Consider the following 72,089-nt stretch of genomic DNA (forward strand, 5'->3'; position numbering starts at 1 on the left):
TTAATCACACTTTTAAGACTCATTTTTGTAACTTTTGTGAATAGGTCCTTTTTGACATTTTCATCAAAAATCACATAGTAAATGTTGTTTATCTTACATCTAACATACATTTTCTACCATTAGACATCAAAATACACAAATATCTATCATGGGTAAAAATTTAAACTTTGATTATTTCTTAAATTAGTGGAAGAAATAGATAGATCGAGTTACAACGACTTCAGAAATGTAAAAAGCATTAAAAACGGGGCAAGAACAAACTTACAATCGAGCTTGGAAGATGAGCAAACCCTAGCTATGTCTTCTTAGGGATATTTAGCCATAGAAGAAAAGATGGACAAAGATTTTGGCTTGATTTTTTCTTTTTAATTCATTTAATTACCTAATGACCAAAATGCATTTTTCTTAAAACACTAAAATTTCTCTTACTTCAAGTCCATTTTTGTCCACTAACTTAAGTAATCGTATAATTACCATCTAAGGACCTTTAATTTAAAATTTCATAGCAATTAGACCCCTCTAGCTTATAGAACTCAAGTTTTTCACTTTTTTGCAATTTAGTCCTTTTTGCTGAATTGAGTTCCCAAACGTCAAAATTTTTGAACAAAATTTTCACAGAATCATTCCGTAAAACTGTAGACCATAAAAATATAAGGAAAAATAAATTTTTCTGCCAAAAATTAGGCTGTTACAACTCTCCCCCCTTTAGGGATTTTGGTCCCCGAAAATCTTACCAGAAAATAGGTTTGGGTACTATTTTCTCATGGCTTCCTCGGGTTCCTATGTAGCCTCTTCAACCCCAAGTATTTGCCACAAAACTTTCACTAGGGCTATGTTCTTATTTCTCAACTGTTTAACTTTCTAAGCTAAAATCTTGACCGGTTCCTCACCATAAGTCATAACAGGTCAAATCTCAATCTCTGATGGGGAAATCACACGTAAGGGATTAGAACAGTATCGTCACAACATCGACACATGAAACATATTATGAATCCTTTCCAACTCTGTCGGTAAAGCTAACTGATATGCCATTGGCCCTATTCTTTCAATAACCTCATACGGTCCAATGAAACTTGGACTTAACTTGCCTTTACGGTCAAATTTCAGAATCTTTTTTCACGGAGATACTTTCAGAAATACTTTATCACCAATTTGAAATTCTATTTCTTTTCTTTTCAAATCTGTGTACGACTTTTGTCAATCTGAAGTGGCTTTCAAGCAATCAAGAATTACCTTTACTTTTTCTTCGGTTTCTCTAACCAAATCAACCCCATGAATCTGTTTCTCACTAAGTTCTGTCCAATACAACAGAGCTCAACACTTGCGGCCATATAATACCTCATATGGTGCGATCTTTATACTCGACTGAAAACTATTTTTATAAGAAAATTCTACCAATAATAGATATTTCTCCCAATTACCTTCGAATTCTAGAACACAACACCGGAGCATATCTTCAAGAATCTGAATTACTCTTCCGGATTGACCATTGGTTTGCGGATGAAACGCGGTACTAAAATTTAACTTCGTACCCAAAGCCTCTTGTAACTTTTTCCAAAATCTTGAAGTAAACCTCAGATCTCTATCCAAAATAATAGAAATAGGCACTCCGTGAAGTCTCACAATCTCAGAAATGTACAATTCAGCTAACTTATCAAGTGAGTAGTCAATACGTACAGGAATAAAATGAGCCTATTTCGTCAATCTATCAACAACAACCCAAACGACATCTTTCTTTTTCAGAGTCAAAGGTAAACTTGTTACAAAGTCCATCGTAATCCTATCCCATTTCCACTCGGGTAATCACAGGCTGAAGTAAACCCGAAAGCACTTGATACTTGACCTTTACTTGTTCACAAATTAAACATCTCGAAATAAACTCTGAAATATCTCGTTTCATACCTGACCATCAATACAATTTCTTCAAATCATTATACATTTTTATACTACACGATGAACTGATAAACAACAACTGTGTGCCTAGTGTAAAATTTTCTAAATAATTTCATCATTTTTCGGTACACATACTCTATCCTGGAACATCAAACAATCATCTGAACCGATCCGAAAGTCTGTATCATTATCTGATTCACACTGAGCTCTTTTAGCTTGCAATGCACTATCATTCTTTTAAGCTTCACAAATTTGTTGAATAATACTGGTCTAGTTCTCAACTCGGCCAAAATCAAACCATCATTAGACAAGGTCAATCCCGTATTCACAGCTCTCAAAGCAAGCAAAGACTTTCTGCTCAAAGCACCTATGACTACATTCGCCTTTCCCAGATGATAATCAATCACTAGTTTATAATCCTTCAGTAACTCGAGTCATCTTCATTGTCGCAAGTTCAGATCTTTTTGAATCATCAAATATTTTAAACTCTTATGATCAGTAAAGATATGCCATTTCTCACTGTACAAATGATGATGCCAGATTTTCAAAGCAAAAATGATGATGGCCAATTCCAAATCGTGCGTTAGATACTTCTTCTCATGCGGATTCAACTATCTCGAGGCGTAAGCTACCACTTTGTCGTCTTGTATCAACACACAACCCAAACCATTTATTGAAGCGTCGCTATAAATTACAAATTCCTTTCCCGATTCAGGTTGTACTAAAACCGGTGCCTCAGTCAATAATGCTTTCAACTTCTCAAACCTTTGTTGACATTTTTCGGACTATCTAAATTTTACTTATTTTTGCAACAACTTAGTCATAGGAGTAGCAATCATCGAAAATCCTTTGACAAAACGTTGGTAATAACCATCTAAGCCCAAAAAGCTTCTAACTTCAGATACATTCCTCTGCGATTTTCACTTAACAATTGCTGAAATCTTATTTGGATCAACCTGAATACCATCACCTGAAATAATATGTCATAAATTCGACTTCTCGAAGCCAAAATTCACTTTTATTGAATTTAGCAAACAATTTCTTATCTCTCAATGTCTGCAATATAATTCTCAAATGCTCAGCATGTTCAGACTCATCTCGAGAATAAATCATAATATCATCGATGAACACAACCACAAACTTATCTAAATTCGGTCAGAAAATTCTATTCATTAAATCCATAAAAACAAAAGGTGCATTAGTTAATCCGAAAGGTATAACTAGAAATTCATAGTGCCCATACCTTGTCCTAAAAGCAGTTTTCAGCTCATCCAACTCTTTAACTTTCAACTGATAGTAACCAAATCTTAAATCAATCTTAAAGAATATTGTTGCTCCTTTCAACTGATCAAACAAGTCATCAATTCTCGGCAAAGGATACTTGTTCTTTATTGTCACCTTGTTGAGCTATCGGTAATCGATACAAAGTCTCATAAATCTGTCTTTTTTCTTTACAAATAATACTGGAGCACCCCAGGGAGAAAAACTCAGTCTTAAAAAACCTTTATCTATCAACTCTTGTAACTGAGCTTTCAATTCTTTCAATTCAGTCGGAGCCATCCTATACGGAGCAATCGATATCGGTGAAGTCCTAGGTACTAAATCAATAGCAAACTCCACTTTTCTGACCGGTGGTAACCTTGGCAACTCTTCCGAGAACACATCTGGATATTCACAAACTATCGAAACTGATTTAATTTTCAATTTAGACATTTTTGTATTCAAAACATAAGCAAGGTAAGCTTCACAACATTTCCTTACATACCTCTAAGCAGACATAAACAAAATCACCGTAGGCAATTCCTTTACTTCATCGGTTTCAACCCACAGAACCTCACCATTTTCACATTTCAATTCAATAGTTTTCTATCTATAATTTACTACAGCATCATACAGTGTCAACCAGTCCATACCCAAAATAACATCAAATTCATCAAATGGTAACAACATTAAGTCAGTCGAAAAATAGGGACCTCGAATCATCAAAGGACAATTCTTGCAAACTTTATCAACTAACGCATATTTGCCTAAGGGGTTTAACACTATAATCACAAACTCAGTAGACTCAACAGGTAAACTTTTACTAGATACCAAATTCACACAAACATAAGAATGAGTCGATCCAGGATCAATCAATGCAATAACATTAGTATCATAAAGAGAAAATGTACCAATAATCACATTGGGAGATAGCGCATCCTCACGAGCACGAATGGCATAAGCTCTTGTAGGTGCTCTAGCCTTAGATCTCACAGCTGTATCTTTTGTCACACCTTTACTAGTAGTTCTATTCCCAGTATTTCTCAGTGGCCTACCTTGGTAGTATTACTCGGCCCTGTACTCAGAAATTGTTCTTTCTCAGTCATCTCAGGGCAATCTCGGATAAAATGCTCTTGGTAACCACACTTGAAACAAGCTTAGTCATTCATCCTACATTTGCTGGGATGTCTTCTTCCACAATGCTGACATTCGGGTCTGTTAGACCTAACATTACCCACACTTGCCATTGAAGTAGCTTGAGATTTAAAACAAAAATATTACTTCTCGCGGTCTCTGTGCGAATACCCAGTCGATACATTCGAACAAGAATTCATTTCTCTAGATTTCTTTGACTGAGATTGAAATGACTTACTCATTGGCCTTTTTTTTGCATCTCTAGTCTCACTCTCGAGTTTTCTTTTCTCTTTGCTTAGCTCTTCAGCTTTGCAAGCTCGTTCAACCAATACAACAAATTCCTTTAGTTCGAAAATTCCAACTAACAGTTGGATGTCCTCATTCAGCCCATCTTCGAACCTTTTACACATAATAGCCTTAGAGGAAACACACTCTCGGGTGTACTTACTGAGCCTAACAAATTCTCGCTCATACTCTGTCACTGACATTTGGCCCTATTTCAGCTCAAGAAATTCTTTATGTTTCTGATCGATGAACCTCTAACTAATATATTTCTTTCGGAATTCCTCTTGAAAGAATTCCCATGTAACCCTCTCTCTCGGTACCACAGATACTAGTGTCTTCCACCAGTGATATGCTGTGTCCCTTAAAAATGATATAGCACATTTCAGGCATTCTTCGGGTGTACATGATAAGTCATCAAATACCATGATAATATTCTCAAGCCAGAACTCGGTTCTCTTAGGGTCATCATCTACATTAGCCTTGAATTCCTCAGCTCCTTACTTTCGAATCTTATCAACCGAAGGCTTATTCAATCTTACCAAATCCACACCTTGAGGAACTACGGGATTCGGTTAGGGATAAGGAGGGGGTGGACGATGTTGAGCATTTGGATTTGTTCGAACAAACTTAAAATACCACTTATTCATCATGTGGAAGGAGGCTTCCCTAGCCCCTCCTCCTTGACTGACCATGGGAGGTCTATTTTCAGATGACGCTACCCCTTGAGCAGGAGTCGGCGCATTACTTTCTACATCATTAGTGTAACACCCCTTACCTGTCTGCGAGGTCGAAACAGGATATGAGGCATTACCAGACTTAAACATACATAATCACATAAAATCAACCATAAAATTTTGTCCAAATCAAAAACATTCATACATATGTATAACATCCCTTAAACGGGCTTACGAGGCCCTATACACTCATCAAAGATGATTCGGGACTAAACAGGAAACTTTAAAAAATTCTAGGAAAACCTAGAAAATTTCATCATGAAACAGGGTCACATGCCCGTGTGGCTTGGGACACGCCCGCGTCCTCAGTCCGTGTAACTCTGTGTTTATGACGCCATCATCAAATTAGAGGCACACGACCAAAGCACACACTAAACTCCCAAGCCATGTCCCTCACACGGCCGAGACACACGACCTTGTCTCAGCCCGTATGACCAATTCAAAGTTAAAGTACAAGATACAGGGGACACACGGCCGGACTACATGCCCATGGGGGCAAGCTGTGTGTCACACACGGCTTCAACACACGCCCGTGTGTCTACCCGTGTGGACAAATACAAGGCTATTTTCCAAGCCATATGCCACCCATAGTTGTACACATACACTTATACATCTCTATAGCAATTAACATACTTAATTGAGCAATTATATATCCACAATCAAGTCTCAAGCATGGCATCCTAACAGTAACATATGCATGCACATGACATTTCTCTTATTCAAGTCCAAACTTATCAAAACACATATAATATATATAATTGGTTTACCTCCAATTTATCCATTTATATCATGATTATCAACATGCCAACAAATCTAATTTAAATCTTCAAGTATTCATGCCTTATAAAAAAATCCACATCTTCAAAGCATTGGCACATACATGTATACAAAATTTGATTTACGACCATTTAAGCCATATAAGCAAATTTACATGGCTGCCCACAACATCAATCCATTAACTATTACAAGCCAATACATTTGGCTAACTTATAAAGACATATTCACAAAGTAGCTTAGTCCCTATACATGCCATAAAATTAAGAGGGTTGCATCCATTTTTACCCAACGTGATAACTTGATAGTGTGATGACATCTCCGGCAATCTCCAACCTGAGCTAGCAAAAATTAACCTATAAGAGATGGGAAAGGGAGGGGAGTAAGCTATAAAGCTTAGTAAGTTCATATGAAAATAATAAGAAATTTTATTAATATGCTTTTACCAAATTCTTACAACATGCTCTCAAGGTATCACAATTATAATTGCATATTAATCCACTATTTGATCAAATTCCAATCAAGCTGTCTACTCGAGTCATAGACACTAAATTATTTATATCTAGAGATATAGAGCTCCAATTTAAGATTTCTTAATTTTTCATGAAACTATACTTATATATCTTCCTACCAAAAAAATTTTAGAATTTTTGGTTTAGCCAATTAGTACAGTTTATTCTTCAAAGTTACCCATTTTTCGCTATTTGACAGTTTTGACCCCTCTTTGCTAAAAACTAATTATCTTCTCATACGAGATCGAATGATGTTCCTGTTTATTTCTTTTGAAAATAGACTCATTAAAGAATATAAGAATATAAATTATAACGCATAATTATTTTTGTACAATTTTTGATGATTTTCCCAAATCAGAACAGGGGATGCCAAAAACATTCTGACTCTGTCTCACGAAAATTCAAATATCTCATAATCTGATATTTTTTTCCTTATACTGTTTCTTCTATGTGAAACTAGGCTCAATAAGCTTTAATTATATATTTTATTCAACCTTTAACTAACTTTATATTATTTTCCAATTATTCCAACCATCATGGTACAAATACATATCTTACTTATTCGTATCCTTACCAATAATGCATCATAAACTGAATTCACTTCACATGAGATATATGTACATACCTGTACCACTCGTAATACGGTCACATACCTTCTCGTTTTCAACGTACTAGTTGGATTATTCAGAATACCAAGGGTTACTTGGAAATCTCATACATATAGTATTGTTTCAATGTCATATCCCCGATATGGTCTTACATGAAATATCATATCGACGCCGTGTCCCTAACATGGTCTTATACGAAATCACATACCGAGGCCATATCCCGGATATGGTCTTATACGGAATCTTAATAACCTTATTGTTTTAACATTTGTACCCTATTCATCTCTAAGATTCATTCAAGATTTCTCATTCATCAGAACTTTGTCATAATCATCATTGATAAATTTCATGGAAAAAAATGTACAATTCATGCAATATCAAAATATAAAATACATAACATAATGTCGTATCATTTACACATGAACTTACCTCGACACCAAGGTTATCAAAAAGGGACCTAACCATTGAATCCTCGTTTTTCCCTCGTTCTAGGTTCGAACCTCAATTTCCTCGATCTATAATGTCACATTTTGTCTAATTATTAGTCACATTATTCAATGTGGTCCAAATATTATATTTTAGAAAAATTACATTTTTTACCCCTAAACTTTGTCATAATTACACTTTTGCCCCTTGGCTCGTAAAATGAAATGCACTCAATTTCTTTGTTAACCAAGCCTAGTCGAACCATTTTCATAACTATAGCATCTCAAAATTTTCATTAAAACACACTCTTACTACACATTTTATAACTTTCTCAAAACGGTCCTTTTGGACTTAACAAAAGATGTTTATCTAACACCCAAAATTCATTTTCTACCATTAGACATCAAAACACATGCATGTCATTCATGGGTAAATTTTTAGACATGAGCCCTAGCTTAAAATAATGGTAGAAATAGGTAAATCGAGTTACGGGAACTTCAAAAATGTAAAAAAAACTTTAAAAACAGGCTAGGGATCACTTACTATTGAGCTTGGAAGTTTTAACAAAACCCTAGCCATGGCTTCCATGGGGGTTTTGGCTGGAGCAAGAAGATGGAGGACAATTTTGGCTATTTTGGGCTTTTAATTTATTTATTTACTAGATTACCTAAATGCCCCTAACTTACAAATTGTTCATTTCACCTATCTCATGCCCATTTTTGTCCAACAAATGTCCAATGGTCCAATTACTATATAAAAACCTCTAATTTAAAGTCCGTAGCAATTTGACACCTTTAACATCTAGAACTCACATTTTGCACTTTTTACGATTTAGCCCTTTTGACCAAATTAAGTGCCTAAATATCAAAATTTTTAAACGAAAATTTCATGAATTCATTCCGTAAAATCGTGGACCATAAAAATACAATAAAAATAGATTTTCTTATGTCAGATTTGTGGTCCTGAAACCACTATTCCGACTAGGCCCAACAATCGGGATGTTACAACTCTTCCCCCCTTTAGGGATTTTCGTCCCCGAAAATCTTACCAGAAAATGTTGTTTTCACTCTTATGAAGCACTTTCACCAATTCCTCAAAATCACAAGTAGATTGAAAGCTTGAATATCCCTTCCAGTCACCTTTAAACTTTAGCACACTGTGTCAAAACGTATCATTATGATCTCAATTTCTTTCACAGTAGTACATACACTCAATTTGTCTGTTAATCAAACTCAGTACACACGGAAATAATTATATAGATCTTCCTTTGTCAATTGTTCAATCACCACCCAGTTATCATCTTTCTTTTTCCGAATAGGATAATCTTGATAAGGAATCTATAATTATTCTATCTCATAGCAAACTAGTATTATCACTGACTGTACCAATCCTAAATACCCTTGATTCTCGGCTTTCATCTGCTGACCAATCAATATCTGAATGTGAACTCAAAAATATCATGTAACCAACACTTCTACCAGATCATTTACTTACTATAACTTCACAACTCATTACTCTAGGATGGATAAACAAGCTATCACTGAGTCTCGTACCACAAGATTTCCTACATAGGCTCTAGATTCATTTGTACACAAATTCTCTCACGAAATAACAGTAACAACAACAATAACAGAAGTCAAATCTGACTTGCAATTTCAACATCAGAGGTAATCTCATTCTGAACTCATTTAAATTTCCACTCACTGACACATTTCAGAACTTTTCAACTTTGCTATCATGCATAGATCATTCAAACTTTCACGTGTGCGATAACCTTATTAGCAAGAACAACTTTGACTCATAGTAATTTCATTCGAGCAAATCAATCCAATAGGTACATCTCCGTATCATACTTTCTAGAATAAAATTTCTTCCTTTAGGCTATCCGTCTATATATATTCTCATGAATGCACAGAATTTATTCGCTTAGCTGAAAACATATTTATACACACATAACTCAAATCACATTTCAACAAATCACCTCACTCTGATAGAAACAACTAAGTTGTTCTCAATTATTGAATAATGATATATATCAAAATACCCTTTTTCTACATATTGAGAAAAATAGCTTAAATACATAATCTTTTTAAAATTCTTTTATCATGCTAATCAAAGGCCTTGCAACATATTAATTCAGGGAAACCAAGATATTCCGATTAGCTTAGTGACCTTAGTCATACTCACCAAAAAAAAACCATTATACAATTCAATCTTGAACTTCTTTCATACATACCTTCACCAATAACATTTCTTGACATAAAAAATCAGAGAAATCCAGGTACTGGAATTCCTACATTCTTATCATCGAATCCACAAATACTATCATAGTGAACATAGTCATAACAGACCAAGAAACATACTTTAGAAATGAGTCATGTCAGATAATCCGCACAATAAGAACGAACAAACCCTAAGTACGATATCTCATCAGAAATCCGAGAACATAACTCATAGGAAAATAATAATGAAGATTTTGATAATCTTAGAGAGAAAGTCAGAAGAAGATAATACTCAACAATTTCCAGAATCCCATCATAACAGAAATAATACACTTTCCAAATATTTTACATAAGACAGAACAACATTCGATAGAAATAGAAGAATAGTTCATATAAACTTTTGCCCTCAACTTCATTCCGAACATACTAGAATAGAGTCCCGAAGAGAGAGATAAAATAATACTGATGATGACCCAATCAGACTAACAATACTTTTATTTAACATCAGAGTCAGCCAGCATGTTCATACAATAAGATGCCAATGCTATGTCCCAAACATGGTCTTACATAGGTTCTCATCTATCGATGCCATAGCCCAGCTATGGTCTTCCACATACTCACAAGTAGTGCCATGGTCCAACCATGGTCTTATCTATCAATTCGTCATCGAACGATTGTACTCATTTCCTGCATCATACTCAATTTGATCTTCCAATTCAATTTATATAGCATATATCGAGCTCGCATACCATACGTTTCAAATAGGTACCTATATCACTCACAACATGGTCATAACTTTTCTCGTTTCGATATAAATCATAAATCTTTCGTTGAACCATTTGGAATACTACCGAATACTCAATAGCCTCGAACATGGGATAAGATGCCGACGCCATGTCCTAAACACGGTCTTACATTGGCTAGTACATTAAAGTCAATGCCATGTCCCAGACAGGTCTTACACTAACTTTCATATATCGAGGCCAATGCCATGTCCCAGACAGGTTTTACACTAGCTCTCATCCATTGGTGTCGATGCCATGCCTTAGACAGGTCTTACACTGAAACACAACAAGCTGACACCATGTCCCAGACAGGTCTTACACTAGCTTGTATATCCCGAGGCCGATGATGTCCCAGACATGTCTTACACTAGCTCTCGTCTCAATGCCGATGCATGTCCCAGACATGTCTTACACTGGCTCACATACCACCCAATGTCATGGTATGAACATCCAAGTCTATTCTAAATGTTCAACCGGAAGTCTTTACTACATTAATTTCTCAACATGCATTCTCATATTCACAATCAAAACAATTTATGCAATATCAATTCAATCACACACTATAGCAAAATAGTTGCATTATTAACATACAACTTACTCATCACTATCCAGTACAATTTATATCTATATATCATGAATTTCTATTCATACCTTTCCAACTTTTGACACATCATAAGCATGTTTCAATCATCTCACACATCATAAGCATGTTTCAATCATCTCAATATCCTTTTCAAGCATTATCAAATATTTGCTCAGTTGGAAGTCATTCCTGTCTTAAAAAAATAATTTTGTTATAGCCAGGAGATATCATACTATCAGAATAGTACTATGGCATGTATAGCTAGACTCACGTACGATAGGTTAGTCTGAGAACCGACTAAACCATAGCTCTAATACCACTAAATGTAACACCCCTTACTTGTGTCCGAGGCCGCGACAGGATATGAGGTAGTACCAGACTTAAACATACATAATCACATAAAATCAACCATAAAATTTTGTCCAAATCAAAAACATTCATACATATGTATAACGTCCCTTAAACGAGCTTACGAGGCCCTATATACGTATCAAAGATGATTCGGGACTAAACAGAAAACTTTAAAAACTTCTGGGAAAACCTAGAAAATTTCATCATGAAACAGGGTCATACGCCCGTGTGGCTTGGGACACGCCACTCTCTGTTTATGACGTCATCACCAAATTAGGGCACACAGCCAAAGCAAACGCCCATGTCCCAAGGCTATGTCCCTCACACGGCCGAGACGCACGATCGTGTCTTAGCCCGTGTGGCCAATTCAAAGTTAAAATACAAGATGCAGGGGATACACGGCCAAACTACACGCTCATGGGGGCAGGCCGTGTGTCACACACAGCTGAGACACACACTCGTGTGTCTACCCGTGTGGACAAATACAAGGCTATTTTTCAAGCCATTTGTCACCCATAGTTGTACACATACACTTATACATCTCTATAGCAACTAACATACTTAATTAAGCAATTATATAACCACAATCAAGGCTCAAGCATTGCATCCTCACAGACACATGCATGCACATGACATTTCTCTTATCCAAGTCCAAACTTACCAAAACACATATAATATAAATAATTGGTTTACCTTCAATTTATCCATTTATATCATGATTATCAACATGCCAACAAATCTAATTTAAATCTTCAAGCATTCATGCCTTATAACAAAATCCACGTCTTCAAAGCATTGGCACATACACGTATACAAAATTTGATTTACGACCATTTAAGCCATATAAGCAAATTTGCATGGCTACCCACAACATCAATCTATTAACTATTACAAGCCAATACATTTGGCTAACTTATAAAGACATATTCACAAAGTGACTTAGTCCCTATACATGCCATAAACTTAAGAGGGTTGCGTCCGTTTTTACCCAACGTGATAACTTGATAGTGTGATGACATCTCCGGCAATCTCCAACCCGAGCTAGCAAAAATTAACCTATAAGAGATGGGAAAGGGAGGGGAGTAAGCTATAAAGCTTAGTAAGTTCATATGAAAATAATAAGAAATTTTACTAATATACTTTTACCAAATTCTTACTACATACTCTCAAGGTATCACAATTATAATTGCATATTAATCCACTATTTGATCAAATTCCAGTCAAGCTGTCTACTTCAGTCATAGACACTAAATTATTTATATTTGGAGATATAGAGCTCCAATTTAAGATCCGTTAATTTTTCATGAAACTAGACTCATATATCTTCCTACCATAAAATTTTTAGAATTTTTGGTTTAGCCAATTAGTACAGTTTATTCTTCAAAGTTACCCATTTTTCGCTATTTGACAGTTCTGACCCCTCTTTGCTAAAAACTAATTATCTTCTCATACGGGATCGAATGATGTTCCTGTTTATTTCTTTTGAAAATAGACTCATTAAAGAATCTAAGAATATAAATTATAACCCATAATTATTTTTGTACAGTTTTTGATGATTTTCCAAAATCAGAATAGGGGATGCTGAAAACATTTTGACTCTGTCTCACGAAAATTCAAATATCTCATAATCTGATATTCTTTTTCTTATACTGTTTCTTCTATGTGAAACTAGGCTCATTAAGCTTTAATTATATATTTTATTCAACCTCTAACTAACTTTATATTATTTTTGGTGCATTTTCAAATTCGAACTGCTGCTGCTATCTAAAACTGTTTTAGTATAAAATAATGATAACTAAGTCAATAACACTTTTACCAATTATTCCAACCATCATGGTACAAATACATATCTTACTTATTCGTATCCGTACCAATAATGCATCATAAACTGAATTCACTTCACATGAGATATATGTACATACCTGTACCACTCATAATATGGTCACATACCTTCTCGTTTTGAACGTACTGGTTGGATTAAGAATACCAAGGGTTACTTGGAAATCTCATACATATAGTATTGTTTCAATGTCATATCCTCGATATGGTCTTACATGAAATATCATATCGACACCATGTCCCCAACATGGTCTTATACGAAATCACATACCGAGGCCATATCCTAGATATGGTCTTATACGGAATCTTAATATCCTTATTGTTTTGACATTTGTACCCTATTCATCTCTAAGATTCATTCGGGATTTCTCATTCATAGGAACTTCGTCATAATCATTATTGATAAATTTCATGGAAACAAATGTACAATTCATGCAATATCAAAATATAAAATACATAACATCAGATAGTATCATTTACACATGAACTTACCTCGACACCAAGGTTATCAAAAAGGGACCTAACTGTCGATTCTTCGTTTTTCCCCCGTTCTAGGTCCGAACCTCAATTTCCTCGATCTATAATGTCACATTTAGTCTAATTATTAGTCACATTATTCAATGTGGTCCAAATATTATATTTTAGCAAAATTACACTTTTGCCCCTAAATTTTATCATAATTACACTTTTGCCCCTTAGCTTGGAAAATGAAATGCACTCAATTTCTTAGTTACCCAAGCCCAGTCGAACCATTTTCATAACTATAGCATCTCAAAATTTTCATTAAAACACACTCTTACTACACATTTTATAACTTTCTCAAAACGGTCCTTTTGGATGTTTTCACCGAAAATTATTTAACAAAAGATGTTTATCTAACACCCAACATTCATTTTATACCATTAGACATCAAAACACATGCATGTCATTCATGGGTAAATTTTTAGACATGAGCCCTAGCTTAAAATAATGGTAGAAATAGGTAAATCGAGTTACGAGAACTTAAAAAATGTAAAGAACTTTGAAAACAGGGCTAGGGATCACTTACTATTGAGCTTGGAAGTTTGAACAAAACCCTAACCATGGCTTCCATGGGGTTTCGACTGGAGCAAGAAGATGAAGGCCAATATTGGTTATTTTGGGCTTTTAATTCATTTATTTACTAGATTACCTAAATGTGCCTAACTTAAAAATTGTTCATTTCACCTATCTCACGCCCATTTTTGTCCAACAAATGTCCAATGGCCTAATTATTATACAAAGACATCTAACTTAAAGTCCACAACAATTTGACACCTTTAACATCTAGAACTCACATTTTGCACTTTTTACGATTTAGTCCTTTTGACTAAATTAAGTGCACAAATGTCAAAATTTTTAAACGAAAATTTCACTAATTCATTCCGTGAAATTATGGACCATAAAAATACAATAAAAATAGATTTTATTATGTCGAATTTGTGGTCCGAAATCACTGTTCCAATGAGGCTCGAAAATCAGGATGTTACAATCAGCTTCAGTTCAGTCGGGAACCATTTACTATATGAAAATACAGTTTAAAATTGTCAGGAGCCATCACACTATCACAATTCATATATGGAATATATAGCTAGACTATTACACATTCTATGCTAGTTCGAGTATCGACTAAACCGTAGCTTTGATACCACTAAATGTAACACCCCTTACCCGTATTCGATGCTGGAACAGGGTACGAGGCGTTACTAGACTTATCACATGAACAAACATACAATTTCGAGTCATAAATTTTTGTCCAAATTAAAACTTTTTGCATTTAATCATAAAGTCCCTAATACGAGCCTACGAGGCCCAAAACATGATTTGGAGGTGGTCCGGGACTAAACCGAGAACTTTAATAAATTTTACAACACTTTGAAAATTTTTCACTAAACAAGGGTCACATGCCTGTGTGGATATGTGACACGCCCGTGTGGGCAGGCCGTGTGGTCACACACGCCCGTGTCCCAACCCTGTGTAACTCTCTATTTGTCACCCAAGAACAAATTGAAGACACACAGCCAAGTCACACGCCCGTGTTCTAGGCCGTGTGGTCGATTTAATATTTATGATTTTTCATAAAATAGGTGCAGATTTCACACGCCTAGGATACACGCCCGTGCCTGAGGCCGTTTCGTCTACACGACTAAGACATACGCCCGTGTCTCTGCCCGTATGCTCAATTCTGAGCATTCTGTTTTGCAAAAATTATGGTGCAGGGGACACACAGCCTAAATACATGCCCATGGGCAAACCGTGTGTCACACAAGGACTAGACACACTCCTGTATGTCTACTAGTGTGGAAAAAAATAAGGCTATTTATCAAGCAATTTTGCCACCCTTGGTTGCACACACCTACACAACACAACATAACACCAATCTAAGCACATATATCCAATCAAATCAGCCACAATCAAGACATCAACGCATCATTTACATGCTACCACCTATCATGCACAAACATCACATACTTACCAACTTAAAACATGTAAATTCCCACATCCATGAAAAATACCATCATCGTATAAATTAATTATACCAATAGTAGCCAATTTCAAATGGCCTTATACAAAATGAGCTTTCAACCAATTTAAGCCAACACATTTGGCCAAATTAATTATGACACATAACAAAATGAGCAAGTCCCCTATACATGCCATAACTCAAAATGTTGAAATCATTGTTACCAAAATATTTGTTGATATTGTGAGTGGATCTCCAACAGTTTTCGATCCCCGAGCTAGCTTGGTGACACTATAAATAAGGGAAAGGAAGGGAGTAAACTATAAAGCTTAGTGAGTTCCTATTCAAATAATAAGCATCATAACCACACATTTAACATACAATAAATATGATAAAAATTAGCATGAATGATATTAAAATCTTATAGTCATAACTTACTCAATCACAACCTTGCCAAAGTTTCATCACATAATCCAGCTCATTACGTATGAGTTTTACGTACATACCTGTATCAACTCACATCATAACCAGAGTCTTTCACAAATTTGACATTCCCCTTGAACACTAGAAATATGAACAGATACTCAAAAATTTTACACATAAGTGTCATACATGTAGCCAAAGCTACCTCACGTCTCATAATACATATAGGCTCATTTTCGAGCTATTCACAGGCTGCTCACATAAGCTGTCAGTCAGGACGTAGCTACACAGTGTGCTCACACAAGCAGTCAGGTATTCGCAACTCATGCCGGACTACCCAGCCACTGGTAGGACGTACAAGACTAGCACTCAGATCACATAAACACATGGGTTCCTAGTAACATGTCACTCGTATCCTATTCTATTCCTAAGGCTCAACCGGGAATTCTCGCTTGTCGAAACTTTGTCGAATACGTCCAAAGAGTCAATCACAATTCATAAAATATAAAAGCATTTAAAACATAAATATATCAATGCATTATTTACATACGAACTTACCTCGGTACAAAAATAGTAGAATTTGACCTATTCGTCAAACACTTTATTTTTCCTTCGATCTAGGTCTGAACCTCGTTTTTCTTGATCTATAATGACAATTTTAACTTATTTAATACACACATTATTCAATCCAGTCCAAAAATCATATTATGGAAAAATTATATTTGCCCCTAATGTTTCTCATTTTTACAATTTAGTCCCTAGGCTCATAAATTGAAATGTATTCAATTTCTTCAAAACCCAAGCCTAGCCGAACCATTTTCATATTCATACCAGCCCACCTTTTTCATTTAATCACACTTTTACTACTCATTTTTGTAACTTTTACAAATAGGTCCTTTTTGACATTTTCATCAAAAATCACCTAGTAAATGTTGTTTATCTTACATCGAACATACATTTTCTACCATTAAACATCAAATACACAAATATATATCATGGGTAAAAATTTAAACTTTGATTATTTCTTAAATTAGTGGTAGAAATAGATAGATCGAGTTACAACGACTTCAAAAATGTAAAGGGCATTAAAAAGGAGGAAAATGGACTTACAATCGAGCTTGGAAGATGAGCAAACCCTAGCTGTCTTTTTAGGGATATTCAGCCATGGGAGAGAACATGGACAAAGATTTTGGCTTGATTTTTGCTTTTTAATTCATTTAATTACCAAATGACCAAAATGTCTTTTTCTTAAAACATTAAAATTTCTCTTACTTCATGTCCATTTTTGTCCACTAACTTAAGTAATGGTCTAATTACCATCTAAAGACCTCTAATTTAAAATTTCATAGCAATTAGACACCTCTAGCTTATAGAACTCAAGTTTTGAACTTTTTGCAATTTAGTCCTTTTTCTAAATTGAGTGCCCAAACGTCAAAATTTTCGAAAACGTAAACCATAAAAATATAAGAAAAAATAAATTTTTCTATGTCGGATTATTAGTCCCGAAATCATTGTTCTGACTAGGCCCAAAATCGGGCTATTACATCATTGCTATATGCTAACAAATTAGAGGATATATTCGGTGGTTAAGCTGCATTGGCTCGACAGTCGGCTATAACTAGTTTGATAAATGCCCAACAAAAGCCTGACATTTCGGTTAAAGACCATATGATTGGTCTTATGGGAAAATTTATTGAGACTACAGATAATGAGACTAATCTGGACTGAAACACGCAAATAGAGGTGTTCAAAAGTTTGTCCAAGAATTCTGTAGGCTTTAATGTCGCATATAAACTTGGAAATAAGAATCAAACACTTACATAATTCTTGAAGGAAATACAATCATTTGAATTGATGTTGAATGGCGGTTAACTAATACGAAAAGAAGAAGCAAACTTAGTGAGCTTATTAACCCACAAAATTGTCCTAATCAATATTAGATTGATTGAATTGGAAAAAACTGAATTAACCAAAAACGGAGATAATGGACTCTAATTGGGCCGAGAATGGTTTTTATAGTGTTGGGCTAATTTCGATACTCGGCGTTAAATTTCCAGCGCGACCTGACCTTACATGTGTCGACTCGGATTTCCTCAGATAAAATGTCTTAAAAAATTGTTAAGTTACTAAAATTGTTTTAAGGTCGTAAGGAGAAATAATTAGTGAGAAAATTTGATTCGAGTTTACAGTCGTAAATTTCGCTCTTCCGTTTGACTTCAATCAAAATGTCTGATAAGAAAGGAAAAGCCAAACCTACTTTGATTTCCCTCTCTTCTTCCGAGGAAGAAGACGAAACAGAAGAAGAAGTTGGTGACGATGATGATTATGAAGATAGAAGCTTTTCCGGTTCCAGGTATTGTAATTCCTATTTCGTTTTCAGTTTATTCGGGTTTCCCCCCTTTAATATTGATTTAATTCTCATATCATCAGTGGAGATGAAACTGAGGAAGCGGAAGAGGAAGAGAACGATTCGGACGATAATGATCGGACCGAGAACGACGATTCTCTCTGCAATGGAGTTATTACTCTTCTCAAAGGTCATATTTGCCTTCTTTGAATTTATTAATTTTTTTTTGAAAATAATAATTGTATTTGATCCAAAAAGAAGTCCTTACAATTTATGATCCTTGTATTCCATAGAAGGAGATGACTTAGAAAGCTTGAGCTTGAAACAACTCAAAGCTTATTTGAGAAACCATGGCCTCCGAATCACAGGCACTACGGCAGTGTGTCAACAGAGAATTCTTGAGCATTGGAGGTAATCTCTTCACATCTTTTTATCCATTTTTGTAGAAATTTCATACAATTTTCTGTTCCCACGTTGCAATAGATCTCTCAAAACTTTGAAAAAGTGAGTAGGTATTAGTATCATCACTTAACAATCCTCACTTAACAACACATTCTTTTTTCTTTCTCAGAATAAAAGATGGGAGAGCTGAAGCCTTATATCCCAGGTCATCGTTTTTCATCAACTGTACTGGTAATTTGCCTGTTATTGATTTTTTTTTTCATTTGAATTTTTATTTCGGCAATTCGAATGAGTAATACGAAGTTATTGTTACTTAATAATGTAGGTGATGTTTGTAAAGGAGATGTTGTTTTGTTTACTCAGAAGGTTTATAAGAAGTAATCCCTTATCTGAACTAACATTGCAGATTCTCCTTATCTTGTCTATTTCTCTTCTTACATTTCCTTGTCATTTTTGGGGCTATGTAAATCAAGGTTTGGTTTTTAAAACAGGTTCAATAAAATGACTAGGCGTGGGAAACTTCTGGGGAAGAGAACTATTGCAGGAAGGGTTGTTAAGGAAAGCTATGGCAAAGCCAAACAACAACACACATTTACGGTAATTCCAATGCACTATCTTATGTTAGGTAGATAGAATTCCTGTAAATGTTGCACATATTTGGTTTCTAAAACAAAGATATGTTCAAAACGGTTGATTTTGCCAATCTGAGTGATAGTTTGCGATAGGTGACAAATTGTTCCTTTCATGCGTTTTCTGTAATTTTTTGTTCCCAATGAGTTGTTTGTGCACTTGATGATAGTATCCACCGGTTCTGTGTTTTTGATGTATAGGTTGAAGTATTATGGAGCAAGGGGAGTAAGAAATTGCCTCCATTATTTCCTTTGCTTGTAAAGGGTCGAAACCTTTATAAATTGAAAACTTACAGACAGGCAAGTATCCGGCTGGAAATTGACAATTTTAGCCATGATGGGCTTGGTTTATTTATGCTTTTTCTTTTTGGTCTACTTCAGCATTGGAGTGATGAGGCCGAAAGAAAACATGTACTTTCCGAGAAGCACAAACGAGGCAACGCAGCAAGACTGGTAAAAGCAATGAAAATAACGAGGAAGTGGTCTACTGATGTTGGTATGTTGGAGAGCGAGATGCTGAAAGTAAACTATGTTTCTGTGAATTCCATTTCTCTCGACTATTGAGCTACTGGAATTTTACATCACATGTTTCTTTTTTTATAACTAGGTACAAAACGCCAAAAGCATTCACATCAATCAAGACCATTGAAAAAAAGAAAAACTACTGAACCGGACAGGGGAAAGATTAATAACCCACGAAGAAAAACCCCTATTCCAAGGTGTCCAAGTATGGGTAACAATTACCAAGTGTCTTCTCCAGTTGGAAAAGTGAAAAAGAAGCAAAACTCAAGGTTTAGAGTCTCTAATACTTCTTATAGTTATGAAAAACCCGTTCATTTTGCTGAAGATACAGGTGCCTTTCATCATTCATATGCCGGTACTATCCTAAATCCATATCAACCTCAACGAAACTTTAACCACCGGAGTGCACCACATGGGTTTGCCAGCTATAATATCGGATCTACTTCAACAATGGTAAGGTCATTGTCCTTTAGACCATATGTAGATCCATGGACAATACCTGCTTCTCAAAACCAGCAGTTCAACTGACAATTACAGCCACCATCCCAACTCAAATCCTGACTTTTGCAATAGATAAAGGAATTTGATCCAATCTCCAGATTTGATGAATGTTGACAGGCAGTTATACTGATCCCTTTCTGCAGTAAAGGCGTGTAAATGGACGCAAAATTTCTTTTGACTCAATTTTCATTAGGATGCTACAATGCACAAGCAACAGCTGGAAGTTACGTTCTCAGCATGGAAATCATGCAAAGATAAATAGGAAACGAACATCTGCACTTTTCATAGTATGTAATAGTAATATGGTTGAACAATGCAATTCTTTGCATATATTTTGCGCACTTTTTAAGGCCACATTGCTTTCTGTTGATATTTTAGTTTTACAGTGTAGATTAAATATATGAAGATTTGCTTGACGGATAGTTGATCTAAACCGATCAACTATAACTCTTTGTAAGCAATATACTGATAGTTTTGTTGTTTTATAGCAGTTAGGCCTTATTCATGCCAAAGATTAGTCATTGATAGCCACTGCTGATGGTGACCCATGGAGTTACCTGTTCCTGGACAAGACTAGCTGATGGCTGAGCTATATGCATGTCTGTGTTTCGATTTTTTTTTTTTGGTGTCAGCTATTTGAATATAGACGTGAAAATATTATTAAATATGTCAAAATTGGGTAAATATATTATTTTGGTACTTGAATTTGGTTTTAAAGTTCATATTGTTGCATGTTTTTTACTCCAATTAGGTACTTGAACCTGGTCTTAAAGTTCAATTTGGTACCTAAAGTTTATTTTGGTGCAATTAAGTACTTGAACTTGGCTTCTTGGTTCAAATTGGTACTTGGCTTTTTGGTCAAAATTAATACTTTCTGTGAATGACTTATTTGAACCATGAAGCTAAGTTTAGGTATTAATTGGAATAAAAAAGCCAAGTTCAGGTACCTAATTGGATAATAAAAAAAAGTTTAGATATCAAATTGAACTGAGGTCAAGTTTAGGTACCTATTCGATAAAAAAAACTCTTAAGTACCAATTTGTTCCTTTTAAGTCAAGTTTAGTTATTAAAATGTAAATTTAAGTCAAGTGTAGGTACTTAGTTTTAAATTTTTTTTTTTAATTTTTTGTCACCTGTCAACGTGAGATTGACATGTCGCCATGTCCGTGTATATTAATAATGTTAGATACCTTAAAAAAGTACCAAATTGAAATTGCAATTTTAAGGTTAGATACCAATTAAAGTTAAAAAAGAGTAAAAATTGCAAATTTCAGGGAACTTCATATATATTAACTAAAACAATTAATACAAATATGATATGTGTAACATGACCCAAATATTGCCCACCCCTCTTCCCGTCGTTAACATCTTAAATATCTTTCCCAAGTTCACTTAGAAAGTTTTATATTATGAACTCGATAGTCCAAAGTGGGCTGAATCGTAGTATACTAAAATAAAACCAGCAAATAAAAGGAGGCCCAAATATTTGTTCCTCCATTAAGGCCAACTCTCAGTTTCGCCATCACCAACCAGCCAGACCAGCCTATTCTTTTTCTCTTAAATTTCACAGCTTATTTTTGTTATTTTGATATTCTTTTCTACGCATTTTACCTTTCAAAAGAAATCTTGGGATGAATTGAGCTTCTTCCGCATAGAAAACACAAGAGGTAAACAGATTAAATTTAAAATTTCCTTCGACTCTCAACGTGCAGTTCAGATCGGATCTAGGTCTCCGCTCTCTTCCCAATTCTGATTTTCCTTTTTCTGTGTGAGAGATAGAGAGAGAGTTCAAAAGAAGAATCGATGGAGTGGACGACTTTGCAACACTTGGATCTACGCCATGTCGCACGAGGCATTTACAAACCGTTGCAGCCACACGCCGCAGCTTTTCATCCTACTCAGGCTCTCGTTTCCGCTGCCATCGGCACTTACATCATCGGTAATGACGACTAAAGTTCAACTTTTGTCTTTTAAAAAAAAAGGAATTTAGAGAGGTTTTGGATAACTTTTAGAGCTGAGCAGTTAAATCTGCTTTAAAAGGATTGAAACATGTTTGGATCTTTTTTGGTTGCAGAATTTGATGCTTTAACTGGAAATAAGCTAGCTACTATAGACATTGGTTCGCCGGTGGTTCGGATGGCTTATAGTCCTACAAGTGGTCACGCTGTGATTGCCATTCTTGAGGTTGGTTCCGCAATTTTAAAGTTAGCTTCGATCAGTACCACAAAAAAGAACAAAAAAGAAATTGCATTCAATTATCATGAGAATAGAATTACTGCATATTAAGATTAGTATTAGTACAGTTGTTAATCAATTGATGTAGAGGGTAGAGCATATAAGATTGCTATTAGTTCAATCTTTGATTTTACTGCCATTAGACAGGTTTCTTTGTAAATATTCTAGTATGAGGAGATAGTTTGAATCTTATTTTTTTGTTCCTAAGAATGTCAGAGGCATTTTAAGGTAGGGTGTGTTCTTTCAATGTGTGGCGTTGATCTTTTAGATAGCTTCCTAAAATTCATTTCCTTTTCAGTTTTCAATTGTTCACAAAATATGTTGTGGTAAGATGTTTTATTGAAACCAATCTATGCTAGTGGTATTCTAGGGGTCATATATTTTGTGTGGTCGTTCCCAAGTTGGAGAAAGTGGCGACAGGCAGTCATTCTAGATATATAGATTGTCTAACCCATGTAATGAGGAAAAATTTTGTTGTTCCTTTCCATTATTCTGATATTATAATTTATAATTAGATCCCAGTTGCTTTTTTTTGATGTTATCCTTAAGGTCCCTGCCATGACGGACTTTACCCCTTTTATTTTTACTTGAGCCTTATTGGATTACATTTTAAAGAAAGAATTGGATTACATTTTAAAGGAAGAAATACCACCTCCTCTGACATTTTGATTTAATGCAATAATGGTATGATTGTTGCCTTTAAGCTCCTTTTTTACATGAAAGAGTTGCTTTTGTTAGTTCCCCTCTATATGAAGTTCCCTAATGCAAATTATAACCGTTTATTTTTCTGACAATGTCCTGTTGCAGGATTGTACAATACGTTCTTGTGACTTTGATGCTGAACAAACTTGTGTTTTACATTCACCTGAAAAGAAGACGGAACACATTTCGTCTGAAACAGAAGTTCATCTTGCTTTGACTCCTCTCCAACCTGTTGTATTTTTTGGTTTTCACAAGAGAATGAGTGTAACAGGTTACTTAGCTCCATGTGTTTTCTAGCAGAATTATTTTGTACTTGCAACATCATTTTATACTAGGGATTTTAATAATGTTTCTAATATTTTTACTGTCATATGTGAAGTTGTTGGGACCATTGAAGGTGGGAGACCCCCTACAAAAATAAAGACGGACTTGAAGAAACCTGTTGTGAATCTTGCTTGTCATCCTCGACTACCTGTTCTGGTACATGTCATTTTCCAGCTATAGGTTTTATTCTTATGATTTTTATTATCTTTTGTTTCTTTCTGATGTTGTAAATGAAATTAGTTGTTCCAGGTAGTTAATAGTTGTTCGAAGTTTCAGTGCTTGGAAATTTACTAGGATAAGCATGAAACTTGAAATTTGAATCTGTTCTTGGTTCTTGGTTGGATCATTTAATGTAAATGAGATATGTGATATAGCAGTGAAGCGGAGATGCTCAAAGTGCTTGTTTAATTTAATTCTGATGGAATGATTGTTGAAATGGATCTTTTCTTCTTGGCTGGAACTGGATTTCCAAAATATCATCTTCTCTTCTGACATACATGACTAACTCGATAGCAGTTGCAATGCAATCTGATCTACTCACATCTCTTATCAGCCATTATACGGCTAAATGATCATTTCCATTCTCATGATTAAGAATGTACTGAATAGTTGTCTGTTTTTTTGTTCCTGTCACTTCTGTTTTGGGGGAGAAAAGTATGTAGCATATGCAGAAGGTTTGATTCGGGCGTACAACATTCATACATATGCTGTTCATTATACACTACAACGTAAGTTGAGGAAAATTTTTTTCTCCTTTTGTATTTTATTATATGCTTAAATATCATATGCTTTCCTTTCTTGTTCCCTTCAGTTGATAATACCATTAAGCTAGTTGGTGCTGGTGCATTTGCTTTTCATCCAACACTGGAATGGATTTTTGTTGGTGATAGACGTGGTACACTTCTTGCCTGGGATGTATCAACAGAAAGACCTATTATGATTGGAATGTAAGCTTGTTTTTTCTAATTTTTTTCTTTTCCTTCTTTTCAAGCCTTTATTATGTGTGTTGATATTAGAAGAAGGCACTTATTTGTTGAAATGTTCTGTTTTTGCCACGCAGCACACAGGTGGGTACTCAACCTATCACATCATTAGCTTGGCTTCCAATGTTGCGTTTACTTGTCATTCTTTCCAAGGATGGAACTTTACAAGTTTGGAAAACACGATTGCTAGTTAATCCAAATAAACCTCCAACACAAGTAAATTTTTTTGAGCCGGCTTGTAAGTACAAACACACTCTCTGGGAACGAAGGAGGATGGGATACATACATTTTTTTCTTAAATGGAAATCACATACTCAAGAGGCGTTGGTGTTTTCTTTGCAGCAATCGAATCATTGGACATCCCACGCATTCTGTCTCAGCAGGGTGGGGAAGCAGTTTATCCCTTGCCTCGTATCAGGGCTTTGGAAGTTCATCCAAAATTGAACTTAGCGGCTCTGCTTTTTGCAGTTAAGAGTGCTCACCTATGTCATTGCATTATAAACTATTTGTTAATTTCTGATGTATAAATAAGCATTTCCCATGACAGAATATGAGTGGCGGTGACAACATGAAGAACAGGGCTTCTTACACTAGGGAAGGAAGGAAACAACTCTTTGCAGTTTTGCAAAGTGCCAGGGGATCTTCAGGTGGACATTTAATGGATCATCTGTCTACATGTGCATTGTTACATATGAAGAAAATAATCTGTTTTAAAATAATTTATGCCAGTTTAATTTCTGAATATACCTGAATATCAAGTGTTAACGGTCTTAAGGTATATTATTGGAGCAGTTTCTTTCAATATAGGATGGTGCGATTTCTTTCAGAGCATGGTCTTGTTTAAAATTATACCTCATTGAGGTGATAGAAGCAGAACTGAATGTTTTGTTCTCTTCGGCACTGCTTCTACAGAATCTATATTCATATTCTCTCAACTCTTCAGAAACTGCTCAGTTTTTATTTGATAATGTTGTATGCATTTGCTAAGACTAAAAATAAGTAAAGCTGTCAATGCCTTCTATGTTTTCTCTCTACATTATGTTATTTTTTCTGTATATCACATAAGAACATTCTTTCTGGTGATATCCTGTATTACCGAGACTCTTCATTTTTCCTCAAGTATCCGTTTGAGACACCTTTATCCTATACATATTTGGACATGGTTGTGACGGTATGATTTTCCATAAATTTTGTAAAACTTGCAACAAAATTTAGCATGCCTTTGTCGGGACATCCATCATAGGCTATGTAACATATGTGATATGCTGCTTAACTTTTTGAGTATATTTGCTGAAAGTAGATATCATGTGCAGCATCTGTCCTAAAGGAGAAGCTTTCATCTATGGGTTCCTCTGGAATTTTGGCTGATCATCAGCTTCAAGCACAACTGCAAGAACAAAATATTAAGGGGTAGGTTAAGTCTGGAGTGCAGATAAATGTATTTAGTTTGGAGGTTGTAATGTTTAATTATTTTGGTTTAGTGGTCGTACATTTATAACTGTTACATATTATCATGGATAAATTTTTACATTGAAATGATTCAACTCAATCATACAATCTATTTTTATGTAATCATGTATCATTGTTGACTATTTATATATTTTTCATGGCAGCCAAAGTGATCTTACAATTTCAGACATTGCACGGAAGGCATTCCTCTATAGTGTATGCTCCTCCTTTGAACTTTATTCATTTCAAATTAAGTTATTTTTATATATTAATTTCTAAAATGTATGTTAACTTCAATTTCAAGAATGCTGAACTGTTTCATTTTCTTTTAACTCATTACCTTTCTTTATTATTGTAGCATTTCATGGAAGGTCATGCTAAAACTGCCCCAATATCTAGGCTGCCTCTCATCTCTATTGTGGATGCTAAAAATAAACTGAAGGACATTCCTGTTTGCCAGGTACATTTGTTTGTGATTTTGATTATGCATTAATATCTATGTTGCCTCTGTTTACTATTTGGCTGATATGACTCACTTTATTGGCAGCCATTTCATTTAGAGCTCAATTTCTTCAATAAGGAGAACCGTGTTCTTCATTACCCTGTCAGGGCTTTTTATGTAGATGGTGTTAACCTCATGGCTTATAATCTTTCTTCTGGAGGAGATAGTATTTACAAGAAACTTTTCACATCGGTAAATGCTTAAAAAGATGTTTTTTATGCCGACAAGGTTTTGGTTCTTAACAATATAATTTTCTTTCAGATCCCAGGAAATGTGGAATATTATCCTAAATATATGGTTTATGGTAAGAAGAGGCATCTATTTCTCATTGTTTATGAGTTTAGTGGCACTACAAATGAAGTGGTCCTTTATTGGGAAAATACCGATATAAAGTTAGCTAACAACAAAGGAAGCACAATCAAAGGTATATCTGTCAAAAATATGTTTGTCTTGCTTGTTTTACTAGCTAGTTTCTCACATATTATGCCTCAAGAATTTATTTATGATATTCTCCTTTTCAAATTGTAGGTTGTGATGCTGCATTTATTGGCCCCAATGAAAATCAATTTGCTATTCTTGATGAAGATAAGTCTGGACTGGCTCTGTATATCCTTCCAGGAGCAGCTTTACAAGAAGCTGATGGGAAAAATGGTGCTGTTGAACCAAATTTTTTACCTGATCAACCCGTGGATGGAAACCCTAATTCTATTCAGGGTCCTATGCCATTTTTGTTCGACACCGAAATTGATCGAATATTTTCCACTCCTATAGGTGCTTGGGCACATATGATACTTCATGTTAGATATCGCCATTTGTAAGACATGATGCTGATAAGTATCTTCTGTGATTTCAGAGTCCACTTTGATGTTTGCATGTAACGGGAAGCAGATTGGGTTGGCTAAGTTAGTTCAAGGTTACATTCTTCCATCTTCTGATGGTCACTATATATCGACAAAAGCAGAGGGGAAAAAGTTTATAAGGTTAAAAGCAAATGAGATTGTGCTTCAGGTGAGTTATTCAACTCTTTAAGGATAACTTTTGAAATGTTCATTTCATGAAAGCTTTTTAGATAATATAATAAAACTCATGAAAGTACATGGAAGTTATATATATATAAACTAAAAGAAAAAAGAAAGGATTTAATTTGCTAGCTGTCCCTTCTAATTTTTCCTGTTGCAGACCTTGTGGTGTCACCAGTCCTTTTTGTATGGTTCCTCCGTAAACTTGCAAAGGCCTCTGCCTTTTCTTTTCTTTAATTTATCACTTAATTTTAACGAAATCTCAATTTAGCATGTGAATCATGCCAGATCCATGAAGGATTTATATCATGAATGTATTAGGGGAAAAATACATATAACACCTGGAGATTCTTGGGTCAACTGACCACCTTATATAAGATCCTAGCACTGCTTTATTTACTCAAGCCATCATGTAATCTAATAGCATTGATGACTGAGATCTGCTGACTTGTGGATTTGACTGCTTATAAAACACATGCATTTTTGTGCAAAAGGAATTGCATCTAGGAACTGAATGCATACATATATGGACATTCACAAACTAATACATATCTATCGCACCTTTATCTATGTGTACCTTTATTCTGTGCACAAAGTTATGCATCAACTATCTAGCTTGACTGCTTTTTTCTTGAAAATAATACGGGTTTGGAATTTTAACCCTGTAGTTTTCCAATATCTGCAGGTACATTGGCAAGAAACTCCAAGAGGCTATGTTGCAGGAGTGTTAACCACTCACAGGGTGCTTATGGTTTCAGCAGACCTTGATGTACTTGCAAGCAGTTCTTTTAAATTTGACAAAGGAAATCCTTCAATATCCTGAATACGTAATACAGCATAAATCTTATCACAAATACATGCATGCATACATGAATACATATACATGTGTAAAAAATAACTCTCTCCTTGGATGCTTGTAAAAGTATACGCATGTTATAGGCCTTTTAATGTTCTACCTGATATAGCAACTGACAATCTCTTGTTTCCCTTATCATACTACCGGAAAGTCAATTTTATGAATCAGTTCCTCTTTCTATGATTCTCATTGGAACAATAACTGCTTCTACTAGCAGTGATTGCTGATACCTGTATAATCTTAGCATTTTTTTATTCTTTTTGATTTGCATTAGTTTCTTTTACCAGTTTTGCTTCTTCATACCGTTTTCCCCATGGAATTACGCTCTGGTTTTACCCATTCCAACAATATTTGTCGGGACATGTTCAGTATAAATTCAATCTCATTTATGTGTTAAGGAATGAAAATCTTTTATCAACAATATGTCGTTAGTCTTGTATATATTTGCATGCATCCTTGTACTAATGCATAATTTATATAGTCAAGATTAATAAATTTGTTTTACTTCTTAACTCATGAGCACTTTAGATCCCTTTTGTGGGTTGGACCTACACTTCTTTTTTCTACTGCAACTGCAGTTTGTATTTTAGGATGGGATGGGAAAGTGAGGACTGTACTCTCCATTAGCATGCCAAATGCAGGTTTGCATTCTTGTTCCCGATTGATTTTTACACCATTGTATTGTATCAAATGCAACGTGGTGCGGCATGATTATATTGTGGAGTTACTGAGATGATTTCTATCCTGCAGCTTTAGTTGGGGCTCTAAATGATCGGTTGTTGCTAGCTAACCCTACAGATATAAATCCTAGACAAAAGAAGGGGGTTGAGATTAAGAGCTGCCTTGTTGGGCTTCTTGAACCTCTTCTTATTGGTTTCGCTACCATGCAACAAAACTTTGACCAGAAGCTTGACCTTTCTGAAATACTATACCAAATAACATCAAGGTTTTCCTTTCTCTTTGCATATTTTCATGTTTTTTGCCTAATGTTACTCATCTAATTGAAATCTTGCTCATGTTTGATGTGTAAAACTTAGCATTTTTTGTTATTATTATCTTTTCATTAGCTATAGCAAAGTGGATTTATGCATGAAACTTGGCATCTGACTTCTATATTTTTTACCTTATTAAGGTTTGACAGCTTACGTATCACTCCTCGATCTCTTGATGTTCTTGCTGGTGGTCCCCTGTTTGTGGAGATCTTGCAGTATCATTATCCCAAGCAGGTCCACAGTTCACTCAGGTAGATGAACAATTGTGTATTATGTTTACATTCATTAACCTTTTACTTTTGGTTCTGAACTTTGCTATAAAAAAACAATTTTAGGTGATGCGGGGACTCTATGCAATCAAAGCACTTCGTTTTTCTACTGCTCTATCTGTTTTAAAAGATGAATTTGTGCGCTCTAGAGATTATCCAAAATGCCCACCAACCTCTCATTTGTTCCACCGGTTCCGCCAATTGGGATATGCCTGTATCAAGTAAGCGATCGCAGCCATTGACTTTTTCCTTTCTCGGTGCTGAGGTTCTTGATTTTGTAAATGAACTTGTCAATAATAATTTTTTAGAAGGTTGAGGATATAACAGACTCTTACATAAATGAAGTGAATGTGTTGGTTACTTTTCAGAAGATTCAATCTGTAATATATCATGCTCAATATTTTTCTGCTGATCTCTGGTTCACAGTTCAGATCATTACATTTTGATTGTTAGCAGTGTGTGCTGAACATAAATTAGTATTCATACCAATCTTTCATTTATGCAATTTTGGGATATATGACTCCAGTTTTTGCTGTGGTTATGTACTTCTAGTGCCTATTGGATCTGTCTTTTAGTTATGGATGCTGTTTAAGTTCTTTATCAAAAGTTCAAAACACATAAAATGATGTTATGCATTTTGAGTTTAAGCATCTATGTTTAGAATTATTATCACAAATCATGTTACTTTATTAAGAGCATTATACAGTAATCTTCTGAGCTTCTATCCATTATTGTTCAGCCTTTATGACTGACTTGTCATTATATGGTCCCATTTTTTCTTTGACGAGACTCAAAATTTGAACTGCAGGTATGGTCAGTTTGACAGTGCGAAGGAAACTTTTGAAGTCATAGCAGACTATGAAAGCATGCTAGACCTGTTTATATGCCACCTCAACCCCAGTGCAATGCGGCGTCTTGCTCAGAGGCTTGAGGAAGAAGGTGCTGATTCAGAATTGAGGCGATATTGTGAAAGGATTTTAAGAGTCCGCTCAAGTGGTTGGACACAAGGCATTTTTGCCAACTTTGCTGCTGAAAGTATGGTTCCTAAGGGACCTGAATGGGGTGGTGGAAACTGGGAAATCAAGACCCCTACGAACTTAAAGAGTATACCTCAATGGGAGCTTGCTGCAGAAGTTATGCCATACATGAAGACTGATGATGGTGCCATTCCATCAATTATCACAGATCATATTGGTGTTTACCTTGGTTCAATCAAAGGAAGAGGAAACATTATTGAAGTAAAGGAAGGTAGCTTGGTTATACCTGCAGCAGGTGACTATAAGCCAAATGGAGTCCATACTTCTGTGGCTAAATCTACAGATAGTTCTATGGGAGTTACAAGTGGTGAAACCAAGGCTGGTTCTTTGATGGGTCTGGAAACTTTAATCAAACCCAATCACAGTTCCACTGCTGCTGATGAACAGGCTAAAGCTGCAGAAGAATTCAAGAAAACAATGTATGGCACAGCTGATAGTGGTAGCAGCAGTGATGAGGAAGGAGTGTCAAAAACGAAGAAGTTACAGATCAGAATACGAGAAAAGCCGACGTCAGGAACTGTGGATGTTAATAAGATTAAAGAAGCGACAAAGCGACTTGGTGATGGCTTGGGCCTACCTATAGCCAGGACAAAATCATGGACTGGCCAGGATCTTGGTCAGAGTCAACAGCAACCTTATCCTGCTACCGGTGCATCTGTGACTAATCCCACAGTTTCTGCCCCTGGAGATCTCTTCGGCACTGATTCATGGGTACAACCTGCATTGGTATCACAATCAGCTCCTGCAACCAAAGGTGTTGGAACTGCTGCTGGACCCATACCAGAAGACTTTTTCCAGAACACAATACCATCCCTCCAGGTTGCAGCTGCTTTGCCTCCTCCTGGATCTTATCTTTCAAAGTTGGATCAAACTCCTCAAAAGGTTGAAGTTGGTGGAAAGGTACCACCTGACCATGTAAATGCACCTGCGGCTGATATTGGTCTCCCCGGTGGTGGGGTTCCTCCTCAGTCCGCTGAACAACCTATTCCTCCTGAGTCTCTTGCACTTCCTGGTGGCGTTATTCCTCCACAATACTCAGTTCCAGCTGTTGGTTTGCCACAGCCTCAAGTTCAGCCTGCTCAAATGCCGCTATCCACGCAACCTCTTGACCTTAGTGCTCTTGGAGTTCCAAACTCTGCAGAGTCTGAAAAACCTACTTCCTCTGCACCCACTCCAACATCTGTGCGTCCTGGACAGGTGAATATGTGCATTATGTTATTTCTTCTTCTCCCCTCCTCTTCAATCCTGATTGTGGGATGCACTTGCATTTTGTAGTTAAAAACATAGCTGCATGTGTCCAATAACTTCAAGTTGCTTAACTTATTGCCTGGGGGAAAAACAAAATCATTTCTAACAGTATTTGGAATAAAGGTTGTTCTAACTGATTGGCTTTGTAGTAATAATCTGTCCTTGTGACTTGGAAGCTACTAATTCTGTCATTCTCTGGAGATATGTTTATTATGTAGCTTTCTAAATCCTTCCATTTACAATATTTTCTCTCTTAATAGGTTCCACGTGGGGCAGCAGCTCCCATATGTTTTAAGACTGGACTTGCTCACCTTGAGCAGAATCAACTTCCAGATTCATTATCCTGTTTTGATGAAGCTTTTCTGGCACTAGCTAAGGATAACTCTCGTGGAGCTGATATTAAAGCTCAAGCTACCATCTGTGCTCAATACAAGATAGCTGTAACGCTTCTTCAGGTACGTCATCATTTTTGGGGCACTAAATTAATTACAACTTGAATCAAGCATCTGAGGAAATTTAACGAGCATTTGTCTTTTAGAGTGAGTTGTGTTAAAGACTGAAGACAGAGAATGGATTGATGATAATATTTTATGATTTTTCGAACATTGAGCTCTCTGTCATCCTGCGTGAGCTTTTTATTTTGACCTTATGCTCAGTAGTCAAGCTAGTCTACTGTTTCAACAAGCTAAGAGCTTAAGATTCTTTCAAGTTTTGAAAATATCAATTTAGGTTCAATGTTCTTTCTCATCTTTGATTGATATGTTCTTGCTTTTGAATTTTACATGCCAATAGCATGATAAGGATATTTTTGCTCAGGCTCGTTGTTGCTAGCAGTTTTTATTGATTCTCATCAATTTAACTCCAGTCTTCGTATTGCATTCATGGTGCTAGAGATCATATAATGAGCTGATCTGTAATATTTATGGAACAAGAATGAATGTAGTCTGGGTATGTGGACCACATTATTCATAATATGTATTTTAAACTGGGTGGTTTATGCTAATCTATGATACTTTGACAATTCGTAAATTCAAAAGTTAGCGTGTAAATGGTTTTGGTGGATAGGCTAAGCTAACTAATTGCGTTTACTTTAATCTCATTTGAAAGTCCCAAGCCTTGACCTTTATGCTATAGTTTGGAACATAAAATTGTTCTTCATGACTGAATATATGTTCCTTTGGCTCTCCTGCAGGAAATTACAAGGCTGCAGAAAGTCCAAGGCCCAAGAGCACTCAGCGCAAAAGATGAGATGGCTAGACTATCTAGACATCTAGGTTCTTTGCCTCTGCAGGCAAAGCACCGAATAAATTGCATTCGCACTGCCATAAAACGAAATATGGATGTTCAGAACTATGCTTACGCAAAGCAGATGCTTGAACTTCTCCTATCTAAGGCACCTCCAGGTAAGCAAGAGGAATTGAGGAGCCTGATTGACATTTGTGTTCAGAGGGGTTTGACCAACAAGTCTATCGATCCACTAGAGGATCCCTCTCAGTTCTGTGCTGCCACGCTCAGCCGTCTGTCTACTATCGGATACGATGTTTGTGATCTTTGTGGGGCCAAATTTTCTGCTCTCTCTGCTCCTGGATGCATCATCTGTGGCATGGGAAGTATTAAAAGATCAGATGCACTTGGGGGAGCAGGACCAGTTCCTTCTCCATTTGGCTGAGATCACAATCTACCATTTCTCTAATCTTGCAAGCTCTCCTGGTCAGGTAGGCTTTCTCCCATTCTAAGCTACAGGCCTCTGCCTACAGAAATCTCCATTTTGGGACACTGATATTTCATTTCAAAGTTGAGTTCCTTCACCATCAAGAATCTAGCAGGTTCCACGGGGTATATGTATAATTTCTCTTTTCATTTGTTTGTATATCATTCTTTTTTTGGGTACCCCACTACCCTACTTTTTTTTCCTATATATCACCTTAAGCCTCAGGCTCAGCCCCATTTGTTTGTTGTGTGACTTGGGACCTTCCTCTTTTGTAATATAGGGTTTTACGTTGAATTTTTCATTAGTTAGGAACTAATCTCGGTTTGTATTTTACCTTTGGAGATAGATATATGCCTTTTTTTTTAACAAGCAAAAATTTTGAGTGTTTTAGTTGGAGATGGTTTCAACCTTGGCTTCATTTGGATTGTGTTTGTCTTTTCAACCATTGGAAAAATGAGCAATTTCATTTCAATTATTTCATAGGCGTGGGGGACGTGTCCTTTTTTTTTGCTTTGAACGAATGGTGTGGTAGCGGTGCTTAATGCCTATAGTGTGCTTGGTAAAAGTAGGAGAGAAAGCAAACCTATGAAATGAATGATTGTTTCATTGTACTTAATTTATCAATCATCACCATCAAATCAAGTTTCACATCGCCTGCTTGCTGATGTCTTGTCACTAAAATGCACCTGGGGGCTATCTTTTCTGTCTAATCAGATAACTAAAAACATGCTTTTGTAGGATTATTTATGAACTTTTGATCGACGGTTGAAATGCCATTTGTATTAGTGTGTTTATATTTTGAAATATACGAGGGTGTAACATACATTCAATGAATTGGGCAATACATAAAGTCTAGTGGCTTTGGCCATCTAGATCGCTACTTTATTTGCTATGCAAAAATGGTATTATATCATGAATATAATGGATGGTTGCATCAATTTTTCAAGGGATGGTAGCCTTTATCCTCCCACCCATGAATATGGATCAGATCCTCGGAGTTGAATTTCGCTTGATGCCATGACCAATGAAGATGTAAAAATGTGATCACTAAAACCGTTGATAATTTCCCATTTGGGCCACCATTTGAGTTTTGGGATCAAAGAAGCATCCATACGAACTTTGCTCCTCCATTTGGAGGTACAACCCAAGAAGACGGGGTGCTAATTCTTGAGTGATTATTCATTGAATTGGGTAAAATTCTTCTTTACTAAACAAAAGAAACTCATCCCGAGTGAGCTTAGCATGCAAACCATACGTAAGAAGGATCAGTATTCCTTCAAAGATCTCCGAATATTTGGCCTTTTAAATTTCTCTAACCAATCTTTGTAATACGGATAAGATTATCACTCTGGTTTGAATTAATGAGAATATCGGAACCTGCCTTTCACCAATATGCCAATGATCACGAATCCTTGTGATGATGAGGCGTAACCAAACTTTGTAACTTTCTGAATATCATATGCTAAAGGACAAATGAATAAATATTTTCAGTGATCTAATCTTCTCACCCTAAAACCCTAAATCTCATTTAAGACATTTTGGAACATATCCCTATGTCTTTGAGCAAGATTCTCTTTAGATGCAGTGGAGTTACTGCACATTCGTCATATGAAAATTTTGAATTTTGGTTAACATCCGCGATCTCTTGTCCATTCATCATCATTTTGCATACCCTAAATAAGGGTATATCCAGATTCACATCTATGGATACATGGATGAATTGAAACTCATAAATTAATTTCATTAAAGTTGTCAATTTTCAACTTTAAAAGATTAGTTGACTTGCGATGTATTTTTTGATGGGATCCAAACATTGTAAGGTTATTTGACTAATAAAATTGCTATGAGAGAGTTTTTCTTACAAGACTAGTTTCTTGTTTCTTTCTCAATAGAACTTTTGCTTCAATTCTTTAAGATTGTGGAGGAGGTTTATCATAACTCCAACTTGCCTAATTCAAGTCAATCGAGAGGTTTAATTAAAGGCCAATATAGTTCTTTGTTGGCGTAAGTTCACTAAAGGCTAGGCTGTCTATCCAACTATTTGTCATCAACACCATCTTCTTTTCATCAATCCATCTATCATCTTTTTTTTTTGTTTTCCAATTCTTTAGTTCTTTATTTTTCTATTGTTTTATCATCTAATTCTTGTTGGAAATTTTCATATATGAATTCAAGAACTTTGGTCTAGAAACTATTGTAAGAGGTTACTTAGGTTGCAAGAAAGAATCATAAACTTCGAGTTAATTGTTTAGCTCTTAAAATTCATTCCAGAGCTTCTGCATCAATATCCTTCTTCCATTTTTATGCAATGTCCTGATTTTAGTTGGTGTTGGAAAATTCAGTTTTGAAGCTGGATTTCTTAAAATGAGTTAATTTGAAATTTTTAATCAAGGAATTCAGTGTCATGTATGAAATTCTAGAATCGATTTGCTATATGATTAAATTAGATAAATTGTTATCTATAGTACATAGACTAAATTATAAAGTGATTAAACTAGGGAAATTTGATTAAGGAATTGGGTAAGCCCTTAAGTAGTAATTTTTTGTGAAGGTCTATAATGCAATTAGCCACCATTGGACCTTAGCTTAATGGACAAACATGATCTTGTCATTGAAATCCACTAAGATAAGTAAAATTAAATGATGGCCTTTCACTTTTTTTGTTAATTAAGTTAATTAATTTAATTACTTTTTTTGTTAATTAAGTTAATTAATTTAATTAATCTCATGTGTATATATATGTTCTAATGGGAGAGAGAATATGATATTCATCTTCGATTTTTCCTCTCAAAACCGTCCATAAGAAAGGAGGAAAGAAAAGGGTTTTTCTTCTCCATAAGCAACCACTAAAAGCTAGAGGTAAGTAAGCTTTTATTGATAAATTTTCATGGATTTTCATCTAAGGAAGCTTGGTGTAGTCAACATATTAGTTAGTTTTTGTAATTTTGGAAGTTAGTTTGAATTGCCATTGTTAAATACATAGAAAAATTGAGCTCCAGATTATGAAATATCTAGTTGAATAAGCTTAGTTAATGCGAGAATTATGTTGAAAAATGAAGTTGGTTGACTTGGAGTAAGGTAAGATTAAGTTAAATCTTTAAGGTCATTATTGAGTTTTTAAGGACCTATGTGTAAGAGATGAGAACCCTGGTATTTAATGATGTTTATTGCTAGTTTGAAGTCTTTAGAGTATAGATACGAAGTCAAATTTAGATTCGATCAGGTAGATTGTGAGTTACGAGATTTGGGGATATTAGGGTTCTAAGGGACCTAATTGTGTGATGTGCATTCATGTTTGAATATGGTTATGTTCTTGTTGAATGTGATACTAATACTATTTTCGTAATTGAATTATCGTACATAGCTAAAGATGACATCGAGATGTCAAGAGACAAAGGAAAGGTGAATGTTGTCAATGAGTAGCATTTTTCTATTTGTGCTTTCATAATTTGTTTTCACCACATAATTTATTAGTTAAAATTATTGATGATGAATAAAGACATAAAAGGTATGTTGTGCTTAATCACTTTGAAATGTTTGTTATATGTTCAAAGTATATATATGTTTGTGATAGTGATATCATTATGTTAATTATGTTAGAGTATGATTCGGTGATAATTGATAATAAAAAATGATTTATTAACGGTGTTGGATAAAATTACGGGTATAGTTGGCAGGTCATAGGGTCTATTATATCGGAGGGAGCTTTACCGCTAAATGTGTATTATTATTTGATAGTTCTTTAATACCTTAGGGGTCGAGAACGTATCACTTGCTCAAATGCCCTGGGGGTACGAGCGTATATTGATGTGCTTATAGATACCAATGCATTTATGTCCAGTCAGCACTTATGTTTGTATTTTGTTGTGTTGGTGGATTGATCTGTGTATTCATCCTTGAGTCTAAATCAGTTAATAGGGGTCGAAATGTAAAAAATAAAATGTGAAATAGATATGATAATGAAAAGCGAATAATAGCATGATATCGATTACTGACTGTGATATATGGAACAAGATGTAAATACCTTGAGGGTGCATCAATACGTGGTACATGAAATGATTCAGTGATATTGAAAATTATTATGATAATAATACTTGGTAAATGAGGCATGAATACCCAAAAGGGTTAATTGATAAAATGACATGAGATTATGTGATCATTGATGTTGAAATGAAACTTAGTTATAATATATTATAATGCCATTTTATTATGTTTTATTGTTTAAAACCATTATGTGTTGATTTTCAAATTATGTTAGCACAATTGAGTTTTTATTGCTTCGCATGAAAAATTGTTTGTTTTCATGCTTAGATAATGTTAGGTGTTGATATAATGTAAGTCCGAAAGCATTCAAAGATCCATCCCTAGGTTTAGCTAATGTTTATGATCCTCATTTTGAACCTAGTTGTAATTGGCATGTACCTAGGTTAATAGTATAAGTTATGAGTTGTATTTGATATTTTGGCTATTCGGTATGTTTTGGTCAATTTTGGACTTGTGAAGTTGTACTTGATGAATTTCAATGTTTGATTAATGGATTAGTATGCATGCTTATAAGTATTAAGTTACTTACCTAGTCTTGTTAAGGCAGAATGCATTGAATGTTATGTTTTTGAATGTTTTGGATATGTTTTTGGGAGTTAAATTGGTGCATGTTGATTTGGCATTATAATGATTATGTTTCAATATGAGTAGTTGCCCATTTTGATAAGTTAGAATGTGCATTATAGGTGAAATTTCCTTTTGATCTCGGGATATCAAAAGCATGTCTTGAGATCTCAAGAACAAAAATGGCCATTTTATGCATTTCTAGGTATAAGTTTTGAGACTTACCAAGCAAGTCTTGAGACATCATAGTTGAAACTTAAGACATAGTGGCTTATGTCTCAAGTTAGTAAAACATTGAAGCTAAGGGTCTGAAACAAGGGAGTTATATCTTGAGAGATAAAGGGGAAAGTCTCAAGAAATATACCCTATTTTCTCGAGAAATCTCTACATCAAAGCTAAAATATAAAACAAAGGAAGCGTGTCTTGAAACATGTTTACCTCGTCTCAAGACATCAGCTTCAAAATTTATTGATTGAGTTAGGGTTCGTGTCTCGACTCCATGATTGACCTCGTATGACATGAGCCTCTCTTTGTAGGCCTATTTGATTGTGATTTAGTATATTTCTATTCACATAATGTGAATTTTATAATTAATCCTTGCATGCATTTATAATTTCTATGAAATGTGTCGAAATAGTTTGAGTTGCTCTAGTAACATAATGTGACATCAAACATTCGAATTCGATAAACGGGTTGGGTGTGGTATGTCACAATTTACATTTCATCAAGTCATGTACTATATTGGGTAGTAGTATCCCTATTCCCATTACATTTAGGTTTAAATTTGAGATACCTAGAATCCATCAATCCTCTCATTTCAAAATACTTCGACTGTTGGAAAAAACCTGATTTGAAAATGGTTTTCTTGTACAACAAAAAATAAAAAATTTGGAAATCGACCTAATTTGTGATATTTATAGCAATAAACCTTAACAGAATTCATACCTATTTTTTGGATAAGTGGGTCCTTGATGTTTTTTGACTTTCAAGCAAACGATCTTCTCCACTATTCTCGTACCATGAATTGCTTCGAGTGTGGGCTCGAACCGATTGAATTAAAACACAGAATTAGAAAAAGTTTTGCTTTTGTGGTGAAAACGGTCTCTTCTTTAATAGAAACCGGTAAAATTGTTATTCTGAAAAATATGTTTATAAGTTGAGAATAAATTCTCTCTATTTTTCGATAGAATAACAATCCCTAATAAGTTGTGTTAATAGCTTATTGGTGCCTCTATTTATAGGAAGAAAAGATAGAACCCTTGTAGAGTTGTAGAGGTTTATTTTAAATTGAAAAACAACATCTGCTTAGAGTAGGATAGGGCTGAACAACTCACAATTTTATTTCTACTAGGGTTGCCACCCCTTTCATGCTATATGAGGGGTTTTGGCCCTCTCTCACATCGGGTCCAATTACAAGTACTTCTTAGGCCTTTTTAACCCAATACTCTGTAATATGATCCAACGTGATTTAGTTTTTCTATTTCCCAAAATAAACTTTAATATTTACATATTAAATAATTTTCTCATCCCAAATTTACCTTAGTAAAATTTTGACAATTTGATCCTGAATAAAATTTTGATGATTTTACCCCCTACAAAATTTCGAGAAAATTCATTCAGTATGTCACAACTTAACATGTTCACAATGACCAAATGATTTATTTTCATTTTTGGCTTTAAAATAATCTGAAAACATAAACTCATTATTCTATAATTTTTAAAGTAATCTTATATAAGATTGGAGGTTTCCATTTTCAATTTCATTTCCATTTCTATTTTTGGAAACCTACATTCATTTCCAAATGATTCTATTTCTCCATTTTGGAGAAAACCATAATCATTCCTGAATGTTTCTTATTTCTCTTTTTCTATTAATTCTGTTCATTTCTATTCAAACACACAATTCATTTCTAGTTTCAATGAGCTAGCGTAGGGACTGATTGGACATATGTAGTTAAGGCTCAAATGATTTATAATTAAGTTTTGACTTTTCACCTATTAATTATGAACTCATTTAATCGTGACTGAGCTCTCCTCAACAACATACCATTATGAAAGCAACTACTTAGTGCTCATCCAATGACCTCGTCATAAGTGTGTTACCCTTATAGGATATCCTTGATCTCTTTGGGATAATATCTGTTCTCCCAATATGATACTATTTTATCTCATGATAGCCATTACATCTTCCTTCATGAAAAATTAAATCACTATCAAATAGTGATAAAGTCATCCATCACAAAGATGAACGACCCATGGCCCCGTTTACTTTTCATCAACCATGTAATGCTAATGAGAGGATATCATTTACCTATATTTTGGGCTCTGAATTTCACTGTTGTGAATGACACTACATACTAAAGAAGCCTGTTATGTTTTAGATGCATCAAACAATTGGGGAAATTTAGTGGAATGCCCACAGAAGATCCACCTTCACCTTCAACTATTCATGAAGGTGAGCAATTCCTTTATGATAGTTAGTGTAACTGAAGGCACATTGAGATTGAAGTGTTTTTGTGCTCGTTGCGAGATCGAGCACGAGCATAGCTTAATTTGTTGCCACCATATTCAATTTCAACATGGCAAGAATTTTTTGAACGCTTTTTGGTAAAGTATTTCACACCTAGAAAAAATGCTAGTTGTGGAATGAGATCACTTCTTTTAAACAAATGGATGATGAATCCTTATACAAGGCATGAGAAAGATTCAAAGAGTTATTACGCAATGCCTTCACCACGGGATTCCACGTAGCATCTGTTTGGAGACATTTTATAATGGTCTCAACGCACACACAAGGTTGGGGGTGGATACTTCTATGAATGGTGCTCTCTTGTCGAAGTCTTACAATGAGGCTTACGAGATCATTGAGAGAATAGCTAGTAACATTTACCAGTGGCCGAAAAATTGAGCAGCTTTAAGAAGATGAGTAGCTGGAGTGCGTGAAGTAAACGCCCTCAGTTCACTCTTAGCTTAAGTATCTTCAACCAAAAATTTTACTACTAACAGTTTTAATCATGTTGCAGCTTAGCCACCAAGTCACTTTGATGTTATTTCCTACGTATACTATGGGGACGATCATTCTTTCAAGAATTATCCATCAAATCTTGAGTCTGTTTATTACATAGGAAATCAATACCAAAATAGAAGTGGACAAGGACCATAGTCCAACTTCTATAATCCTTCATGGCGTAACAATCCAAACTTCTCTTAGAGTAACTAAGGAGCTGGATCGGACAACAACAACATGCATCATAGATCAAATCAACTTCAAGCGTTATATTAATGAGTTCAAAAGCCACTGCAAGCTGAACCATCTAATAGTTTGGAGAATTTTTTGAAGGCATACATGGCAAAGAATGACGCCTTAATCCAAAGCCAAGCAGTAACACTAAAAATTTAGAGAACCAAGTTGGTCAGTTAGCTACGGAGCTTCATAATAGATAGCAAGGAGCCTTGTCCAGTGACACGGAAAATCCAAAGAATTTGGGTAAGGAACACTGCAAGGTAGTTGCTTTACGAAGTGGTAAGACTTTTTAACCCAACGTGGTTGTGGTTGAAGAAGAAGCTATTAAAGAAAAGGAAAATCAACTAATAGTTGATATTCTAGCACCAAAAAAGCCTGATGCTGAAAAGTCTGAAGAGGTAAAATCTAATCTAGTGAATTCTGATAAGCTAACACCTTTTTCAGATGCAGATACAATTCCTCAGAAAAGTTGTCTGATTCAAGCTAAGATTCTAACACCTCTGTATCTACAAAGAATCAAAAAACAAAAACATGAGGTGCAATTCAAGAAGTTTTTTGATGGTCTAAAGCAACTTCACATTAATATACCATTGGTAGAACCTTCGAACAAATGGCCAATTATGTCAAGTCCATAAAGGACATTTTGTCCAATAAGAAGAGACTTAGTGAATTTGAGACTGTAGCACTAACGAAGGAGTGTAGTGTGTTTTACAGAACAAGCTACCTTCAAAAATGAAGGACCCTGAAAGCTTTACTATACCTTGTAATATTGGAGAATCTTACTGTGGTAAAGCTTTATGTGATTTAGGGGCAAGTATCAACTTGATGCCCAAGTCTTTTTTTAAGATGTTGGGAATAGGTGACGTAAGACCAATGACTGTGACACTCCAATTGGCGGATCGATTTTTAGCATACCTAAAAGGAAAGATTAAGGATGTTCTGGTATGTGTAGATAACTTTATTTTTCGTACTGATTTTATTATTTTAGATTTTGAAGTGGATAAGGAAGTGTTGATCATCTTGGGGAAACCTTTCCTAACCAATGAAAGAACATTAATAGATGTGTAAAAAGGCAAACTTACAATGAGATTTTAAGACGACCAGGTAACATTTAATGTTTTTAAAGCGATGAAATTTCCTGATCCAACAAAGGAATTGTAACACCCCGAACCCGAAATCGACACCGGAGTCGAACACGAGGTGTTAACTGACTTTAACCCCTTATAAAATTTATTTTCCAGACACTGCCCAATCTGTGTACTAGTCGTTTTAAAAATCATATCTTGAGTTTCGTAACTCGAAAATCAGTTTCGTGATTTTTCCCAGAAACTAGACTCATGTGCCCATCTATGTATTTTTTTCTAGAATTTTTGGTCAGGCCAATTAGTACAGTTTATTAGTCAAAGTCTCCCATGTTGCAGGGGTCGACTACACTGACCTTTGCCCATTACGACCTGGATATCTCCCTGCACGGGGCTTCAATACTGATGCCGTTTGTTTCTATGAAAACTAGACTCAGAGAGGAATCTGTACATATATGATACGACCCCTAATTATCTCTGGTTAATTTATATTGAATTTCCAAAGTCGGAGCAGGGAATCCAGAAACAGTTCTGGCCCTGTCCCACAAAAATCTGATTATCTCTTAATATAATGCCCATATGATCTTTTCGTTACTTCCTCATGAAAACAGACTCATCGAGCTTCGATTACATAATTTATTCATCAATTAATTCCACTCCTACTATTTTTAGTGATTTTTCAATCTCATGACACTGCTGCTGCCAGCATCTGTTACGAAAGTAACTAGGTCCATTTCATGCCTACCCCTGATCCAACTCAATCGAACATTCGTGCCATTTTCGCATGGCTTAAAGTTTACATGCCAAAGTTCAAACACAACGTCATAGCTTATACATGCCAAAATGTTCTTCTAAGCCAACTAAGAAGAAAGTACCAAAACTTGCTATCCGGTGTGATGACTTCGATGACGGCCTGACCCCGCAAAAATAGATGAGTCCAAGCAACCTATAATGGGTGACAAGGAAACACCGAGTGAGTTTATAACTCAGTAAGTCATAAGCAATGCACTACCATCCATCAATAACATTATCACAAGAGGAAACAAAATGGAACGAGACAATTTACTCCATCCATACCGAACCATACCATAGTTCCTCCAACCTATCGATTCAGTTTCATATCAATTCATGCATTCACATTCCATATACTCATCAATAGGACATTGAGGCAATTTCATAAATCAATTTATTTTCGTTACAATCAAACGACTAAACGGCCTTTCACCCATCCTACGATAATTTTTATGTACGTGACTTCAAGTATATTTGTCACATAGGTTCAAACTTACCGAGCTCAACACCAAGTATAAGCATAGCACCTATTAGCCATGTACTCAAGACACTTACCCGATCCGCTGTCCGCGATCGACTCAATAGTGTCGCACACTTAGTGCTACATAGTCAAACTCGCACACTTAGTGCCGCATGGTTAATTCGCACACTTAGTGCATCATATTCATTTCGCACACTTAGTGCAACATAGTCAAATCGCACACTTAGTGCTGTACAATTTAATCCCGCGCACTTAGCGCCAATCTCATGGTCATAAATGGTTATACCCGCACGTTTAGTGCCGAGATCAACAACTCAGTACATCTTACCTCTTTTCTTTTCATTCAACAATTTCATCATCACATACGTACATGCATATATATATATATGTATATTTATTCATTCCATTCAGCATCAATACATAAACATTATGACCATTTGAAATAATACCAACTACATGCTTAATGACTTACCTTGTGTTGGGTAAGACGGTTCCAACTCGGCTACTCAGTGATCTTTTCTTTGCCTTTATCGGATCTAGTTCCCTTTTGCTCTTGAGCTTAAGTTCAACAAAACTTAAAATAGTCATTAATCGACTATTCAAGTATTACTTTCAGAATAATATATATATTGATTTGACTTTCACACACATAGATTATAGTAAGCTTTATAATAATCAATAAATAACTCATTGGCAAATTTTCATTAATGTTTACAACAAAATCACATATTCACTACGAGCTGTTTTCCTGAGCAGTAGTCGCTAAATTGTTTATAACTGGAGCTACAAAACTCCAAATCACTAGCCGTTAATTTTCCCTGAATATAGACTCGTATATCTTCCATCCATAAAATTTTCAGAATTTTAGGCTTGGCCAATCAATACCAGATTTTTCTTAAAGTTTCCCCTGTTTCACTGTTTGACTATTCTGACCACTCTTCACTACGAATCAAATTTCTCATTTTACAGAATTCAAAATGTGTTGTATTTGATCTCATTTGAAACTAGACTCATTAAGGAGTCTAAGCATATAAATTTTATCTTATAATAATTTTTGTACAATTTATAATGATTTTCTAAAAACAGAACAGGGAATCTAGTAGTCATTTTGACTCAGCCCCACAATACTTCAAATATCTCAAGATCGGTAACTCTTTTGTTTTTATAGTTTCTTTTGTAAGAAAATAGACTCTTCAAGCTTTAATGGAATAATTCACTCAGCTTCTAATTCAACTCCTACAAATTATGGCGATTTTCCAAAATCACCTTACTGCTGCTGTCCCCAAACAGATTATTACCAAATCAAATACTAACATTAGCATTTCACCTTAATAGCTAGCTTGGCAAGCCTTAATTTAACATATAATTCACACATATCACATTCAGCTATATATACATTTATCATATTTCCATTTCAGCATATATAACTAACATTTATTCCGAAATTTTAATATCTAATTGCTTATAAACTTTCTTCGGATGTCGTCGACTAAATGATCGACTACTCAACTACTTTCGATTTTCCCCGATCGAAATCCAATTCCTTGGTTTCTTGATCTTAACATATTCAAATAAATCTCATTTTAACATATTTTCATTCAATTTAGTCTAATAACGCATAAATGGGTAAATTACATTTTTACCCCTAATATTTCGCACTTTCACAATTTAGTCTTTATTCCACAAAACACAAAATACACAAAGTTTGGTCACACTCCTTAAGGGCCGAATCTTCCTAGTACCCATATAAGTCCATACATTTCATTTATTTCACCTTTGAGTCCTTCAAAAATTTATTTTTGTAATTTAGCCCTAACTACTCAAAATCACCAAAAACTTCAACACAAAACATATTAATCTTTAACATATCTTTCACTTTTCATCAACAACTATCAAAAAGCTCAAGCACTCATCAATGACAAAACACAAAATCATCATCAATCCACAAAATTGAACCATGGGTTTTTAGAACTCAAGTCAACTACTAAAACATGCATGTATCTCAAGAACAACATCAAACATACCTTAGTCTAGCAAACCACCATAGCCGATTTTCTCAAGCTCTTCCCCTTCCTTTCTTTCCTCTATTCGGCCAAAGGTGTTCAAGAATGAACACATTTTTTTTGTTTTCTTTCTTCAACTCACGGCAACAAGGGGGGGTATGGATGAGACCATTTTTTTTTCATCACCCTTCCTTTCATTGTTTAATTACCATGCTCTTTATTTTATTTTTCTTAGCATACATCACTAGCATAACATGTTGGTGACATGTTTCCACCCATAGCATGGCCAGCCACTATGCTTTAATTTGGCTAATTTGACATGCAAGGACAAACACTTTCCCACATATATTAATGGGCCTCTTGAACACTTGCCTAGCATATTTCTAAATTGTCTCACATAAGTCCCTACTAATAAATTCCACATACACTGACCAAATTAAAGTATGGAACTATCACACAAGCATTTACGCACATCATAAACACAGAATATAATCTTTAATTATTTATAAGACTCGGTTTTGTGGTCCCGAAACCACTTCCCGACTAGGGTCAACTTTGGGCTGTCACAGGAATGTTCAATAATGAAGGAGTTAGAAATTTTAGATTCTATGGAATGGGAAAATAATTTTGTAGAATAGAAATTTTAGATTCTATGGAATGGGAAAATAATTTTTTAGAATACCAATTAGAAAACACTATAGGGTCTGAGCCATTGGAAGATGATAAGGAAAGTATAGCTTTGATGGAAGCCAATTCGAAGGACTATGTTCGACTAGCACAGTTTGAACTGTTGGAGTTAGAAGCTCGAGATTACACACAACCGAAGTTGTCAATCGAGGAACCACCCAAACTTGAACTTAAGGTACTTCCTTCTCATTTGGAATACATTAATTTGGGTAACAGTTCTACTTTGCCTGTGATTGTTTCAGTAGATTTAACAAAACACTAAGAGGAGCAGCTGACCAAAGTCTTCAATAAATTTTAAAAGGGGATTAGTTGGACCATAATTGATATCCTAGGAATAAACCAGTCCTTTTGCATGCACAAAATTATCTTGGAGGAAGGCGAATAAGCTAGAATAGATGGGAAAATAAGACTTAATCCAATAATGATGGAGGTAGTTTGAAAGGAAGTTATCAAATGGTTAGATGCGGGAATTATCTACCCCCTCTAAGATAGTTTGTGGGTAAGCCCGGTACAGTGTGTATCAAAGAAAGGTGGAATCATGATTGTCAAGAATGAACAAAATGAGTTAATCCTAACGAGGACGATCACGGGTTGGAGAATCTGTATAGACTGTAGAAAATTGAACAAAGCTACTTAGAAGGATAATTTTCTATTTCCTTTTACGGATCAGGTGTTGGACCAACTGGCAGGTAATGGATATTAATGTTTCTTTGATGGATATTCAAGATATAACCAAATAGTTGTAGCCCCGGAAGACCAACGCAAAATGACTTTTACTTGCCCATACGGTAAATTTGCTTTTAGGTGAATACCTTTCGGTTTATGTAATGCATCTACTACATTTCAACTATGCGTGATGGCACTATTTATTGATATGGTTGAAAATTCTGTTGAAGTATTCATGGATGATTTTTCTGTTTTTCACCAGTCAGAGTGAAAGATGTTATAATTTTTTTGGGCCATGCGGGTTTTTACTAAAGGTCTATTAAAGATTTTTCTAAAATTTTCGAACCTTTGTGTATGTTATTAGAGAAAGACACCACTTCTGTGTTTAACAAAGCATGCTTGGATGGATTTGAGGAATAAAAAAATTGGTTAATCTCAGCCCGATAATCATTACACCTAAATGGAACTTAGTTTTTGAGTTGATGTGTGAAGCAAGCAATTTTGTTGTGGGAGTTGTGATAGGCCAAAGAAGAAACAGAGTGTTTCATCCTATCTACTATTCAAGCAGAACTTTGACTGGAGCCCAACTTAATTATACGGTAATTGAAAAAGAACTCTTTCCTATAGTTTTTTTCTTTTGAAAAGTTCCGTTCTTATCTTATAGGTACAAAAGTTACAATGTTTACTAATCATGCGACCATCAAATATTTAGCCTAAAAAAAAGATGCTAAGCCGAGGTTAATTTGATGGATACTCTTACTCCAAGAATTTGACCTTGAGATCCAAGACAAAAAGGGAGTTCAAAATCAAGTAGCTGACCATCTATCGATGTTGGAACAAAACAAGGTTAGTCATTCACTTGTAATTAATGAAAATTTTCCAGATGAGCATATCTTTGAGGTAAATCAAATCCATGAAACTTCTTAGTTTGCCAATTTTCCAAATTATTTAGCATGTGGAATAATGCCTCTTGGAATGACATACCAACAAAGGAAGAAATTTCTTTAAGATAGTCGGTATTATTTTTGGGAGGAGCTATTTTTGTTTAAACAATATGCAGATAATATAATCAGAAAGTGTGCAACTGGAAGTGAGATTGACGAGATCTTATACCATTGCCATTTATCTTTGAGTGAGGGACACTTAGGTGGTTCCGTACTGCAGCAAAGATCTTACAAGCTGAATTTTTCTGGCCTACAGTGTTTAAGGATGCATAGGCAAACGTGAAAAATTGCGATAGATGCCAGAGAATTGGAAACATATCAAGAAGGAATGAGATGAACTTGACAAACATCCTAGAGGTAGAATTATTTGACATTTTCTTCTTCTTATGATAATGGGTACATCCTAGTGTTTACCGACTATGTATCTAAATGGGTGGAAGCTGAGGCATACCAAACAAATAATGCTAAGGTAGTCAGGTGATTTTTACATAAGCATTTGTTTACATAGTTAGGGACTCCGAGAGTTACAGTTAGTGATAAAGGATCTCACTTTGTACACAAATGTATTAAGTGGTTGCTTGACAAGAGTGATGTGAAACACAAAATTGCCACTGCCGATCATCTACAGTCAAATGGGAAAGTTGAACTGGTAAACCGTAAGATTAAAGGAATTCTTGAGAAAGTATTTTGACCTAACAAAAGAGATTGATCATGAAGGCTTGATGATGCTTTATGGGCCTATCGAAAATCGTTTAAGTCGTTGTTAGGAATGACTCCTTATCGGTTAGTCTTTGGAAAGAAATGTCATTTGCCGCTCGAGTTGGAAAATAAAGCTCACTGGGCCTTGAAACAATTAAATATGGATATAAATCAAGTCAATGAGAGAATAATGTTATAGATTGATGAGCCGGAGGAATTAAGGTTGTTTTCATATGAGAATGCCAAAATGTATAAAAAAAATAAGACGAAGAGATGGCATGACAAACGTATACAACCTTGAGAATTCAAAAAAGGTCAAGAAGTCTTGTTGTCCGATTCAAGGCTAAGATTATTTCCTGAGAAGCTTAAATCCTGATGGAAAGGGCTATACACCATTCACAAAGTCTATCCGTATGGAGTGGTGGAATTATAAGATAAAAAGAGGCACATTTAAAGTTAATGGTTACCGTCGAAAACACTTTTGGAATAATAATATTAAGTGAGCTGAGACGGCGCTTGACTTAATGGACCCTTAATTTTTGTTTTTTATTTTTATTAAATGGCATGACTAAAAATTCTTTTTCTTGAACTAGTACATTAAATTAATTCTGTCTAAGAAGATTGGAACTTAAACAAGACCATTAGTGACCCCTCCAACCTTTTCTAGGAATTCACTTTAATGTAATTTTTCGAGAAGGAATTTTAATTTTTTTTTGAAATTTTAATTGTTATTTGTTTATGTTTTAATAAGAGGGTCAGGTTGGTTAAAGTACTAATAAATTTATTTTTCTAGTTAGTTTAATTTTTTAGTATAAGAAATAACTACAGTTTGGGCTAGAGGACCAAAAAAATAAAGAAGAGAAAAGACCACCTAATTTCTGTCCATAACAACCCTCCAAAACCCTAAATTTATCGCCACTTTCACTTCCTTCCATAACTTGCCGCCCAAACATCCCTTGTAGAAATTTTTAGCTAAAATTTTGCCCTAGTTTATCACTATATAAACCCCTCTCTACCATTATATTTTTCACACCACTCAAGCAATTAACCTCAACCCTCACCACCATCTTCTTTCTCCTTGCTGTTGGCCTCAAGTTCCAAAAGTTTCTCCCCAGTATTCCCTTTTTTATCGCAAAACCCTATTATCGCTGTCGTAACCTTTTCACTAGATTCGTCGCAGCATCTGTCACTACCTACCCCATTTGCTTCAGTGATTCTCTTTTTGTTGCATTCTTTTTTCTATTGTAAACCATAGCCACCATAACCACCTCGTCGATTACTTCTTTTCCCTAAACTCCTTGCCAAAATTCTTCTTCATTTTCTGGAAAATTCACCATCTCTTGTAAAAGAACTAGATTGTCAAATACTTCTGCTAAAAATCCAATTGTGATTCAAGATGAGGAAGCAAGGGAAATATTTGATTCAACCTTCAAAAATCAACCCATGATGCCAAAAAAAAAGTGTCAATTTAGAGGGAAATGACAAGGTGATTGTGCCTTTGTCAATTCGAAAAACAATTGATGCCTTAAATTGGAATCGATTTTGTGATGCAGGACTACTACCTGAAGAAAAATTAGTGTGAGAATTCTATGCCAATTTAACTGTCAAATGCTTTTAAGGTTCATGTTTGTAAAAAGAAGGTACCCCCTTCTTCTAAGTCCATTAATTATTTATTTGACTTACCTGATTTTGAAGAAAATGAATACTCTTGTAACATCCCGAATTAGGGCCTAGTCAGAATAGTGGTTTCGGGACCACAAATCTGACGTAATAAAATTTATTTTTATTATATTTTTATGGTCTACGATTTCACGGAATGATTTTTTGAAAATTTTGTTCGAAAATTTCGACGTTTGGGCACTCAATTTGGTCAAAAGGACTAAATTATAAAAATTGCAAAAGTTAAGTTCTACATGTAAGAGGTATCTAATTGTTATGAAATTTTAAATGGGAGGTCCTTAAATGGTAATTAGGCCATTAGCTAATTGATGGAGAAAAATAGACATGAAGTGGGTGTAATAAAATATTTTTAAGTTAGGGGCATTTTGGTAAACTAATAATTAAAAGAATTAAAAAGCCAAAATAGCCAAAATTTGGTCATCTTCTCCATGTACCAGCTGAAACTCCCATGGGAGCCATGGTTAGGGTTTGGTTCAAGCTTCCAAGCTCATTTGTAAGTGCTCCCGAGCCCCATTTTTAAAGTTTTTTACATTTTTGAAATCTCGGTAACATGTTCTAGCTATTTCTACCATTATTTTGAGCTAAGGTTTATGTTTAAAAATTTACCCATGAGTAACATGCAAGAATTTTGATGTCTAATGGTAGAAAATGAGTGTTGGGTGTTTAATAAACGACTTTTACTAAGTGGTTTTCGATGAAAACGTCCGAAAGGACCGTTTTGTAAAAGTTGTAAAATTGGTCGTAAATGGGTGATGTAGTGGAAATTGGGGGCTATCATAGTTATGAAAAATGATCAGCATGTAATAAAACATAAGAAAATTGGATGAAGTTTAATTTCTGAACATTGGGGCAAAAGTGAAAATATGCAAAAGTTTAGGGGTCAAAATTCAAATTTGTAAAAATATAATTTTTGGGCCCTTATGAATAATGTGAATAATTATTAGGCTAAATGTGATATTATAGATCAAGGAAAAAAATTCGGACTTAGAACGAGGTCGAACAAGGTTAAGCGCAAACTCGAAATAAATAGTCGGACTCGAAACCTAGATAAGTTCATATGTCAATGATAATGCAATAATATTATTGTTCATACTTGAACTTAAATTGATGTGTTAACATTGTGTCATGGATATTTATTTAGTTTATATGAAGATTATATATTGTAACAAATGCCAAATTATAATTATATATAATACCATGTTTATCTTATGGACTAATGTCTAAATAAACATGGAAATGTGTTGAATTGGATGTACATGGCATGAGTAGCTATGCATAATGAGATACTTGGTGAAAAGAGAAAAATCTCGGTTGAATAAAAAGGGAAATTCGATGGATAAACCGTGGCTTACATGACTTAAGATCCTGCATGTGTTGCAGAAAAGGATTTAGCCCGGACGGGTAATTCCTGATCTCAAGTATGAAAAGGATCTAGCCCAGACGGGTGTTCCTTAAGTGATCAAGCCTCCCGAATAATATGTGTACATTAAGGATTTAGCCCAGACGGGTAATCCGATTGGGATCTGAATTTAGCCTGGACTAGTAATTCAGATCCGAGCTCATTGAGAGTGCTTGTCGTACAAGGGATTTAGCCTGGACTGGTAATCTCGCCGTAAGATATGAGGTTCGCGGGAGTGCGCATATGAAATGATCACTTGTATGAATTGACAGTGAATAAAATATCCATCGAGATTCCGAGAAATTCAACGAGATTACTATGAGAAATAAAATAAAAGGCTCTTGCCATGATACATAATGTATGTTATATGATAATATTATGATGCATGTGAGTTGTCATGTTTGGACGAGTGCGGTGCTAAATGATAGCATAGGTAAGTACTCGAAACCCATGAACACGTACTTGACATGAGAAATGAAATGGACTTATGACAATGGTGCAAATGAATGAATGATATTTTTGAGAATAATTTCTACGACAAATTGTGATGGTTATTATCTTGTTGCACTAGGACAGATTTGGTACAGCAGCATTGGTTTGAATTTTAAAATCCACTAAAAATTGTGGAAATTGAATTAAAGACTTAATAAAATATGGAATTAAATATTATTGAGTATAGTTTCACATAAAGGAAACAGTGTAAGCAAAAGAATCTTGTATCATGAGATATTTGAATTCTTGTGAGACAGAGTTGGAGTGATTCCAGACTCCTCTGTCTCAAATTTGGAAAATCACTATAAATTGTACAAAAATAATTATGAGTTAAAATTTATATGAATGAAATCATTAATGAGTCTAATTTCAGGAGAAAGATATGGGAACAATATCCAAATCTCGTACTATGAGATAAATTTTAGTGAAGAAAGGTTGAAGCTGTCAAACATCGAAACATGGGATACTTTGAATAATAAACTGTAGTCATTGGCAAGACCAAAAATTCTGAAAATTTTATGATAAGAAGAGATAGGAGTCTATTTTTTGGGAAAATTAATGGATATTAATTTGGAGTTCCATAGCTCGAGTTATAAATAGTTTATCGACTATGACTCGAGTAGACAACTTGACCAAAATATGAATAAAAGCCTAATTATAGATGTATTACCTAAGGAAACATGTTATTATAATGCTTATTATTTTCATATGGACTTACTAACAGTAAAGCTTACTCCCCTTTTTCATCTTTTTAGTTTTGACAGGTCAGCTCGGGGTTGGAGATCGTCGGAGGCAGCATCACACTATCGAGCCTTTACCCTTGGAGTATTGACATGTATATGTTAAACGTGTTCAAGTGAGTGACATGTATAGGGACATAGTTTTTCTATGATTGATGTCATTGTGATTAGCCAAATGTATTGGCTTATAATGATTTGTTGTATGTAGCCATGAGATGTGGCTTATAATGATTTTGGCTTGTAAGCCTATTCATCCATGATATGTGTAAATGTCTTGTGATGTGGGTATGTGATTATGCATGTTCACTATGTATAAGAAGTATATGACATATGTACATGGTGAGCGCCTTAGGACCATTTGAGGTGGTCATGGCTATGGAATAAATGTGTGATATAGTAATAAGTTGTTAGTGCCCTGAACATGGATGTTTAATTTATATGTTAGTAAACATAGTATAATGGTATAAGGAGTAGAAAAGGGGTGACTTAAAGCTTGGAAAATAGCCTATTAGGGTCCACATGGTTGGACACACGGGCGTGTGTCTAGGCCGTGTGTGACGCACGGTTCTCTCCCATGGGTGTGTGCTATGGCCGTGTGTCCCCTGCATTTAAAGTTTTGAGTTAGTATAGGACACGGGTAGGTCACACGGGCGTGTGCCATAGCCATGTCCCAAAGTCAGTATTGAACACGGACAAGCAGCATGGACGTATGCCATGGCTGTGTTCAAAAGTTAGTGTTGCCCACGGGCTAAGGACATAGAGAGTGCCCCAAGCCACATGGGCGTGGGAATCCACACGACCCACCTATACGGGTGTGTGACGCTCTAAAGCTAAAAATTTATTAAGTTGCCCAAAGTTTACTAAATGTTTTCAGTTTTTTCCCGAACCGCCTTAATGTAAGTTATAGGCCTCGATGGCCTGTTTAAGGGGCGATAGCATATGTTCTAAATGTTTTAATTTTGGGCGAAATTTGGTGGCCCAATTTTTTTTATTTATGAATGTTTAAGTCTGGTAATTCCTCGAGCCCTGTCCCGGTGCTAGATACGGGTGAGGGGTATTACATTTAGTGGTATCAGAGCTATAGTTTAGTCGGTTCTTAGATTAACCTAGCATATGTATGAGAGTTCAGCTATACATGCCACCGATCTGTGATAGTGTGATGTCGCCCGACGTGTATGAGAGCCATTTTGTTTAGACAATGGTGCCCTCCAATCGAGCTATACCGACTATGTTTGATGAGACGCTAAGGCATTCGAGTAAAGTACAGTTATGATGAGCTTAAAATTTGAATGTATGAATAAAAGTTCATGATATGTACATGATAACATATGTGATGAAAGTTTAAACTGTGATTTATTTGTCCATGTTTGTTTGGCCTTATTTAAAGGTTATATGCCTGATTTGTTGGATTGAATGAATGAGATTAGTAGGCTATCCAAAATCCATAGAATGCATATCTAAATATACTTGTATAAATAAGATAACTGGAAAGTTCTTGTCATATGAAAGTGAATAAAAGTTTGCCTGAAATGAATGATATGTTTATGAAAATGTTATTTTGATAATGAACTAGTGATATATGTATATGAGTATGAGAAACGAGTTAGGGATCTTACAACCCCACCCCCTTACCAGAGTGGTGTTTTGTGAAGGAATTTCACAAGAATCGTATTGAATAAGTCCACAAATATGATACCAAAGGGTTCAACTATTAAATGGTTATGAACACAATCAAAGATTAAATCGATTGATAAGTAACGATAGGACTAGTAAGGTAAGATGTTGGGAAATGCATTAACTGGAAATTTCTTCAGAATTGAACTTCTTTAATGCGAAGCATAATGTGAGAATTACGATGGCAGAAATAATTGAAGGAATAATGTTGAAAGGTAAGATACCAGATTATTGCAGTCTTTTTCGAGGTATTCTGTATGTTTAACTGTTCCCGGGAATATTTTTTTTACTGTTACTGCCCTACTGATAAAATCCTTGATTTATAGGAGTGCTTTCTAATTACGATGTATAGACGAAAATACTGATGGTCCGACTGGTACTGTATTGCTCTATGTCTCTTTGGCATATCATTACATTCCATTAAATAGGACTTTATGAAATAATACGTACGATGATATAAATCTGTTTCTCCAAATTGATGCTTGATTCAATATACATATATGGGAAGATAAATTATCCTTACTGCATTTAATCTTAGTGGGTTGGATTCATATAATCTTCTGGACTTCTTTTCTTTGAGGAAGTATCAAGATCTTTCATATCTTTCTTATGAACATTTTTCTGGGTCTTTCATTATGATATGGTATCTTGGATTTCTGTACCTTGGATATTTTTATCTTGGATTCCTCTGTCATGGATTTCTTTATTCTGGTTTTCTTGTTATCTTCATCTCGTAAAAAATTACCAATGATCACTTGTAGTCCAAGGTATGTTCTTCAACCTATGATGGCTATGTCAATTATAAACGTGTTCCTAGTTTGAATATAGTAACGTGATGACCTCCGTATCTGGATTTCTCTAAATCTTCGTGTAAAGAACTGATATCAATAAAGGCATACATGATGAAAATTACAGTTTCAGTTTGTATGATGGGTCCCTTTTCCTCGAGTAAGTTAATCGAAGTTAATGCATTCGATTGAGGCATTTCTGTTATCTTGAGCTAATGCAATTGAAATAGACTTTGGTTAGTATGATAAGTGAGTTTGAATAGTTTCATGTCAGACTGTCCTATCAACTGAAAAAGAGGATCTTTTAAAATGTCATATATTGATGATTAATACCGACTCATTGGTTCAAGTGGTATTGATTATTATTGGAAAGGTTAAATAAAGTATTCGTGTCTGGAAATAAGATTTTAACTCTTTTTGGGTAAATGATAGATAGTCTGAATGAAAGTGCATATATATATCTTAAGAGATCCTGATAGGATTTAAAGCTATTCTGAATGATAAAGTTTCTATCTTGTGAAAGTTGAATGGTCTATTACATGTTATTAAAGCTTTGAATGAACGAGAATGTTATTGACCAAAGTCTTTGAACCGATGAGGCAAGTGCTAAATAAAAATTTCTTAAATTTCAATACTGTGTTATTGAATAAATTGTGATGTGCCCTAAGTTAGTAAAGCAATGGGATGGCTAATGTATCTACTGTCCTAAAGAGAATTGAGTGTGAGATTGTACAAATGACTTAAGTCTATTATTGCCTGATTTCTGAGAAGGGAAGAATGTGGTTACAAGTACTTGAAATAAAAATTCTGGGTTTATGCAGAGAGTTTGCAAGAAAAATCACAGGAGTAACATATTGATGATCGAGTTTAGAACTCAACATTTCTAATCTTTGTAATTGAATACATGAAAGGTTATCAGGACTACTGCTGAATATTAGGTGATATCAGAACGATCTTCTTCAGTGGTGATATTAGAATGGAAATGAGGACGAGATGATTATGGATTTCTTGTCAAGATTATTCTTATATTTGAAAGAGAAAAAGGATGTATGGATTTTTGGTTGACATATGATAAAATTCGCAAATCGTCTTGGTAAATGTTAAATCTGCCCAACGGGTTAATGGAATCATGTATTGATGAGAGTATCAGATTTCTTGGGAAGCTAGTCCTAGTTAATTGGATTGGGATACGGACTTTCATATATCATGAGTTATTGAGAAAGCTAAATAAGACCCTAGATTTTTATGAAGGCTAAAGTAAAAAGTTCTTTACCACTAACTATGAGATAGTAAAGATTATGAGGAACTAAACCACTTTTCTGGTAAGATTTTCGAGGAAGAAAATCCTTAAAGGGGGGAGAAATGTAACATCCCGAATTAGGGCCTAGTCGGAACAGTGGTTTCGGTACCACAAATTCGACGTAATAAAATTTATTTTTATTATATTTTTATGGTCTATGATTTCACGGAATGATTTCGTGAAAATTTCGTTCAAAAATTTCGACGTTTGGGCACTCAATTTGGTTAAAAGGACTAAATTGTAAAAATTACAAAAGTTGAGTTCTACATGTTAGAGGTATCTAATTGTTATAAAATTTTAAATGGGAGGTCCTTAAATGGTAATTAGACCATTAGTTAATTTTTGGACAAAAATAGACATGAAATGGGTGTAATAAAATATTTTTAAGTTAGGGGCATTTTGGTAAACTAATAATTAAAAGAATTAAAAAGCCAAAATAGTCAAAATTTGGTCATCTTCTCCATGTACCAGCCGAAACCCCCATGGTAGCCATGGTTAGGGTTTGGTTCAAGCTTCGAAGCTCATTTGTAAGTGCTTCCGAGCCCTGATTTTAAAGTTCTTTACATTTTTGAAATCCTGGTAGCATGTTCTAGCTATTTCTACCATTATTTTCAGCTAGGATTTATGTTTAAAAGTTTACCCATGAGTAATATGCATGCATTTTGATGTCTAATGGTAGAAAATGAGTGTTGGGTGTTTAATAAACGACTTTTACTAAGCGGTTTTCGATGAAAACGTCCGAAAGGATCGTTTTGTAAAAGTTGTAAAAGTTGTTATAAATGGGTGATTTAGTGGAAATTGGGGGCTGTCATAGTTATGAAAAATGATCAACATGTCATAAAACATAAGAAAATAGGATGAAATTTAATTTCTGAACATTGGGGCAAAAGTGAAAATATGCAAAATTTAGGGGTCAAAATGTAAATTTGTAAAAATATGATTTTTGGACCCCTATGAATAATGTGACTAATTAGTAGGCTAAATGTGATATTATAGATCAAGGAAAACAAGATTCGGACTTAGAACGAGATCGAACAAGGTTAAACGCAAACTCTAAATAAATAGTCGTACTCGAAACCGAGGTAAGTTCATATGTCAATGATAATGCAATAATATTATTGTTCATACTTGAACTTAAATTGATGTGTCAACATTGTGTGATGGATATTTATTTAGTTTATATGAAGATTATATATTGTAACAAATACCAAATTATAATTATATGTAATACCATGTTTATCTTATGGACTAATGTCTAAATAAACATGGAAATGTGTTGAATTGGATGTACATGGCATGAGCAGCTATGCATAATGAGATACTTGATGAAAAGAGAAAAATCTCGGTTGAATAAAAAGGGAAATTCAATGGATAAACCATGGCTTACATGACTTGAGATCCTGCATGTGTTGTAGAAAAGGATTTAGCCAGGACGGGTAATCCATGATCTCAAGTATGAAAAGGATCTAGCCCGGACGGGTGTTCCTTAAGTGATCGAGCCTCCCGAATAATATGTGTACATTAAGGATTTAGCCCGGACAGGTAATCTGATTGGGGTCTGAATTTAGCCTGGACTGGTAATTCAGATCTGAGCTCATTGAGAGTGCTTGTCGTACAAGGGATTTAGCTTGGACTAGTAATCCTGACATCACTCCATGAGTTTATATTACGGGGGATTTAGCCTGGACTAGTGTAATCCTACCATAAGATGTGAGGTTCGCGGGAGTGCGCATATGAAACGATCATTTGTCTGAATTGACGGTGAATGAGATATCATCGAGATTCTGAGAAATTCAACGAGATTAATATGAGAAATGAAATATAAGGCTCTTGCCATGATACATAATGTATGTTATATGATAACATTATGATGCATGTGAGTTGTCATGTTTGGACGAGTGTGGTGCTAAATGATAGCACAGGTAAGTACTCGAAACCCATGAACACGTACTTGACATGAGAAATGAAATGGACTTATGAAAATGGTGCAAATGAATGAATGATACTTATGAGAATAATTTCTACGACAAATTGTGATGGTTATTATCTTGTTGCACTAGGACAGATTTGGTACAACAGCATTGGTTTGACTTTTAAAATCTACTAAAAATTGTGGAAATTGAACTAAAGACTGAATAAAATATGGAATTAAAGGTTAATGAGTCTAGTTTCACATAAAGGAAACGGTATAAGCAAAAGAATTCTGTATCATGAGATATTTGAATTCTTGTGAGATAGAGTTGGAGTGATTCTAGACTCCCTTATCTCAACTTTGGAAAATCACTATAAATTATAAAAAAATAATTATGAGTTAAAATTCATATGAATAAAATCCTTAATGAGTCTAATTTCAGGAGAAAGAGACAGGAACATTATCCAAGTCTTGTACTAGGAGATAAATAAATTTTAATGAAGAAAGCTCAAAGATGTCAAACAGCGAGAAATAGGAGAGAATTTGAATAATAAAATGTACTTATTGGCTTGACTTAAAATTCTGAATATTTTATGATAAGAAGAGATATGAGTCTAGTTTCTGGAAAAATTAGCGGATATTAATTTGAAGTTCTATAGCTCGAGTTATAAATAATTTATCGACTATGACTCGAGTAGACAGCTTGACCAAAATATGAATAAAAGCCTAATTATAGATGTATTACCTAAGGAAACATGTTATTATAATGCTTATTATTTGCTTATGGACTTACTAAGCGTAAAGCTTACTCCCCCTTTTCATCTTTTTAGTTTTGACAGGTCAGCTCGGGGTTGGAGATCGTCGGAGGCCGCATCACACTATCAAGCCTTTACCCTTGGAGTATTGACATGTATATGTTAAACGTGTTCAAGTGAGTGACATGTATAGGGACATAGTTTTTCTATGATCGATGTCGTTGTGATTAGCCAAATGTATTGGCTTATAATGATTTGTTGTATGTAGTCATGAGATGTGGCTTATAATGATTTTGGCTTGTAAGCCTATTCATCCATGATATGTGTAAATGTCTTGTGATGTGGGTATGTGATTATGATTGTTCACTATGTATAATAAGTATATGGCATATGTATATGGTGAGCGCCTTAGGACCATTTGAGGTGGTCATGGCTATGGAATAAATGTGTGATATTGTAATAAGTTGTTAGTGCCCTGAACATGAATGTTTAATTTATAAGTTAGTAAACATAGTATAATGGTATAAGGAGTAGAAAGGGGTGACTGAAAGCTTGAAAAATAGCCTATTAGGGTTCACATGGTTGGACACACGGGCGTGTGTCTAGGCCGTGTGTGACACGCAGTTGTCTCCCATGGGTGTGTGCTATGGCTGTGTGTCCCCTGCATTTAAAATTTTGAGTTAGTATAGGACACGGGTAGGTCACACGGGCGTGTGCCATAGCCGTGTCCCAAAGTCAGTATTGAACACAGACAAGCAGCATGGATGTGTGCCATGGCTATGTTCAAAAGTCAGTGTTGCCCACGGGCTAAGGGTGTGACAGCCCAAAGTTGACCCTAGTCGGGAAGTGGTTTCGGGACCGCTAAACCGAGTCACCGAAATGTTTGAATGTGATACTTATTCTCTAGAATATGTAATTATGAATGTGTAAAAATTTCAAGCTTCAATTTGGTCGATTTCATGTGAATTTAGTCAATAGGACTTATGTGAGAAAATTCTAAAATGTGATAGGTCAATGTGTGAGGACCTATTAGTGCATGTGGACAAAGGGTATCCGCGTCGGGTTAAGAGAGGTTAGCTTCTTGGGTCATGTGGTATCCGCGTCGGGTATTCGAGTTGACCCGAACAAAATTTCAGCCATACTTGACTGGAAACCTCCGAGAAATATTACTGAAGTTCGGAGCTTTTTGGGGCTCGCCGGTTATTACCGATGATTTGTGAAAGGTTTCTCGATGATAGCCACACCAATGACGAAGCTACTTCAAAAGGATGTTAAGTTCGAGTGGACGGAGAAATGTCAGAAAAGTTTCGACCAACTGAAAACTCATTTGACTGAAGCTCCAATTTTGGTGCAACCCGAATCAGGTAAAGAGTTTGTCATTTATAGTGACGCATCCCTACTTGGGTTGGGTTGCGTATTGATGCAAGAAGGTCGAGTCGTGGCCTATGCGTCGAGACAATTGAAGCCACACGAGAGGAATTATCCGACCCATGATCTCGAACTAGCTGCCATCGTGTTTGCTTTAAAAATATGGTGACATTATCTGTTTGGTGAGAAGGGCCATGTATTTTCGGATCACAAAAGTCTCAAATATTTGATGACTCAACGAGACTTGAATCTGCGACAAAGACGTTGGCTTGAGTTGTTGAAAGATTACGAGCTTGTCATTGATTACCACCCGGAAAAGGCTAACGTGGTTGCGGACGCCTTAAGCCGGAAGTCATTGTTTGCTTTACGAGCGATGAACGTGCATTTGTCTGTTCTACCAGACAATGTGCTAGTAGCTGAATTAAAAGCTAAACCATTATTGACTCACCAAATTCGTCAAGCTCAGAAAGTCGATGATGAATTGGTTGCAAAACGGGCTAAGTGTTTTCCGAACGAGGAATCGGAGTTTCAAATTGATGATGATGATTGTTTGAGGTTCAGAAATCGTTTGTGTGTTCCAAGGAATTCGGAACTCATTTTGATGATTCTGAACGAAGCCCATTGTAGCCGAATGTCAATTCACCCAGGGAGTACGAAAATGTACAACGATTTGAAACGTCAATTTTGGTGGCATGGTATGAAACGGGACATCTCTGACTTTGTTTCGAGATGTTTAATATGTCAACAAGTGAAAGCGGAACATCAAGTGCCTTCAGGATTACTCCAGCCGATCATGATACCCGAGTGGAAATGGGATCGAGTCACAATGGACTTTGTGTCCGGACTGCCCTTGTCAGCAAGTAAGAAGGATGCGATATGGGTTGTTGTTGATAGACTGACTAAGTCGGCTCATTTCATCCCCGTACGTACGGATTTTTCATTGGATAAACTAGCTGAATTGTACGTTTATCAAATTGTGAGATTACACGGGGTACCTGTTTCTATCGTGTCGGATAGAGATCCGAGATTCACCTCACGATTTTGGAAGAAATTGCAAGAAGCTCTGGGTACCAAGCTGCATTTTAGCACTGCTTTTCACCCCCAAACTGATGGTCAATCCGAGCGGATAATTCAGATACTTGAGGATATGTTGAGATGTTGCATCCTCGAGTTTAGTAGTTCATGGGAACGGTATTTACCTTTGATTGAATTCGCTTACAACAATAGTTTTCAATCAAGTATTAAGATGGCACCTTACGAGGCTTTGTACGGTCGTAAATGTCGTACACCATTGTTTTGGACCGAGCTCAGTGAAAGTAAAATTTTCGGAGTTGATTTGATTAAAGATGCTGAACAGAAAGTAAAGGTAATCCGTGAAAGTCTGAAGGTAGCCACGGATCGTCAGAAGTCGTACGCAGATTTGAAACGAAAAGACATCGAGTATCAGGTGGGAGACAAAGTGTTCCTTAAGGTTTCACCTTGGAAAAAGATACTCAGGTTCGGCCGTAAGGGCAAGTTGAGCCCAAGATTCATTGGGCCGTACGAAATCTTTGAACGAGTAGGTCCGGTTGCGTACAGATTGATTTTGCCCCCGGAGCTTGAAAAGATTCATGACGTCTTTCATGTTTCGATGCTTCGACGCTATCGATCTGATCCATCGCATATAATTAGCCCATCAGAGGTTGAAATTCAAGTCGACATGAGCTATGAAGAAGAACCGATGCGTATCCTAGCTCGTGAAGTGAAGGAGTTGCGAAACAAAAGAGTTCCGCTAGTAAAGGTGTTATGGCTCAAACACGGGATCGAGGAAGCTACTTGGGAGACCGAGAGCTCGATGAAAGAACGATACCCAAACCTATTTACCGGTAAGATTTTCGGGGACGAAAATTTCTTAAGTGGGGGAGAGTTGTGACAGCCCGAAGTTGACCCTAGTTGGGAAGTGGTTTCGGGACCGCTAAACCGAGTCACCGAAATGTTTGAATGTGATACTTATTGTCTAGAATATGTAATTATGAATGTGTGAAAATTTCAAGCTTCAATTTGGTCGATTTCATGTGAATTTAGTCAATAGGACTTATGTGAGAAAATTCTAAAATGTGATAGGTCAATGTGTGAGGACCTATTAGTGCATGTGGACAAAGGGGGGACTTGCATGTCAAATTCCCCCCCTACTAGTAGTGGCCGGCCATGACAAGCATGGTAGACCAAGTTTGATGGCCAAGACATGTCATAGACATGTTTTGTTGGTGCATCATGGGTGGAAAAAAATAAAATAATAGGCATGGAAATTAAATAATGAAAAGGAGTATGATGAATACACAAAAAAAAAAGTGTGTAGTTGATTCTTTCCCCCCCCATTGCCGTGAGCTAAAGAAAAGAGAGGAGAAGATCTTTGTTCATCCTTTTCTCACCTTCATTTAGCCTAAATTAGAAAGAAAAACAAAGAAAAAATTTTCTCATCCTTTGGTTCATCCTTGGCCAAAAATTTTAAGGAGGAAAGAAGAAGAAAGGTGAAGAGATTCGGCCATGCATGTAGCTAGGCTAAGGTATGTTTGATGATGTTCCATGAGATGCATGCATGTTTTAGTTGTTAGCTTGAGTTCTACCTAGCCCATGGTCTAAATCTTGCTATGTGATGGAATTGGCACTTGACCATGGATGCATCATTCTTGGTTGGTGTTTGATGTTGTGGTGATGAGGCATGAGGATGAGTTAAGATTCGGCCTAGGTGGAGGTTGTGTTAATGCCATTGCATGCAAAATATGAGGCTTGTTAATGATGCATGTGATGATGGCTTGATGATTCTTGAACCTCCTTTTTAGCATTTTTGTGTGAGCACATATGTGCATTGGTTGCTAAATGGAGAAGAATCGGCTAGCAAGATGTGTGCTAAGGCCGAATGTAACTTTGCATGTTGATGAGCAATGCATGTGTTAAATCGATGAAAAGGGGGAGGATGCTTTACTAGTGTGTATATGTGTGTATTAAGTGTTGAGATCGACCCCAAAAATAGACATGCATATTCGGCCAAGGGGAAAGAAATTAGCTAATATGTTGTGTTGATGCATGATTTTTGCATGTATGAGACTTTAATGTCTAATGTATAAATATGGGCTAAGTGCCTTGTGTTCATCTTTTTGATGCCTAAATGATGAAATCAATTTATTTGTTTAATTAAGCTCAAGAGCAAAGGGGAAATAAATCCGATAAAGGGAAGGAAAAAGTGGTTGAATAGCTAGCGGAATCGTTCGACAACACCCGAGGTAAGTTCTTGAGTAAGAGAGCTTAAATTACGATGTGATTAAATCATGCTCTATGTGTGGCTATTGAGCCGAATGTGCAAGGACGATATGTGCCTTGTGTTTGAGTTTCGCAAATGAAAATGAAATATGAATGTGCCATGAATTATTGTTAGATGTGCATGATTAATTGAATGCTGTCCGGGCTAAGTCCCGAAGGCTTTGTGCTAAGTGAATATATCCGGACTAAGATCCGAAGGCATTTGTGCGAGATACAAATTCCGGGTTAAGCCCCGAAGGCCTTTGTGCGAGATACTAAATCCGGGTTAAGTCCCGAAGGCATTCGTGCGAGTTATTAAATCCGGGTTATGTCCCGAAGGCATTGTGTGAGTTACTAAAACCGGGCTATGTCCCGAAGGCATTTGAACGAGGAGCTATATCCGGTTAAATCCCGAAGGTACGTGATTTGGTAATGAATGAGCTTACTGTAAAATTCCAGCGAATACTCGAAAAACATCCCAATATGGGGATATGTTACGTATGTGTTGAATTTAATCGAGCCCTTACAAATAAATGTTCGCTCAGTTGATAAACGAGCTACCGGCCTTCGGCTAAGTTAGTCTATTGTGTATGTACATAAGGGTTGTTAATGTTGTGAAGCAAGTTTGATATCGGTAAATTGCGTATTATGAAATATTCCGTTTAGCTAAATGTGTGTTATTCTTTGTTTATGCTGGAATTCCTTGCTCAAAACTTACTAAGCATAAATTGCTTACTCGTTACACTGCTCCTCTGTTTTATAGATTTTTGGTTCTCCAGCTATCGGACTCGGGATCTTGAAGTCGAAGTCGCCCACACTATCAAAGGCTCTTTTGGGTACTATTTTGGTTGAATTTTGATATGGCATGTATAGGACTACCCATTGTTGTTTTTCGAGTACTTTATGAAATGTATAAGTGTACAGCCATGCGAAAATGGCTTGTAGAAGTGGAGTATGGCATTAGACCATTCGTGTTTATGAATGTATAGATGGTTTCATGATGTAACTATAGTTGGAATGGAAGTGTTGAGCAAATGATCAGCCATTGGAATGGCTAAGTATGATCATATGTGGGCATATGTATGACAAGGCCCTAGTTGGTCCATGAAACCCCGAAAATAGGTAAGGTTTACTTTGAAAACAGAGGCTGACAGCAGCAGTGGTGTGGATTGGAAAAATCATAAGAATTCGTAGGAGTGGAATTAAATAGTGAATAAATTATGTAATCGAACCTTGATGAATCTACTTTCATATGAAAGTAACGAAACAATCATATGAACAGTACAGTAAGAGATATTCGGGTCTTGTGGAACAGGGCCAGAACAGTTTCTGGATTCCCTGTTCCGACTTTGGAAATTCACTATAAATTGACCAGAGATAATTAGGGGTCATACCATATATGTATGGATTCCACTCTGAGTCTAGTTTCCATAGAAACAAACGGCATCAGTATTGAAGCTCTGTGCAGAGAGATATCCAAGTCGTAATGGGAAAAGGTCAGTGTAGTCGACCCCTGTAACATGGGAGACTTTGACTAATAAACTGTACTAATTGGCCCGACCAAAAATTCTAGAAAAAAATACATAGGTGGGGAAATGAGTCTAGTTTCAGGGAAAAATCACAAAACTGATTTTCGAGTTGTGAAACTCAAGATATGATTTTTGAAGCGACTAGTACTCAGACTGGGCAGTGTCTGGAAAAATTTTTCAAAGTTTGTTAACATCTCGTGTCCGACTCCGGTGTCGGTCTCGGGTTCGGGGTGTTACATTAAATTGGTATCAGAGCTACGGTTTAGTCGATTCTAGGACTACCGTAATGTGTTGGGTCTAGCTATACATGCCATTTTATGTGATTACTTGATAGTGTGGTGATTTCTGACAATTGTAAATGTGTTTATAGTAATGGATCCCGATCGTGACCGAGAGGTAGCTGATGATCTTGAGAGTGTAGCGCCTGCTCCCGCAAAGGGACAGTGCCGGCAGACTCTCAACCTAATGCTAGTAATCCGAATGATGAAGCTAGACAAGCATTCTATAGCGTGATGAATGATTGGTTCAACCAATACATTCGAACTAATATGGCTGTTCCACAACCTCCATTCCCGACAAATACTACCCCCGCACCTACAATACCACCGGTAACGGACCAAATAAGGTCAAATAAGCCCCCAGTTGACAGAATCCGAAAACATGGGGCTACTGAATTTAAGCTATGGATAGCGATGATGCCGAGCAAGCTAATTTTGGCTGGACAACACTATCCGGGTACTCGATGAGCTATCTTGTACACCCGATGAATGCCTAAAGTGTGCTATCTCCTTGCTACGTGATTCTGCCTACTATTGGTGGAGTACTCTGACTTCTGTTGTGCCCCGAGAGCAAGTAACTTGGGAGTTTTTCCAAACTGAGTTTCGGAAAAAGTATATCAGTCAGAGATTTGTTGATAAAAAACGGAAGGAATTTCTTGAGCTTAAGCAAGGCTCCATGTCGGTTACTGATTACGAGCGAAAATTTGTTAGACTTAGCAAATACGCTCGGGAATGTGTTTCGTCCGAAGCTATTATGTGTAAACGCTTCGAGGATGGGCTGAATGAAGATATAAAAATGTTCGTTGGCGTTCTTGAAATACGAGAGTTCGTGGTACTTGTTGAACGAGCTTGTAAAGCCGAAGAGCTTAGAAAAGAAAAGCAAAGAGTTGATGAGGGAACTGGAGAGTTTCGTAAAAGATCCTCGGGAAGGTCTCTTCAACAGACATCGAAGAGATTTCAAGATGATGCGGGCCAGTTTAGAGGCACTTCGGGCCTTTTTAGACGAGATCGTGATCGACCCCCTGTGGGTACACGAGGCACTTCGGTCGCCAGTGTTGGGAATGAACGTCGAGATAGAACGAAATGTCGATATTGCGGTAAATGGCATTCGGGGAGTTGTAGATTCCCTGACCGCTCCTGTTACAAGTGCGGATCAGTTGACCACTTCTTTAAAGATTGCCCGAGGTTGTTTGAACAGAATGAAAATTAGAGTGGGAAACCGGGTGCTACCACTGCTCGAGGTAGACCATCTGGAAATACGGGCAATGCTAGTGGTGGTCAGAGAGGATCTAGAGATGATATAACCAGATCCGAAGCTCGTGCGCCTGCTAGAGCTTATGCTATACGTGCCCGCGAGGATGCTTCTTCGCCTGATGATATTACCGGTACATTCACTCTCTTTGATACTAATGTAATTGCTTTGATTGACCCCGGTTCTACTCATTCTTACATATGTGAAACCTTAGCATCCAGTAAGACTTTACCTATTGAGTCTACTGAGTTCGTAATTCGGGTGTCAAATCCCTTGGGTCATTACGTGCTTGTCGACAAAGTGTGTGAGAAATGTCCCCTGGAAATTCGAGGTTCCTGTTTTCCGGCGGACTTGATGCTTTTGCCGTTTGATGAATTTGATGTTATCCTTGGTTTGGATTGGTTGACCGCGCATGATGCGATTGTGAATTGCAAGAGCAAGACTATTGATTTGAGGTGCGCAAATAACGAAGTAGTCCGAATTGAGTCTGCGGACTTGGAGGGGATGCCAGCTGTATTATCAGCAATGTTGGCACAGAAATATGTAAGAAAAGGGTGCGAAGCATACCTTGCGTATGTACTTGATGACAAAGAATTAGAAAAGAAACCCGAATCTGTGCCGGTGGTTTGTGAATACCCGGATGTTTTTCCAGAAGAATTACCGGGTTTACCACCTGTTCGGGAGGTAGAGTTTGGTATTGAGCTTGTACCTGGGACTACGCCGATTTCGATAGCTCCGTATCGTATGGCACCAATCGAGTTAAAGGAGTTGAAAGCTCAGTTGCAAGAACTGACGGATAGAGGTTTCGCTCGACCAAGTTTCTCACCTTGGGGTGCACCAGTATTGTTCGTGAAAAAGAAGGACGGAACCATGAGGTTGTGCATTGACTATCGTCAGCTGAATAAAGTGACGATAAAGAACAAATATCCGTTGCCGCGCATCGATGATTTGTTCGACCAACTGAAGGGAGCCTCAGTGTTCTCAAAAATAGATTTGAGATCGGGCTATTATCAGTTACGAATTAGAGATTCAGATATTCCTAAAACTGCCTTCAGAACGAGATATGGTCACTACGAATTCTTAGTGATGCCGTTTGGGCTCACTAATGCCCCTGCAGTATCTATGGATTTGATGAATCAGATCTTCAGGCCGTATTTGGATCGGTTCGTAGTTGTGTTCATTGATGACATTTTGGCCTATTCAAGAGATGAGACCGAACATGCTGAGCATCTGAGGCTAGTGCTGCAAATTTTGCGAGATAAGCAGTTATATGCTAAGTTCAGTAAGTGTGAGTTCTGGTTAAAAGAGGTTAGCTTCTTGGGTCATGTGGTATCCGCGTCGGGTATTCGAGTTGACCCGAACAAAATTTCAGCCATACTTGACTGGAAACCACCGAGAAATATTACTGAAGTTCGGAGCTTTTTGGGGCTCGCTGGTTATTACCGACGATTTGTGAAAGGTTTCTCGATGATAGCCACACCAATGACGAAGCTACTTCAAAAGGATGTTAAGTTCGAGTGGACGGAGAAATGTCAGAAAAGTTTCGACCAACTGAAAACTTATTTGACTGAAGCTCCAATTTTGGTGCAACCCGAATCAGGTAAAGAGTTTGTCATTTATAGTGACGCATCCCTACTTGGGTTGGGTTGCATATTGATGCAAGAAGGTCGAGTCGTGGCCTATGCGTCGAGACAATTGAAGCCACACGAGAGGAATTATCCGACCCATGATCTCGAACTAGCTGCCATCGTGTTTGCTTTAAAAATATGGCGACATTATCTGTTTGGTGAGAAGTGCCATGTATTTTCGGATCACAAAAGTCTCAAATATTTGATGACTCAACGAGACTTGAATCTGCGACAAAGACGTTGGCTTGAGTTGTTGAAAGATTACGAGCTTGTCATTGATTACCACCCGGGAAAGGCTAACGTGGTTGCGGACGCCTTAAGCCGGAAGTCATTGTTTGCTTTACGAGCGATGAACGTGCATTTGTCTGTTCTACCAGACAATGTGTTAGTAGCTGAATTAAAAGCTAAACCATTATTGACTCACCAAATTCGTCAAGCTCAGAAAGTCGATGATGAATTGGTTGCAAAACGGGCTAAGTGTTTTCCGAACGAGGAATCGGAGTTTCAAATTGATGATGATGATTGTTTGAGGTTCAGAAATCGTTTGTGTGTTCCAAGGAATTCGGAACTCATTTCGATGATTCTGAACGAAGCCCATTGTAGCCGAATGTCAATTCACCCAGGGAGTACGAAAATGTACAACGATTTGAAACGTCAATTTTGGTGGCATGGTATGAAACGGGACATCTCCGACTTTGTTTCGAGATGTTTAATATGTCAACAAGTGAAAGCGGAACATCAAGTGCCTTCAGGATTACTCCAGCCGATCATGATACCCGAGTGGAAATGGGATCGAGTCACAATGGACTTTGTGTCCGGACTGCCCTTGTCAGCAAGTAAGAAGGATGCGATATGGGTTGTTGTTGATAGACTGACTAAGTCGGCTCATTTCATCCCCGTACGTACGGATTTTTCATTGGATAAACTAGCTGAATTGTACGTTTATCAAATTGTGAGATTACACGGGGTACCTGTTTCTATCGTGTCGGATAGAGATCCGAGATTCACCTCACGATTTTGGAAGAAATTGCAAGAAGCTCTGGGTACCAAGCTGCATTTTAGCACTGCTTTTCACCCCCAAACCGATGGTCAATCCGAGCGGATAATTCAGATACTTGAGGATATGTTAAGATGTTGCATCATCGAGTTCAGTAGTTCATGGGAACGGTATTTACCTTTGATTGAATTCGCTTACAACAATAGTTTTCAATCAAGTATTAAGATGGCACCTTACGAGGCTTTGTACGGTCGTAAATGTCGTACACCATTGTTTTGGACCGAGCTCGGTGAAAGTAAAATTTTCGGAGTTGATTTGATTAAAGATGCTGAACAGAAAGTAAAGGTAATCCGTGAAAGTCTGAAGGTAGCCACGGATCGTCAGAAGTCGTACGCAGATTTGAAACGAAAAGACATCGAGTATCAGGTGGGAGACAAAGTGTTCCTTAAGGTTTCACCTTGGAAAAAGATACTCAGGTTCGGCCGTAAGGGCAAGTTGAGCCCAAGATTCATTGGGCCGTACGAAATCTCTGAACGAGTTGGTCCGGTTGCGTATAGATTGATTTTGCCCCCGGAGCTTGAAAAGATTCATGACGTCTTTCATGTTTCGATGCTTCGACGCTATCGATCTGATCCATCGCATATAATTAGCCCATCAGAGGTTGAAATTCAAGTCGACATGAGCTATGAAGAAGAACCGATGCGTATCCTAGCTCGTGAAGTGAAGGAGTTGCGAAACAAAAGAGTTCCGCTAGTAAAGGTGTTATGGCTCAAACACGGGATCGAGGAAGCTACTTGGGAGACCGAGAGCTCGATGAAAGAACGATACCCAAACCTATTTACCGGTAAGATTTTGGGGACGAAAATTTCTTAAGTGGGGGAGAGTTGTGACAGCCCAAAGTTGACCCTAGTCGGGAAGTGGTTTCGGGACCGCTAAACCGAGTCACCGAAATGTTTGAATGTGATACTTATTGTCTAGAATATGTAATTATGAATGTGTGAAAATTTCAAGCTTCAATTTGGTCGATTTCATGTGAATTTAGTCAATAGGACTTATGTGAGAAAATTCTAAAATGTGATAGGTCAATGTGTGAGGACCTATTAGTGCATGTGGACAAAGGGGGGACTTGCATGTCAAATTCCCCCCCTACTAGTAGTGGCCGGCCATGACAAGCATGGTAGACCAAGTTTGATGGCCAAGACATGTCATAGACATGTTTTGTTGGTGCATCATGGGTGGAAAAAAATAAAATAATAGGCATGGAAATTAAATAATGAAAAGGAGTATGATGAATACACAAAAAAAAAGTGTGTAGTTGATTCTTTCCCCCCCCATTGCCGTGAGCTAAAGAAAAGAGAGGAGAAGATCTTTGTTCATCCTTTTCTCACCTTCATTTAGCCTAAATTAGAAAGAAAAACAAAGAAAAATTTTCTCATCCTTTGGTTCATCCTTGGCCAAAAATTTTAAGGAGGAAAGAAGAAGAAAGGTGAAGAGATTCGGCCATGCATGTAGCTAGGCTAAGGTATGTTTGATGATGTTCCATGAGATGCATGCATGTTTTAGTTGTTAGCTTGAGTTCTACCTAGCCCATGGTCTAAATCTTGCTATGTGATGGAATTGGCACTTGACCATGGATGCATCATTCTTGGTTGGTGTTTGATGTTGTGGTGATGAGGCATGAGGATGAGTTAAGATTCGGCCTAGGTGGAGGTTGTGTTAATGCCATTGCATGCAAAATATGAAGCTTGTTAATGATGCATGTGATGATGGCTT

General features: G+C 36.2%; 1 protein-coding gene and 2 non-coding genes across 4 annotated transcripts; 2 read left to right on the top strand and 1 right to left on the bottom strand.

Moving 5' to 3' along the window:
- The first annotated feature begins 18,390 nt into the window (after positions 1-18,390).
- Positions 18,391-21,224, top strand: LOC107934485 (zinc finger CCCH domain-containing protein 62). 2 transcript variants are annotated; one of them, XM_016866931.2, is made up of 9 exons: positions 18,391-18,664; positions 18,742-18,848; positions 18,952-19,069; positions 19,230-19,291; positions 19,386-19,437; positions 19,552-19,657; positions 19,891-19,989; positions 20,071-20,185; positions 20,297-21,224. In XM_016866931.2, the coding sequence occupies exons 1-9, from the start codon at positions 18,537-18,539 to the stop codon at positions 20,737-20,739; spliced, it is 1,230 nt and encodes a 409-aa protein (XP_016722420.1). In that variant the 5' UTR covers positions 18,391-18,536; the 3' UTR covers positions 20,740-21,224. The 2 variants fall into 2 exon arrangements, with proteins under 2 accessions (XP_016722420.1, XP_016722426.1); XM_016866937.2 differs by having other exon boundaries at positions 18,441-18,664; positions 20,071-20,211.
- Positions 21,225-22,244: 1,020 nt separating this feature from the next.
- LOC107934469 (uncharacterized) lies at positions 22,245-34,435 on the top strand. Its single transcript, XR_005906716.1, has 24 exons — positions 22,245-22,651; positions 22,787-22,896; positions 23,755-23,920; positions 24,029-24,129; positions 24,629-24,701; positions 24,785-24,920; positions 25,034-25,194; positions 25,299-25,423; positions 25,504-25,603; positions 26,270-26,366; positions 26,570-26,621; positions 26,764-26,865; positions 26,953-27,099; positions 27,169-27,331; positions 27,436-27,678; positions 27,761-27,915; positions 28,612-28,740; positions 29,306-29,423; positions 29,533-29,728; positions 29,915-30,025; positions 30,110-30,264; positions 30,852-32,277; positions 32,589-32,783; positions 33,521-34,435. It is a non-coding gene; the product is annotated as an uncharacterized protein (transcript).
- Positions 34,436-41,284: 6,849 nt separating this feature from the next.
- LOC121211821 (small nucleolar RNA R71) lies at positions 41,285-41,389 on the bottom strand. The gene has a single exon (XR_005907039.1). It is a non-coding gene; the product is annotated as a small nucleolar RNA R71 (small nucleolar RNA).
- Between the last annotated feature and the right edge of the window lie 30,700 nt (positions 41,390-72,089).

The sequence above is a fragment of the Gossypium hirsutum genome, chromosome A12 (genome assembly GCF_007990345.1).
Source record: "Gossypium hirsutum isolate 1008001.06 chromosome A12, Gossypium_hirsutum_v2.1, whole genome shotgun sequence".
Lineage (NCBI taxonomy): Eukaryota > Viridiplantae > Streptophyta > Magnoliopsida > Malvales > Malvaceae > Gossypium > Gossypium hirsutum.

Bases quoted from the DNA above. Each gene is read 5' to 3' on its own strand.
- LOC107934485 (XM_016866931.2), top strand. From the start codon at position 18,537: ATGTCTGATAAGAAAGGAAAAGCCAAACCTACTTTGATTTCCCTCTCT. The intron at 19,438-19,551 runs GTAATCCCTTAT...TTTTTAAAACAG, and splicing joins ACTCAGAAGGTTTATAAGAA to GTTCAATAAAATGACTAGGC. The intron at 19,658-19,890 runs GTAATTCCAATG...TTTGATGTATAG, and splicing joins AACAACAACACACATTTACG to GTTGAAGTATTATGGAGCAA.